We start from the raw sequence: 65,921 nt of genomic DNA on the forward strand, positions 1-65,921 counted from the left end.
TTAGGGCACTAGATTTGAGCTGAAGAGCTGAGTGACAGCGCCCAGACCCAGAGTTCAGGCCCCACGACCACCACCACCACCACTAACAACAACAACAAAAAAGAGGGAAACAGGAATTTGATTGCAAAAGAAGAAGCCATGTGACTATACACACAGAGACGAGAGCCAAGAACACTGGCGCCTCCGGGAGGCAGAAAAGGCAGAGGATGAACTCCTGTAATCTCTACAAGGAGCCGTCCTGTTAACCCTTTAGTTCTATTGATCCAGCTCTGACTTGGTAAAGAACAGTAGAATAAATCTATGTCATTTTAAGCATCCACATCTTAACTGCTTGAGACTTAAGTTTTAATAAAGAAAGTATTGGGCCAGGGAGCATGGTTAAGAAGTCTTGGTCAGCTGTGGTCTGGCTAGTTACTATTTCAGGTCTGGTTGTGAAGAAGCCCACATTCTTTACAGGGGTAATTCAGTCCCCATCATGAGATAATTGCTCCTGTTAGTTCTCACTGGGGTAGTTGCTCCTGTTAGGGGACAGTCTGCCATAGGCCAGGGCTTGAGGAGATTTTTCAATCCATGAGGAAACATCCATTACCCTGTTCCCAGTTTCTATGAGTCTTGAATGTGTCTAGTATGTGAGTATTCACTCACTGGGGTTGGGATTATTTCCTAACTATAGAAGCTAAGTTGTAACTGCTGCACTTGTAATGAATGCAGCAGTGCCTCGCGTAGGTCAGCTCTCAGGCTCAGCGCTTCTCCACCGCTCCCGATCACCACAGGACAGGACACACCAGGGTTTGTCCCCTGGAATTCCAGAGTGGAAATCATACTCATCAAGCAAGCAAAAAGGAAATGATGGTGTCAAGTAAGTAATTGTAATATGACTACAAAACAAGACAACTGCACAGAAGGATAAGCTGGGCGATTCTTTCTTTTTTGTTGGTCGTGGGGCCTGAACTCTGGGCCTGGGCGCTGTCCCTGTGCTCTTCAGCTCAAGGCGAGCGTTCTACCCCTTGAGCCACAGCGCCACTTCCATTTTTTTTTTCTTCTAGTGGTTTATTGGAGATACAAGTCTCATGGACTTTCCTGCTCGGGCTGGCTTTGAACTGTAATCCTCAGATCTCAAGCTCCTGAGCAGCTAGGATGACAGGTGTGAGCCACCGTGCTTGCCTTCTGTGAGATTATTTTTTTTTTTTTGGTCCAGTCTTGGGGCCTGAACTCTGGGCCTGGGCGCTGTCCCTCAGCTCTTCAGCTCAAGGCTAGTGCTCTACCACTTGAGCCACAGTGCCACTTCCGGCTTTTTTCTTTTTGCTTATGTGGTGCTGAGGAATCGAACCCAGGGCCTTGAGCATGCAAGGCAAGCACTCTACCACTGAGCCACCTTCCCAGCCCTTCTGTGAGATTGTTATCTCCAATCAACCATCAGAAACCAGAAATGGTGCTGTGGCTCATGTTGAAAGAGCCCAAAGACAGCACCCAGGCCCAGCGATGGAGCCCCAAGTCCAACAACAACAACAACAAAAAGATAGCAGATAAAAAGAAGTCCTTCACATGATCTGAACCACAGACCCACGGTCCTCCAGCGCCCTTGCCTTGATGGTGCTCCTTCCTGATCATCTCCTTGCTCACCCCGGCCTGTCCCGCCATGGATGCCCAGCTCCTGCTGCTGCTGGGTGAGAAATGCCCTCGTCTTTTCAGGGGCTGTGCAACACTGACTGCCCCAAGTTGTGCAGACTCACGGCCTGGCATGGGGCTGCATGGCGGCTGCCAGTGGGTGCCAGGTAGATGCTGGGTATGCTTGAGTCCCACACTCCTCTGGTAGCACACCTGAGCCAGGCTGGGACAGAGAAGGTTTGTGTCCATGAGGGGCTTCCAGAAGGGAACAGAGGCTTGGGCCCGAATGGAGGGCCAGAAGTGAGGGATGGCTGGGCTGTGGCGGAGGGATGGCTGGGCCGCAGGCCTGAAGCCCCAGAATGCAGGGGTGGGGCAGCGCTGACCTCACAATGGCGGAACTGCCCCCCCCCCCCCCCCCCGGCCAGTATACCAGCCACGAAGTAGCTGCTACCACGTTCTGTTGGCCATGTCCCTTCTTAGCAGCTATGAGGGCCTGCGGCAGGAGATTCAGCGGCTGGCACAGGAGAATGAGGAGCTACGGCGGCTGGTACAGCTTATCCAGGAGAACCAGGAACTGAAGCTGGTCCTCCGGAGCAGGGGCAGTGGCCTGGGCTTCTGCAGCTCAGGCTTTCTGGCGGAGGTCACCGGAGGCACCCGGGTGCCCAGGCGCAAGACAATTAAATTCAAGGATGCTGATAGAGGTGAGCCTCAGCCAAGGCCTCGGGTGCTGGCAGCCAAGATGGAGAAGTGTGTGTGGGGGGGTCTTTCAGGAAGCCCTTACTGCAGGGAGGAGGTGACAGCTCTACGTAGTGATGTCTGAGCGGAGCTGCAGAAAAGGAAGAGAATGGTGTGGCTGGGGTTGGCTTTCTAGGCCAAGAGAACAGATGGTGTGGAGGCCTTGACTTGGCAGCCATTTGTTTTTAAGACTGATAAAGAAGGTGAGGGAGGCGGGACAGGAGAGCCTTTCAGGGCAGAGAGCTGGAGGTTAGGCTGCCCCCTGCTCTGTGTTCCCTGGACTTTAAGATTGGCAGGGAAACTGCCCCACATCTGAGAGCTCACGCCTGTCATCCTAGCTACTCAGGAGGCTGAGACCTGAGGATCACAATTCAAAGCCAGTCCAGGCAGGAAAGTCCATGAGACTTTCATCTCCAATAAACCACTTAGAAAACCAGAAGTGGTGCTGTGGTTAAATGGTAGAGCGCTAGCCTTGAGCTGAAGAGCTGAGGGACAGCGCCCAGACCCAGAGTTCAAGGCCCACCTCTCACCTCTCCCCCCAAAAAAAAGATGGGGCAGGGAACAGCCCAGCCCCATTCCTAGAGAGAAGGGACTGAAAGTTGGCCAAGGTGAAGCCGTAAACCTCAGGCAGGTTCTGGAAACACACACACACACACACACACACACACTTACATAGTTGAAGTGGCAGGGCCAAGGCCAGCTGGATGCCCTCCAGATGAGAAAGAGTGGGAGGCCTGGGTGGCTTTGCCCTGAGAGGGGAAGTTGCCCTTGAGCTTTGGAAAGGCCTTCCATCCAGAGCCTGGGGTACTGGAGCAGGCAGCTGGCAGGGCCTGTGAGACCTGGCACCTCCTTCCCTCCCTTGAGCTCCCAGAGGAGTGCAGCACAGAGGGAGCTAGGCATTCCTACACTCAGGGGCAGAGGTGACCACGTGAGGCCGGCGGAGGAGGCAGACTGGGAGCAGCCAGCAGGGATCTGTGCTCTGCAGCTTTGGTGCCTTGTGGTCAGTCAGGTTGCTATGAAGCTAGTGCAAGTGCAGGTAGACATCTGGAAGGGGGCGTGGCCTCATGAGGGGGAGAGGGCCAGCTAGGCTATTGCTGGGGGGACAAGACCTAGAATGCTCTGACCTCACTGGAACTACACCTGGGGCAAAGACTGGAGATGGAGAGGCTGGAGAGGAGCTTGTGGTCTGGGCCATAAGTCGGGATTGGGTAAAAATAAAGTAGGCTGAAGCCAGGCACTGGTGGCTCACCCCTGTCATCCTAGCCTTACTCAGGAGGCCAAGATCTGACCATTGAGGTTCAAAGCCAGCCTGGGCAGAAAAGCCCATGAGACTCATCTCCAATAAACCTCCAGAAGCTGGACGCTGGTGGCTCACGCCTGTAATCTTAGCTACTCAGGAGGCTGAGATCTGAGGATCGCGGTTCATAGCCAGCCCGGGCAGGAGAGACCGTGAGACTCCTATCTCCAATAACCACCAGAAAAACCGGAAGTGGCGCTGTAGCTCAAGTGGTAGAGCGCTCGCCTTGAGCTGAAGAACTGAGGGACAGCGCCCAGGCCCAGAGTTCAAGTCCCACGGCTGACCAAAAAAAAAAAAAAAACCACCAGAAAACCAGAAGTGGTGCTGTGGCTCAAGTGGTAGAGCAATAGGCTTAAGCACAAAGTGGCTCAAGGACAGCGCCCAAGCCCAGAGTTCAAGCCCCAGGACCAGCATGAAAAAGAAGAAGAAAAAAGTAGGCGAAGTGCAGGGCCAGAGGTGCGCTGTGTTCTGTAGAAGTCTGCCTTGAGGCAGATAGGGGACCCGCACTGACGTGAGGCTGCTGACCAGAGCTCCCACAGCTGCCCACAGGGTGGACGGCGGGGGGGGGGGAGGCTCCCACTCCTTGCTGTGTTGTGCTGGTCTAGGCCCACACTGGGCACAGGAGTGGGCTGGGCAGCAGGAAGGGAAAGGGCCAGGGTCTGGCAGCAGCACCGTCGGAGGCACCTCTCACTTGGTGGGTGGCCATCTGGAGGAGGCTGGACAGCTGGGCCAGCCCACCACGGAGGAGGTAGGTCCTGAGAGCATGCTGCTGGGCCACATTCCTCACTTCTAGGGAGCTGGAATCCATCTCACATGACCCAGGGAGGGCCAGAGGGGTGAGACTCCCAGGAAAGGGAACCAGGAGATGAATGAACTACTGCCAGGAACACCACCAGGGGACTGAGTGTGGGGTGAGGACGTGTCTGGGTGCACAGGAGGTGTCAGGTAGAGTGGAATCAGATACAACCGTGCTGCTCTGAATCAGTCAGACCTCTGTCTGCCCTGTGTTGACTTGGACTAGGCACTGGGTCTGGTCCTTCTGAGCCCTGTGTCCGTTCATTGTTATTATTGTTGCAATCAAGTAGTTGTAAAAAGGAGTTACAATTCTATAACTCAGGCTTTGAGTACAATGTCATGGGGCTTGAACTCTGGGCCTGGGCGCTGTCCCTGAACTTTTCAGCTCAAGGCGAGCGCTCTACCACTTGAGCCACAGCACCACTTCCGGTTTTCTAGTGGTTTATTGGAGGTAAGAGTCTCACGGACTTTCCTGCCAGGGCTGGCTTTGGGCCGCGATCCTCAGATCTCAGCCTCCTGAGTGGCTGGGATGACAGGCGCGAGCCACCAGCGCCCAGCGAATGTCGCCCCTCTTGTTATGACTCATTTCTTCCCCCCTCCCATCACTACCCTCAAGTTACTTTGTTTTGCACATTAAATATAAAGACGACATTGGTCGCCCTTCCTCCTGGCATTCCTGTGCTCGCTTTTCCCACTCCCGCAAACATGTTTCCACTTCCTGGTCTTCATTTTGGTCAGTGGTACTTTAGTTGTTCAGGGTTTTGCTGCGGGACGACAGGAGCCGTGAGCCCCGGGCAGCCGAGTCCACTACCGCAGCGCACAGCAAGCCCGGCGCACCTGCCGCACCCCGCCTGCCAGGCCCCGCAGGGCTGGGGCGGGGAGCCGCGGGGGCCTCGGCTGTGCTCGTGGCCGGCGCTGCTAGGCGAGGCCGGGGCTTAGCCGACCTCCCCGGGGCCTGCGTGGGGCAGCGCCGCCCTTGCCGGGTGTGAGCCGCTCGCCCTGGCCCGGGACCTGGCCTCCTCCACTGCAGGGCCCTGGGACGAGGGCTGGTGGAGCCGGCCTCTGCTTTCTGGGACTCAACTCCCTGAGCAACAGCAAAAGGAAACCGGAGCGCTCCGGAGCCCTCCGCCTGCCCCACCCCAGGGCGCCCCCACCCGTGCGGCCCCCCCTCGCGTTGGGAGGCCAGCAGCCCCTCGACGCGGTCTGGGCTTGGGCCTCCCGCGGCGGCGGCGTGTCCGGCCCCTCGCGCGCTGCGCGCTCCCGGGGTGGGGCTCCCCTTCATTGCTCTCCAGTCGCCCTTTGGCCGCCCGGCTGCCCGAGCGCAATCCCAGCTAGGCCCGCCTCGGGGGAACGGCCCGGGGCACCGGGAAGGGTGACCTTGAGCCGCGGCTAAGCGCCCGCCGCCCGCAGCCTGGGCTAGGGGTCGCCGGGGACACCGGGCGGAGGAGGGCGGAGGCGCCAGGGCGGGCGGGGCAGTGCTCGCGCAATCCGCTGGCTGGGCCCGGACCTGGGGGCTAGGCCCCGCCCCGCCCCGCAGGCCCCGCCCCGCAGGCCCCGCCCCGCAGGCCCCGCCCCCGCAGGCAGGCCCCGCCCCCACAGGCAGCCCCCGCCCCGCAGGCAGGCCCGGCCCCCGCAGACAGGCCCCGCCCCGCAGGCAGGCCCGGCCCCCGCAGACAGGCCCCGCCCCGCAGGCAGGCCCGGCCCCGCCCCGCAACCCCGCCCCCGCAGCCCCGCCCCGCCCCCCCAGCCGGGCCCCGGGGCGGGCAGGGGAGCAGTTCGCTGCCAGCCGGAGCTGACCCGACGGACAGGTGGGCCCTCGACCCCCGCCCCAGCGCCTTCCTCCCGTCTTGCCCTCCTCGCTCCTCGGCCCGCTCCTGGTCGGCTCCGGCTCCGGCCGGGAGCCCCGCCCCGCGTGCACGGTTCCCGCCCCGCCCTGCCCGGTGGCTGCGGCCTGCAGGCCAGGGCCCAGGATGAGCCTGCCCGGACGCGGGCCTGCCGGGTCGGACGCGGGTGCCCGGCTCCCGTGCAGATCAGCCCCCAGGCGTGGCCCTCAGCCTCCCTGTTGTCCAGTTCTCCCAGGGCTCCCGGCCGAAGAGCTGCAGCTGGACTCCAGCCACACCAGCATGGCCACCCCCGAGGGCCGCTTCCATTTTGCCATCGACCGCGGAGGCACCTTCACAGACGTCTTTGCCCAGTGCCCAGGAGGGCACGTGCGGGTCTTGAAGCTGCTGTCAGAGGATCCCGCCAACTACGCAGACGCGCCGACGGAGGGCATCCGTCGGATCCTGGAGCAGGTGGGCCAGGGCGCGAGCGGGGGGGGGGGGGGGGGGGGAGGGGGGGGCGTGTAGGGGGAGCTCAGCGCGTCCTGACGCCGGCCTGGTGACCCCCCAGGAGGGGAGCTTGCTGCTGCCCCGAGACCAGCCTCTGGACACCAGTCAGATCGCCAGCATCCGCATGGGGACCACAGTGGCCACCAACGCGCTCCTGGAGCGGAGGGGAGAGCGGGTGGCGTTGCTGGTGACACGTGGTTTCCGAGACCTGCTGCACATTGGCACGCAGGCCCGCCCCGACCTCTTTGACCTGGTGAGCTCTTACCCGCCACTTGCATGCTGAGCAGGGGGCTTCTACCCCTCCCCACCGGGCCAACCACTACGCCCTGTGTGGGCCCTGGCGGCTCAAGCTAGCCCTGTGTGGGGTGAGGTGGAAGCCCCACCGCTGTGGCTGGGCTCCTGGTAGGAGGGGCCTCCGTGGGGGTGGGGCAATTGGCGCTGGCACACTCTGATGCCCCAGGGCAAAGAACCCTCGCACCCCCCCTTGGGCCTTGCTGGGCTGCTTCCTGGGCCTGTGGAGTTGCCTGTTGGGACACAGGCCCTGGCCTGCTCGGCTTGGCCTGCCCACCCCACCCCACCCACTCTCCCTGCCCAGGCCGTGCCCATGCCGGAGGTGCTGTACGAGGATGTGGTGGAGGTGGAGGAGCGAGTGGTGCTGTACCGGGGAGAGCCAGGCGCCCGGTCTCCGGTGAAAGGTGTGCCTGCCAGGCATGTGCAAAGCCCTGGGTTTGATCCCCGGCACTGACAAAGAAAGTCAAGGAAGAGTTGAGTGGGCATAGCGTCCATGCCTGAAAATACACCTGTCATCCCAGCCTTTGGGAGGCTGGGGCAAGAGGGCCGCCCATTAGGTGCTAGCATGGGCTGTGCGGAGGGGCTCTGTGTCACACTTCTTCCCTGGCACAAACCACCCACCAACGCCCCAGCGGCGGTGAGGCCTAGAAGCAGACAGATCCTTTATTTGGGCTCCATGGGGTCCTGCAGGCCGCACAGGGGACCTGCTGGAGGTGCAGCAGCCGGTGGACCTGGGGGCGCTGCGTGGGAAGCTGGAGGGGCTGCTGGCGCGGGGCATCCGCAGCCTCGCCGTGGTGCTCATGCACTCGTACACGTGAGTGAGGAGCCGGCGGCGGGAGGCGGCCGGCCCGCCAGGGCCTGGGGTCTTGGCGGGCACAGTGGCCCTGAGTTTTCATTGTAGGTGGGCCCAGCATGAGCAGCAGGTGGGCACACTGGCCCGGGAGCTGGGGTTCACACACGTGTCCCTGTCCTCGGAGGCCATGCCGATGGTGCGGATCGTTCCCCGGGGGCACACAGCCTGCGCCGACGCCTACCTCACTCCTGCCATCCAGCGCTACGTGCAGGGCTTCCGCAGAGGCTTCCAGGGCCAGCTCAAGGTGAGGCCCAGGGCAGCCTGGCGTACCCGGGGCGGCCTGGCGTACCCAGGATGGCCCGGCGTGCGGGCCCGCCTTTGGCCCAGGTGCTGTGCTGGCCCAGATACTCATGCCTTGTCCCCCCCCCCCCCCCCCCCCCCCCCCGCCGTTCACAGGATGTGCAGGTGCTCTTCATGCGCTCAGACGGAGGCCTGGCGCCCATGGACACCTTCAGCGGCTCCCGCGCGGTGCTCTCGGGGCCCGCGGGCGGCGTGGTTGGCTATTCTACCACCACCTACAAGCTGGAGGGCGGTCAGCCCGTCATTGGCTTTGACATGGGAGGTACAGGGGCGGAAGCGGGCGGGGCGGAGGGCGGCCTGGGGAATATTCTCCCTGCCAGGCCGCATTGGGGAACTCCCAGCATGCCGTCCACCAGGCACGTCGACAGACGTGAGCCGCTACGCCGGGGAGTTTGAGCACGTCTTCGAGGCCAGCACTGCTGGCGTCACCCTGCAGGCCCCCCAGCTGGATATCAACACAGTGGCGGCTGGTGGGGGCTCCCGCCTCTTCTTCAGGTGGGTTTCCACTCTCTCTTCTGGATCTCTCACCCTTTCTCTCTCCCGCCTCCAATTCTAGCCCTCTGTCTCCCAAGGTCTGGCCTCTTTGCTGTTGGGCCCGAGTCTGCAGGTGCCCACCCAGGCCCCGCCTGCTACCGAAAAGGTAAGGTGTGATCCAGCCCTGGACGCCTGCCCTGCCCTCTCCACGGTCACCTGGGCCTGCCCCGCTCCTCTATCTCCATCCCTGCCGCCCACTCCGGGCCACCTGTCCCCAGTCCCCAACCTCCACATCATGCCCACCTCCCAGGGGGCCCTGTGACCGTGACGGATGCTAATCTAGTCCTGGGTCGCCTGCTGCCTGCCTCCTTCCCCTGCATTTTCGGGCCTGGAGAGGACCAGCCACTGTCCCCCGAGGCCTCCCGGAAGGCCCTGGAAGCTGTGGCAGCTGAGGTCAACAGCTTCTTGACCACCGGCCCCTGCCCCGCCTCCCCGCTGAGCCTGGAAGAAGTGGCCATGGGGTTCATACGCGTGGCCAACGAGGCCATGTGCCGCCCCATCCGGGCCCTCACCCAGGTATGCCCGCCGCATCTCCTGTGGGCCCTGCCCCTGACCCCACACACTCGCCCAGCCCTGTCCACTGCGTAGAGGCAGAGGCTGCCTGGCCTGTGGGAAGGGGCGCTATTGATGTTCTCTGGGTCCCCAGGCTCGAGGCCACGACCCCTCAGCCCACGTGCTGGCCTGCTTCGGGGGAGCTGGTGGGCAGCACGCCTGTGCCATTGCCCGGGCGCTCGGCATGGACAGCGTGCACATTCACAGGTGGGCCTGGGCGGGGCTATGACTGGGGAGCTGGCTCTGGATTCACAGGTGGGCCTGGGCAGGGGCGAGGCCAGGCAGCTGGCTCTGGATTCACAGGTGGGCCTGGGCAGGGGCGAGGCCGGGGAGCTGGCTCTGGATTCACAGGTGGGCCTGGGCAGGGGCGAGGCCGGGCAGCTGGCTCTGGATTCACAGGTGGGCCTGGGCAGGGGCGAGGCCGGGGAGCTGGCTCTGGATTCACAGGTGGGCCTGGGCAGGGGCGAGGCCGGGCAGCTGGCTCTGGATTCACAGGTGGGCCTGGGCAGGGGCGAGGCCGGGGAGCTGGCTCTGGATTCACAGGTGGGCCTGGGCAGGGGCGAGGCCGGGGAGCTGGCTCTGGATTCACAGGTGGGCCTGGGCAGGGGCGAGGCCGGGGAGCTGGCTCTGGAGATGCCCTCACTGTGTCTCTCTCTTCCTGCAGGCACAGCGGGCTGTTGTCGGCGCTGGGGCTGGCCCTGGCAGATGTGGTCCACGAGGCTCAGGAGCCCTGCTCCCTCTCCTACACCCCTGAGACTTTCGTGCAGCTGGACCAGAGGTTGAGCCGCCTGGAGGAGCAGTGTGTGGAGGCCTTGCAGGCCCAGGGCTTCCCCAGGTGGGTTCCGCGGTGCCAGCACAGGGTCTGAGTTGTTCCCGCCATGCCATTGGCAGGGTCACTGCCTGAGGGACCTTAAGGGCGACCCGAGGACTCCTGGTTCTCAGTGCCTGAGGAAGTGAGACAGGCGTTCTGGGTGGCTCTGGGTGAGCGCCCCACCGTGTGCCACAGATCCCAGATCAGCACCGAGAGCTTCCTGCACCTGCGCTACCAGGGCACGGACTGTGCCCTCATGGTGTCTGCCCACCAGCACCCAGCCACGGCCCACTCCCCCCACGCCGGAGACTTCGGGGCAGCCTTTGTGGAGAGGTCTGTGAGCCCTCCTCCTGGGAGCCGGGGGCGGCCAGCTCCTGGGCCCCTCACCTTCGTGGTGTCTTTGGGTGGGGTACAGGTACATGAGGGAGTTTGGCTTTGTCATCCCTGAGAGGCCGGTGGTGGTAGACGACGTCAGGGTGAGGGGCACTGGCCGCAGTGGCCTCCGGCTGGAGGACGCACCCAGAGTGCAGACCGGGCCTCCCCGTGTGGACAAGGTCTGTGGCCCTCCCTGTCCTGGCTTGCACATGGCTGAGGCCTGTGGGGAGGGCAGGCTGCGGTGGGGGCCGCGGGGCGCTCGGGGGCCCTCGGAGCCCGGCTTCTCTACATCCTCTGTAGGTGACCCAGTGCTATTTTGAGGGAGGCTACCAGGAGACCCCAGTGTACCTGTTAGGAGAGCTGGGCTATGGCCACCAGCTCCATGGGCCCTGCCTCATCATCGACAGCAATAGGTAGAGGAAGCCTTTCCAGGGGCTGGTGTGGGGGGGGGGGTCGGGGGGGCAGCGGGGGGGGGGGGCCTGAGCTGTTAGGACTGCAGTGGGCGTGCCGCTTTGCCTGGCGCTCTGAGGTGCCCCTTGGCAGCTCCCCTGTACCTGCTCTCCCAGCACCATACTTGTGGAGCCTGGCTGCCAGGCAGAAGTGACGGAGACCGGGGATATCCGCATCTCTGTGGGGGCCGAGGCGCCCAGCACAGTGAGCACCAAGCTCGATCCCATCCAGCTGTCCATCTTCTCACACCGCTTCATGAGCATCGCTGGTGAGTGGCCACCACTGTCGAGTGAGGCCTGGCTGCTGTGGGACCAAACGTGGGAGAGGCACAGGCAGGCTGGTGGACAGTATCAGTGTCATCCCCTGGCTGGTGGTGCGTGTGCCAAGAGGAGGGGAACAATTCTTACCAGCAACTGGGCGGGCGGGCAGGCATGTCTCAGGCAGGACAAGCACCGCCTTCCTCTGAGGCCCGTGTGAGAGGCAGGTGCCAGGAGCCCATCTGGGTGGGATTAGGCCAGGGGCTTTCTGGAACCCGGGAGACTATGCCTGGGGACCAAGCCATTGCTGGGCCAGACAGGATGGAGGGAGCAGAGGAGGTCTTAGGTTCTCTCACAGGGGCATGGCTACAGCCTGGCGACCACATGGGCATGCGGCCACTTTGATCTTCTGTGGGGCGTGCCAGGTCCCGGATTTGGGCATCGGAGAGCCTGACCCTGGGGGTCCCATCGCAGGATGCACAGGTGGCATCCTGCCCCAGCCCCCTTCCCTGGGGCCAGGCGTGGGGAGGCGGGGCCGGCAGGCACCTGGTTACTCTGTGTCCCCAGAGCAGATGGGCCGCATCCTGCAGCGCACGGCCATCTCCACCAACATCAAGGAGCGCCTCGACTTCTCCTGTGCCCTCTTTGGACCCGATGGGGGTCTGGTCTCCAATGCCCCGCACATCCCTGTGCACCTAGGTGCAATGCAGGAGACCGTGCAGTTCCAGGTACGGAGAGCACCTCCTCACCTACCCTGACCTGCCCCTGCTTTCCTCCCCCACTCTGCACCTGTCTCTTGTTTCAGATCCAGCATTTGGGCGCCAATCTGCACCCTGGCGACGTTCTGCTCAGCAACCATCCCAGTGCGGGAGGCAGCCATCTTCCGGACCTGACTGTCATCACTCCCGTAAGAGGGCTGCCTGGCTGGCTGGGATGACTACCTCTGGGGACACGGCTGACCACTGCTCTCCCCTGCTTAGGTGTTTTGGCCAGGTCAGACTCGGCCTGTGTTCTATGTGGCTAGCCGCGGGCACCACGCTGACATTGGGGGTATCACCCCAGGCTCCATGCCCCCCCACTCCACGACACTGCAGCAGGAGGGCGCTGTCTTTTTGTCCTTCAAGCTGGTCCAGGGGGGAGTCTTCCAGGAGGAAGGTGAGTGGGAGGGAGGGGGGCCGTGGTGAGCATTCAGCTGGCTGGGATGGGCTGTGCTAGGCCTGGCTGAGCTGGCCCTTGGGATCCAGCCCACAGCCCAGGCCTGTCCTGATGAACCCTCAGTCCTCTGGGCCAGTGCAGATCCTCAGGCATGACCGGAGGGACTGAGATGAATTCCACCTGAGCCTTGGAAGGCCCTGGGAAGGTGGTTTGGGGTGAGAATTGTCCAGGACACCCAAGCAGCAGAGTGAAGAAGGGAGCAGGGCCCATTTCAAGATGGATGGCTGTTCCCACCCATACTGGGGCTGGGGCTGGGGGGATACAGCTGGGCCTGGTTGTCCAGCAGCAAGGCATGGATGAGGATTTTTGGCCTGGCTAGCACTGCTGCCTGAATCCCTGCAGGGTATGAGGGTTCCAGAGAGTCCTGGATGGGGGGGGGGGTCGGGAATGCCAGGGGTTGGAGGGGGTCGGGTGTGCCAGGGGCAGTGGCCCTGGATCATAGTGTGAAGCTGGGTGGAGGATGGAAGGTGCTGGGTGGAAATTCAGAGTGGGTGTTTGATGGAATTTTGGGGGAAGTGAGGTGTCAGGTTTGGACAACTAGAGGTTGGAGTTCTTGGTACAGAGCCAGCTGCTGGGAGATGGAGGCAGTGGGAAAGAGCATTACTTTGAGGTTGCAGGGGTCTGAGGGCAGGGCAACAGTGTGAAGAGACACGGGGTAGTGTGTGTGTGTGTGTGTGTGTGTGTGTGTGTGTGTGTGTGCGCGCGTGCGCGTGCGCCACAGGTCTTTAGGGTGCCAGGGGCGTGGACAAGGTGACCTGGTCAGCGGAAGTGTGCAAACACATGACATGGCCAGGGGCCAGGCTGGGGGAGGGGAGAGGGGGGCAGGAAGTTTCTCCTGGGGTGTGTGGGAGGAACTGGGCCAGACCTATCCCGCTGGGGTGTGGGAGGAGCTGGGCCAGACCTCTCCTGCTGAGGTGTGGGAGGAGCTGGGCCAGACCTATCCCGCTGGGGTGTGGGAGGGGCTGAGCCAGACCTCTCCCGCTGGGGTGTGGGAGGGGCTGAGCCAGACCTCTCCCGCTGGGGTGTGGGGGGAGCTGGGCCAGACCTCTCCCGCTGGGGTGTGGGAGGGGCTGAGCCAGACCTCTCCCGCTGGGGTGTGGGGGGAGCTGGGCCAGACCTCTCCCGCTGGGGTGTGGGAGGGGCTGAGCCAGACCTCTCCCGCTGGGGTGTTGGGGAGCTGGGCCAGATCTCTCCTGCTGGTATGAGTGGGAAAAGAGACTCTCTGGTCAGAGATAGGAGGGTGGAGACCAGACAGTGCCTGGTGCATGGGCAGGCCAGTGAGCAGGGCAAGCTGGGGAGTGTCAGGGAAGTGGAGAAAGGGAGGATGCAGAGAAGGCAGGAAGGCGTCCCCTTCCCCCAGGCAATGACCTCCAGCTTCAGTGAGGTCATTGGCAAAGCTGCTGCCCAACATGCCCTGGGATAGTGGTCAGCAGAAGAGTAGGGTGAAGCCTGGCGTCCTCAGCGGCCCTGAGTGAGTCGGGGAGCGGGGAGGGAAGGGACAACAGGAGGTCTCAGAGCCACTGGGTAGGGCACAGCGGGTGTAGGAAAGGGCACCAGGCGGCCTGCGCAGGGAGTAGTGCTTCAGTGGAGACCCTGTCCATCCAGCGGTGACAGAGGCCCTGCGGGCACCGGGCAAGATCTCCGGCTGCAGCGGAACCAGGAACCTGCATGACAACCTGTCCGATCTCCGGGCCCAGGTGGCAGCCAACCAGAAGGGCATCCAGTTGGTGGGAGAGCTAATTGGGCAGTACGGCCTGGATGTGGTGCAGGCCTACATGGGCCACATTCAGGTGGGCCTGGGCGCAGGTGTGCGGGCAGTGCAGGGGCTCCTCAGGGTGGCATGGTGCGCTGAGCCCCTCTCCCTGCCAGGCGAACGCCGAGCTGGCCGTGCGGGATATGCTGCGGGCCTTCGGCGCGTCCCGGCAGGCCCGGGGCCTGCCCCTGGAGGTGCTGGCCGAGGACTACATGGACGACGGCTCCCCCATCCGCCTCCGCGTTCAGGTCAACCTCAATCAGGTGGGGCCTGGCGGGGAGGCGGGGGCATGGGCCGCGACCCCTGATCTCCCCACACCCCCGCACTCCACCCCGGTGGTCAGGGAAGGTGGGGCGTGGCCCCGCGACCCCTGATCTCCCCACACCCCCGCACTCCACTCCTGTGGTCAGGGAAGGTGGGGCGTGGCCCCGTGACCCCTGATCTCCCCACACCCCCACACTCCACCCCGGTGGTCAGGGAAGGTGGGGCGTGGCCCCGCGACCTCTGACGCTCCCCCCCACGGCCAGGGCAGCGCTGTGTTTGACTTCACCGGCACCGGGCCTGAGGTGTTCGGCAACCTCAACGCCCCGCGCGCCATCACGCTGTCCTCGCTCATCTACTGCTTGCGGTGTCTGGTGGGCCGGGACATCCCACTCAACCAGGTGGGCAGAGGCGAGCTCGGGTCCCGGAGTGCGGGTCACCCCAGCGCGGGCCTGGGGTGGGCTTTCCTGGAACCTGAGCCGCTCGCTGGGCGCAGGGCTGCCTGGCGCCCGTGCGCGTGGTGATTCCCAGAGGCTCCATTCTGGACCCATCCGCGGAGGCCGCCGTGGTGGGCGGCAACGTGCTTACGTCGCAGCGCGTGGTGGACGTCATCCTGGGGGCCTTCGGGGCCTGTGCCGCCTCGCAGGTGCGGTGGGCGGAGCCAGCAGCGTGCGGGGCGGGGCGATGGCCAGCAAGGGGGCGGGGCCGGAACCTGGCGGGCGGGGCGATGGCCAGCGCGGGGCGGCAGGGGCGGGGCCTGGCCGGGAGCGAGCGCCACCTCGCCGTCGCCCCTTGACCCGGCCAGGGCTGCATGAACAACGTGACCCTGGGCAACGCCCACATGGGCTACTACGAGACGGTGGCGGGCGGCGCGGGAGCGGGTCCTGGCTGGCACGGACGCAGCGGCGTCCACACCCACATGACCAACACGCGCATCACCGACCCCGAGATCCTGGAGAGCCGGTGGGCCGGGCCGGCGGGGGCGGGGCCTGGCTGGCGGGGGCGGGGCGGGCCGGCGGGGGCGGGGCGGGCCGGCGGGGCCGGGCCTGGCTGGCGGGGTCGGCGGGGCCTGGCGGGGGCGGGCCGGGCCGGCGGGGGCGGGGCCGGGCTGGCGGGGCCGGGGCCGCCCTGAGCGCCCGCCCCGTGCAGGTACCCCGTCATCCTGCGCCGCTTTGAGCTGCGGCCCGGCTCCGGAGGCCGCGGCCGCTTCCGGGGCGGCGACGGCGTGGTCCGCGAGCTGCTCTTCCGGGAGGAGGCGCTGCTGTCGGTGCTCACCGAGCGCCGCGCCTTCCGGCCGTACGGCCTGCACGGTAGGCGGCACCCCGTCCCTCCCCCGCCGCGGCCCCGGCCCGGCCCCGCCTCCACCCCGGCCCTGCCTTCCCCGCAGGGGGCGAGCCTGGCGCCCGCGGCTTAAACCTGCTGATCCGCAAGGATGGCCGCACGGTGAACCTGGGCGGGAAGACGTCCGTGTCCGTGTACCCTGGGGTGAGCGATGCGGCCTTGGCCTTCACCCCACCCCTGCCCTCAAGCAGGGACCGAGATGTGGAAGTAGTCAGAGGCAGGGTTTAGTCAGCCCCGGCTCTCTGGACCCGGCGGCCCCCGCGCTGAACCCGCGCCTCCTTCCATTCCACAGGACGTGTTCTGCCTTCACACGCCCGGCGGCGGGGGCTACGGTGACCCAGAGGACCCCGGCCCCCCTCCGGGTTCTCCTCCGCAGCCCCCAGCCTTCCCTGAGCGGGGCAGCGTTTATGAGTACCGTCGTGCCCAGGAGGCCGTGTGAGGGACTTCGCCATAAATTAAATCGCCGGCTTCTGGGGCAGAGGCCAGACCCAACACTGCGTACGTCTTGGTCCGTGTCGCTGACCATCCCCGTGGTGCATCTTACGTGCCAGTGTGGGAACCCTGGGAAACGCGGAGCTGCAGGCCCACGGGCAGGTGGTCTGTGAGCCCAGCCAAAGCGGTACTGAAGGTCACCTGCTCCACCTCCTGGTGGTGGGAGTCAGGCTGAGGTGTAGTCTCTGGGCCAGCGGGCCCACTGCCCTGAGCTCTGGCACTTACTGGGTTCAGTAGGCCCCCTGGCACTCCCCGGTACATGATGTAGTCCAAGCGTCGGCCCCTCCAGGGTTTAGCTCTCTGGCTACCCTGGGGAGAGCCTGCCATGTAGATGTGGCGCTCTTTCTCCTGCTCCAGGGCCCTGGGGGAGGGATGGTATGATCGAGGCAAGGCATCTCTCTCAGTGGGCAGAGACACACAGTGGTTGCTACTCACCTGCGGAGCATTTCCGGGGAGCTGGCTACCGAGTGGTGGAGCATGGAGGTGCTCAGGATCGTCCCTGTGGGGTTGGAAGGCAAAATCAGCCGGTGCTTTGCCTACAGCCTTCCCAGCCCACTCCCCGGGTGTCCTACCCAGGGACCAGGGCTGCTCCTGGCCCGTGCCCAGCCGGCAGGGGTCCTGAAAGCAACTGAAGAGCTTGTGCTCCTGTTCCTGCTTGTGCTCTGTGGAGAAAACCCAGGTGCCTGGTGGGTGGGCCCAGGCCTTTCAGTTCTGTCCCATCCCAGCGTCAGCTCACCTTTGGAGCAGTTGTCAAAGTTTAGGTCTCCCAGGAGCACGCTGAAGGCCACCACCTCTCCGCTCTGGCAGCCTTCCTCCTCAAACTGTTCTGCCCAGTCCAGCAGCAGCGTGAGCTGTGCGCAGCGCAGGGCCCCGTCCTCTAGGAGTGCAGGGCGGTGGGAGGGGGTGGTGGCAGGCTCAGCTCAGGACCCTCGCCTTGGACACGCTGCCTCCTCTCGTGTCTGGGTCTGACCCCACCAGAGCTCCTTGGGAGCGCGGGGCGGCGGGGGCCTGGGCGAGGTGCTCACCGGTGGGCGCCTGCAGGTGCGTGCAGTGCAGGAACCCCACGACGCACCGCCCGTCCAGGGCGCCCAGCTGCACCTGCAACGGCACTCATGGGCTCGGCTCTCCCGGGCCCCCGCGCCCCCCCCCCCAGTCGGCCGGCCGGCGGGTACCTGCGCGGACAGCAGGCCCTTGGAGGCCAGCGCGTCCTCGCGCCTCGAGTCGGGGAAACAGCGGAAGGAGGCCCGCAGCAGCGGGTAGCGCGAGGCCAGGAGCAGCCCGCTGCCGAGCAGCTTGAGGTGCGGCCCGGGCCGCAGGCCGAGCGCGCCCACGTCCCACAGCACCGGGCCCAGGCTGGGCGCCAGGCGGCGCGCCAGGCGCCGCGCGGCCCGGAGGTCGAAGACCTCCTGCAGGCACACGAAGTCCAGGCCCGCGGGCACGGTGGCCAGCAGGGCCGCGCGGGGCGGCGGGGGCGCCGAGGGCGGCGGGGGCGCCGGGGGCGCCGGGGCCGGCGGGGGCGGCGGGGGCGCACTCGCAGCCGCCCAGGCCAGCGCGGCGCCCAGCGCCTCGGCCCGCCGCTGGCTGTGCGGCAGGTTGCTGAAGCGCGCCAGCCCGTCGGGGAGCAGGCACAGGTTGGCGGTGAGGAAGCGGAAGCGGCGCGGGCCCGCGCGCGGGCTCCAGGGCGCGGGCGGCGCCCAGCAGGCCGGCGGCGGCCGGTAGCGGAAGGGCCGGCGCAGGGCCTGCAGCGGCAGCCAGAGCAGCAGGCCGGGCAGCGCCAGCGGGAGCCCGGCCAGCAGCAGCAGCGCCAGCGCCGCGGCGCCGCCCGCCACGGCCCGCAGCCACCCGCGCCCGCCCGCGGGCCCCGCCGGCGCGCAGTGGCCCAGGAGCCGGTCCAGGAGCCAGTAGGCCGGGAAGAGCAGCAGGAGGGCGGCGCGGTGGAGGGCGTGCAGCGCCGGGTGCGGGAAGGGCGAGGCCCGCAGGTCTGCGGGGGCCGGGGGCGGCGCGCCGGGCGGCGGCGCCATAGGGGCGCGGGGCCGAGCCCCACGCGTGGCCGTGGAGGACGGAGGGGACCCCTCCCGGCAGACCGGCCCCGGGCCGCGCCCTGCCCGCCTCCCGCGACTTGCGGGACCCGGGATGCCGGGCGCCCCTCGAAGCCCGGCCCGGCCCGGCCCAGCCCGCGCCTCCGGGCAGCGCCGCGGAGGCCCAGGGAGGCGCCAAGGGCGTTAGCGTGGGTCGCGGCGCTGCCCACGCGCCGGCCGCGGGACCGTTGGCCCCGCCCTGGGCGGTGCGGCCGCCTCCAGGCCCCGCGCCCCGCGCCCCCGCCCGCTCCAGGCTTCTCGGAGCCGCAGGCCTTGCGTGGCTCTCCTTGGGTCTCTTGTGCCAGTCCCGGGGCTTGAACCCAGGGCTTGGATGCTGTTCCGGAGCGCTCTTGCTCAAGGCCAGTGCTCCAGTGCTCCAGCATTTCAGCCACAGCTCCACTTCTGGCCCTTTGGGTGCTTAACTAGGGGGAAGCCTCATGGACTTTCCCATCCAGGCTGGCTTCGAACTACAAACCTCAGGTCTCAGCCTCCTTAGTAGCTAAGATTACAGGTGTGAGCCACAGGTGCCTGGCTTGCCCCCCCCCCCACACACACACCTGGGCTCAAACACTTTCCCTGAGCTGCTTTTTGCTCAAGGCTAACACTCTACCACTAAAGCCTAATCTGTGGTTAGAGATAAGCGACTCCTGGACTTTCGAGCCCCAGGCTGGCTTCCAAACGAGATCCTCGGATCTCAGCCTGGGGGATTACAGGCCTGAGCCACAGGAGTGTGGGCTGAGGCTCTCTAGTTCCAGCAGAGTCTGTATCCACACCCTGCCAGCCTGGGGCCAGTGCCTCTTACATTCCCCTAAAGATTTAGGCAAAGCTTCCATCCCTTCACCTGGGGGGGGGGGGGTTCTGAGCTGTTCTTGGCGGGCCCCAAATGTCACTCTCTGGCCTGAGTTCTCCCCTGCCTTATTCCAGGGTTGAGCATGAGATTGAGCTGTCTGCTTGTAACTTCTCTGTAAACATGGCGTGGAAGGGGTGGAAGGCAGCAAATGGGGCTCAGCCACCCCGCACATCTGCACTGTCTCTGGATTCCTGGTTGCCTGTAGTGTCTCCGCTCCCTGACTGGCACGCACCAGCCTTCAAGACCCTCCTCAGCTGCAGGGCCTGAACTCTGGGCCTGGGCGCTGTCTCTCCCCTCTTCAGCTCAAGGCTAGCACTCTACCACTTGAGCCACAGCGCCACTTCCAGCTTTTTTCTTTATGTGGTGCTGAGGAATCAAACCCAGGGTCTCAGGCATGCAAGGCAAGCGCTCTACCACTGAGCCACCTTCCCAGCCCCTATAGCCCTGTTCTTTACACTGCGTGGCCTGTGCGGTCCTGAGGCCCCTGGGCCTTTCCCCCCCCTGCCCCACGGGTTCTCCTTGTGCCTGGGCCTTCTGCCCTGCCACAGCCCTCCCCCCCTCCCCTAGTCCGTGGGGCTCGGCCAGCACCCGTCTTACAGCCCCCGGTCTCTGCCTGTCTTGCTTCCAGTCCATCCCCTGCTGTGGGTGGTTCCCTCCCTCCCAGCTTGAGCGGCAGTCCTGTGATGAGGGCCCCCTCTTCCTCCATCTAGGGTATCTTGGGGAGACTGCTTTCTCCTGGCTCTCCTCCCTCTACTGCCCTCATCACCAGGCAAAGAGGACCTGGGCCTCCTGTCCACCCCGCCGACAGCCGCTGAGCCCTCTTCTGCCTGTTCTTTTCGGAACCCCATGGTGGGTGTGGAGAGGCTCCGAGCAGGAGTGCGGTGGGGCGCCAGGTTAGCGTGTGTGGGAAGCTTTAATGGTCATGCACAGGAGTGTGTGGTGGAGAGCCGGGGCCAGCCTGGCACCGGTGTTACCAGATGAACATGGGCTTGCCGTCGTCGTGGGCGAGCTGGCTGAGGCAGGAGAGCAGCAGCAGCGCGTCGGTCAGCATACTGGGGTGCACGGTGTCCACCAGCACGCGCTGCAGGAAGTCCACCGTGTAGCAGCCGCCTTCGGAGGCCGCCAGCTCCGGCCGCTCCCTCAAGATGCCATAGGCGTTCACCAGCTGCTCTGTCAGCGCCGGGTGCACCCGGCCGTTGTAGCCCAGGCTCTGCAGCCTGTTCATGATGCTCACGTAGCGCTGCGTGAGTGTCTGGCACAGCTCCTCATCCAGCTTGTGGTCAGTGGGGTTCAGGGAGGCCTGTGGCGAGGGAGAGCGGCCATCAGGGGAAGCAGGGCCAGAGAGGCTGAGCGAGGCTGTCAGCTGTGGCTGACTGCAATCAAGGGTGCACAGGGAGAGGCCCACGAGGCTGGGGAAGGGCACAGGAGGCTGAGCAGAGGGAGGAGCTCCCGATGTCCCCAAGGTGACCCTGGCTGTCCCAGGAGGTGAAGGGAAGCTGAACCTGAGCTGGAGCCTGACGCCGGCCTCGCTGAGCAGCACCTTGTCCTGTGGCCCCTCCACCTGTGTGTCCTAAGCCTCTGCCCTGTGCAGCCTCCTGGGACGAGGAACTGATCACCTCAGTGGCCCCCCCCTCCCAAACCTGGTGCCTGCACCTGGGGCCAGGGCAGCAGTGGCGTCGGCCCCACCCCTCACGCTGGGCCTCCAGCCTCGCAGAGCTGAGCTGCGGCCCCAGCCCCCTCACCTCACCGCTCCGTGTCTGTCACTTTCTTGTGCCAGTTCTGGGCCTTGCACTCCCGCCTGGTGCTGGCACTTAACTTTGTCACTACTTTAGGCTTTTTGTTGGTTACTTGGAGATAAAAGTCTCATAGATTTGTCTGCCTAGGCTGGCTCTGAATTGAGATCTTAAGATCTCAGCCTCCTGAGTAGCTAGGATTACAGATGTGAGCCACCAGCACCTGGTTTTGTTATCTTGTTAACTATTTTTAATATCTCCCATTTGAGGGAACTTCATTCTCTCTCTCTCTCCCTCTCTCTTTCTTTTTTGTCGGTCCTGGGGCCTGAACTCTGGGCCTGGGCGCTGTCCCTCAGCTCTTCAGCTCGAGGCTAGCGCTCTACCACTTGAGCCATAGTGCCACTTCTGGCTTGTTCTGCTTATGTGGTGCTGAGTAATCGAACTCAGGGCCTCATGCATGCAAGGCAAGCGCTCTACCACTGAGCCACCTTCCCAGTCCCTGTTTTTTTTTTTTTTTTTTTAAGTTGTGGGGCTTGAATTTGGGAATTAGATGCTGTCTCTGAGCTGCTTTTGCTTAAGGCAAGCACTCTACTACTTGAGCCACAGAACCACTTCCAGTTTTCTGGTGGTTTTAATTGGAGAATACTTTCTTAATCAGGTTGACATTGAACTGTGATCCTCAGATCTCAGCCTCCTGAGTAGCTAGGATTACAGGCGTGAGCCACCAGCACCCAGCTATATTTTATTTTTTAATTTATTCTTATTTTTTGGTGGCTGCTAGGATTGGAACTCAGGGTGTGTGGTGCTTGCTCGGAGCTATTTTACTTCTTTTTTTTTTGGGGGGGGGGTCTGGTCATGGGGCCTGAACTCTGGGCCGGGGCGCTGTCCCTCAGCTCTTCAGCTCAAGGCTAGCGCTCTACCACTTGAACCACAGTGCCACTTCCCGCCTTTTTCTTTTTGCTTACGTGGTGCTGAGGAATCAAACTTAGGGCCTCACGCATGCAAGGCAAGCGCTCTACTACTGAGCCACCTTCCCAGCCCGCTATTTTACTTCTTGAGTCATGTCCCTACCTCTTAAATGTACTTACGTGAAAACAAAAGAAGTAAATAAAAGAGATAATAGGAGGGAAAGGGTGACATTATCTACCTGACTTACGTAACTGTAGCCCCTTTATACATAACCTTTATAATAACAATTTAAAAATAAAATAACGAGATCAAAATAAACTGCAGCGCCAAATATGGATGTGATGGCACCCACATGTCAGTGCCACCTGCCAGCCCAGTGCCACCTGCCAGCCCAGTGCCACCTGCCAGCCCAGTGTCACCTGCCAGCCCAGTGCCACCTGCTAGCCCAGTGCCACCTGCCAGCCCAGTGCCACCTGTCAGTGCCACCTGCCAGCCCAATGCCATCTGCCAGCCCAGTGCCACCTTCCAGCCCAGTGCTACCTGCCAGTGCCACCTGCCAGGCCAGTGCCACCTGCCAGACCAGAGCCACCTGTCAGTGTCACCTGCCAGCCCAGTGCCACCTGTCAGTGCCACCTGCCAGCCCAGTGCCACCTGTCAGTGCCACCTGCCAGCCCAGTGCCACCTGTCAGCCCAGTGCCACCTGCCAGCCCAGTGCCACCTGCCAGACCAGAGCCACCTGCCAGACTAGTGCCACCTGTCAGCCCAGTGCCACCTGCCAGCCCAGTGCCACCTGCCAGTGCCACCTGCCAGCCCAGTGCCACCTGTCAGTGCCACCTGCCAGCCCGGTGCCACCTGCCAGTGCCACCTGCCAGCCCAGTGCCACCTGTCAGCCCAGTGCCACCTGCCAGCCCAGTGCCACCTGCCAGACCAGAGCCACCTGCCAGACCAGAGCCACCTGCCAGCCCAGTGCCACCTGTCAGTGCCACCTGCCAGCCCAGTGCCACCTGTCAGTGCCACCTGCCAGCCCAGTGCCACCTGCCAGACCAGAGCCACCTGCCAGCTGAGGCAGGAAGACTAGGAGCAGTGGGAGCAGGGCCAGTCAAGGCTACATAATGAGACCCTGTCTCAAGAAAGAAAAATAAAAGCAACACAAAAACCTCAAAGCAGACCTAAAGACAAGGAAGTAACAAAGAGCAGGAATTAGGAAACAGCTCCAGAGGAGGGCTGGGAAGGTGGCTCAGTGCTAGAGTGCTTGTGTTGCATGCTCAAGGCCCTGGGCTCGGTTCCTCAGCACCACATAAGGAGAAAAAGCTGAAGTAACGCTGTGGTCAAGTGGGAGGGCACTAGCCGTGAGCACAAAGAGGCTCAGGGACAGTACCTAGGCCCTGAGTTCAAGGCCTACAACTGACAAAAAAGAAAAAGAGGGGCTGGGAAGCTGGCTCAGTGGTAGAGCGCTTGCCTTGCATGCCTGAGGCCCTGGGTTCGATTCCTCAGCATCACATAAGCAAAAAGAAAAAAGCTGGAAGTAGCGCTGTGGCTCAAGTGGTAGAGCACTAGCCTTGAGCTGAAGAGCTGAGGGACAGTGCCCAGGCCCAGAGTTCAGGCCCCACGACCAGACCAAAAAAAAAAGGAAGAAAGAAAAGAAAAGAAAAAGAAAACCTCTCAATGAGGAGTTGAAGGAAAGCTTTGACCTGAAGTGCAGATATGCTGACCTGCCTGCTTCTGCTTCAGCACCAGCTATGGCCTTCGGAACACCACCTGCTCCACACCATTTGTCCAAGCAGGTAGATACGGAGTGATGCTTCCATCTGGAAAAGGTGGTGCTCTGTGGGGAGCAGGGCTTTGGGGAGCACCATCAGGGTGACAGCATGGGGGTGTTTGTGTGTCTGCAGGCTGGCCTGGGAGCTTGGGTTTATGTAGGCAGGGAACTAGCAAAACCTTTGGTGTGGGGGCATTTTTTTCCTGGAAGTGTAGCACAGAAACCCAGTGTGTGTGTGTGTGTGTGTGTGTGTGTGTGTGTGTGTGTGGCCTGCAGCGTCTCTGACCACTTGAATATTTACAGTATAATAAAGCCTCTTGCATTTTCATCAATGAATTCTGTAATTTGCATGCAAAGACGGTAATTTGTCAAGGAAAAATCAAGCAGCCTGAAGTGTTTCTCATCAAGAAAGATGCAGAGACAGGTCCATGTGATCCCACACTTGAAAGTACTCCCCCTAAGGATCTATCCAGTGGCATCTGTGGTGGTGGGTGAGATGCAGGGCTGGGCTACAGCTTTGTGAGCATTTGTGTTGCATGCATGGGTAGAGTTTAGGTACACTAGTGCCCACTGGCAGTGGAGTGAAGAAAAAGAAGATAATTGGAGTCTGGCAAAAGTGAAATTTGATGCATATGGAAACAGAAAATGTCCCAAGCAAGATGGTGGAGGGCTTTCAGGTCAGAAGGCAAATTTGACTCCTAAATGGGGCCGTGATCTGCCAGCCTGGTGTAACTCAAGTCTAGATCTAGAAGCATCCAGCCAGGGTTGTGTTCCCAGTAAGGGTGTCTCTGGGTTTGGGCAGAAAAGCATGATCCCCACAGAGCCCGTCACAGCGGATGACAGCATGGGTAGCCGGTCTAGACCTGGGGTTGGAGACTGTTAGGCTGAATGACTGGGGTATCATGCCAAACCCTAGTGACCGTCTCTGCAGCTCACCGGTGCCTTAACTGTCTCCGACACACACAGAGATGTTGCGTGCATAGATCACTTCTCCTTTCCCTGGCTCTCCCCTACAGACTGTCCCCATGACCACAACCACCACCAACAAAAGCATTACAAAAAAGATCCCTATGTCAAAGGCCATTTGAGCAGCCGTTTTCAAACAACAGGAAACTAATGTCTATATGGGCAACTATGGAGATTTGTTTATAATCAAATATAGCCTTTCGCAATGAGACACCAGATGGCAACACCCAGAAACAAACATCATGCTTCTGCAGCATGTGTGCTGAATTTTAAGTCTGACAGAGGGATAGAGCAGCAGTGCCCTGGATGCCATCCAGAACCTCAAAGTGGGTCTCCACTGGCAACAGAACCTCAGGTGTAACGATGTGCAACCTGTAAATCCTGCATTTCAGTCTATAAAGTGATGAAAAACGACTCAAAGGTTGGACTACGTTTTCCTGTAACTTAAACAGACGACACTGATGAGCAATCTTATTGAAGTTAGATGGAAGAAGAGCCAAGATGCTGTGGGAGAAGAGCTAGGATGGGTCTGCCTCAAGTAATGCCCCATCTCTGATCACCCCCTGGACGAGGTTAGTGTGAACTAGAGCTGGGCAAGGCAGGCCTGGGAGGAGGGCGGGTGGAGCCGGCCCCCAGACAGCCTTTCAGGGCTTGGATATTCTGGGTCCTACATCCCGAAGCTCCAGAAGGCTGGCTCAGTGCCAACACTGGTGGACGCTGGTGGGGTCTTCACAGGCTGTCCAGGCCCTCCAAGGAAGAGTTCAGCTGCTGCCGCCACGCTGCCCACAGCGCCCTCTGCTGGTCTCTGTACCCCTTGTCCCAGGCCCTGCTCCTCTGCTCCTTCCTGTGGAGGCTTTGCACTGTGGCTTTGTGCTACTCTGGGGCCATTCCCACCCGGCGGGGGAGCCTTAATAGTCAGGCAAAGGGTGTCCATCTCAAACGAGGGCCCACCCCACTGTATACCCTCCACAGTAAAGACAGGGCAGAGCCAAAGACCCAAGAAACTAAACTTCAAATCCTTAGGACAAGATACAGAATATAAATGGTAAAGTGTTAGCCTTGAGCACTAAAGCTCCAGGATAGTGCCCAGGCTCTGAGTTCATGCCTCGGGATGGCACACAAAAAAGGAAGAAAAAAGAGGGAGAGAAAAGAAAGGAAAAGAGAGAGAGAATCTTAGAATACTTTCAGGATTTTCTGTTGGATTTCTTTTTTGTCAGTCGTGGAGCTTGAACTCTGGGCCTGGGCGCTGTCCCTCAGCTCTTCAGCTCAAGGTGAGTGCTCTACCGCTTGAGCCACAGTGCCGCTCCCAGTTTTCTGGTGGTTTATTGGAGATAAGAGTCTCACAGACTTTCCTGCCTGGGCTGGCTTTGAACCTCCATCCTCAGATCTCAGCCTCCTGAGTAGCTAGAATTACAGGTGTGAGCCACTGGCGCCCGGCTGGATTTCTTGAGCTTCTTTTGCTCAAGGCTAGTGCTCTACCACTTGAGCCACAGCTCTACTTCTGGCTTGTTTTTGTTTTGTCTTTTTTTTTTTTTTTTTGGTAGTTTAGTGGAGATGCAAGCCTCATGGACTCTCCCGCCTGACTTCTAACTGTGATCCTCAGATCTCAGACTCCTGAGTGGCTAGGATTACAGGGGTGAGCCCACTGGTGCCTGGCCAGAAGGATTTCTTAAACAAGATACAAAATGTAAATGAAAAGGTGGGCAATTCTGACCACCTAGCTGAAGGATATTTTCGATGGAAAATGTCAAACTAAAAGCACTCACCTTTCCCTTCGACCGCCATATCTTAGCACTGCCCTCTCTGCAGACCTGCTGGATCGAATAGAATGATCTCCCTCCCTCCCCTGCCCTCCCCTCCCGGCACACCCTGCAGCTGCCAGCTGAGCGCCGTACTTGGTGTAGATGTGTCTGCTAAAAGCAGATGCTGTACTCCAGCCCCAGGACCCGGATGCAGGAAAACACAAGCCCCAGAAGCCCTCTCCTGTAACACAGGTAAGGTCCCATCTGCACCCTGCTGCCAGCTTGCCCCACTCCCGCGACAAGCTACCCCAGACCCTGCCTCAGCTGACCCTGCCTGCCTGTCTGCCTGTCTGTCTGCTTGTCTGCCTGCCTAGTGGAGACCTTAGCTGTAAGGGACCCAGAAGGCGGGTGGGGTCCCGCGAGACCGTCTCACCGCCCGCCTCCGGGACATTTCCTCCGCACTTCCTACCACCGCGGCTCAAGCAGAGGGCGGGCTCAGGCCGGACCCGCGGGCGCCCGGGGCCCCTCCCCGCGGTGAGACCTCGCCCCGCGCGTCTGCTCCCCGGCTGGCCCTCTGCCCCCGATGCCATCTGCCCCAGCGCCGTCTGGCCTTCGTCTGCTCCCCGCCCCCCCGTCTGGCCCTTGTCTGACCCCCCCCCCCCAGTCGTCTGCTCCTCGCCCCCCCCCCCCCCGTCTGGCCCTTGTCTGACCCCCCAGCCGTCTGCTCCTCTCCCCGCCCCCCCCCCCCCCCGTCTGGCCCTTGTCTGACCCCCCAGCCGTCTGCTCCCCCCCCCCCCCCCCCCGCCTGGCCCTTGTCTGACCCCCCCCAGCCGTCTGCTCCCCCCCCCCCCGTCTGGCCCTTGTCTGACCCCCCCAGCCGTCTGCTCCCCCCCCCCCCCCCCGTCTGGCCCTTGTCTGATCCCCCCCAGCCGTCTGCTCCCCCCCCCCATCTGGCCCTTGTCTGGCCCCCCCAGCCGTCTGCTCCCCCTCCCCCGTCTGGCCCCCCCAGCCGTCTGCTCCACCCCCCCCCCCCCCCGGTCTGGCCCTTGTCTGACCCCCCTCAGCCGTCTGCTCCCCCCCCCCCTCTGGTCCTTATCTGACCCCCCCAGCCGTCTGCTCCCCCCCCATCTGGCCCTTGTCTGACCCCCCCAGCCGTCTGCTCCCCCCCCCCCCGTCTGGCCCTTGTCTGACCCCCCCAGCCGTCTGCTCCCCCCCCCTCTGGCCCTTGTCTGACCCCCCCAGTCGTCTGCTCCTCTCTCCCCCCCACCCCCCCCCACCCCCCCCCCCCGTCTGGCCCTTGTCTGACCCCCCCCAGCCGTCTGCAGCCAGCCATTCGCCCTAGGACTGAGACATGTTCCAGCATGTTCTAAGAGGGGCCGGTCCCCGGGGACCCCCGCGGGGGCGGGGCAGGGCGTCCCCAGGGCCCTGGCGGTGGGGGACGGTCCCGGCCCTCCGGGCGCCCCGCCCCACCCCGTCCTGCCCCGGCCGCGCGCGCACCTGGATGATCTTCTCCGGGATGTTGGAGACGGTGAAGCCGTAGAGGCGCACGCGCTCGGGGAAGATGCTGGACAGGATCCGGCGGTCCAGCTGGAAGGCGATCTCCCCGACCAGCCGCTCCCAGGCCAGCTGCTTGGGCTCTGGGGGCGACAGGAGCCGCTGTGGGCGGGGGCGGCCGGGGGCCCCGCGGGCCGCGCGCTCGGCCCCGCGCTCACCTCGGGAGGCGTCGGGGAACCTGCCGGCCTTGCGGTGCGCCGCCTTCCGGTCCGGCTCCTGGACGGCCTTCCGCGGCGTCGGCTCCGTGGCGCGGGGCCCCCGGGCGTCGTTGACTGAAGCCGGAGAGGAGGAGGTGCGGGGCGGGGAGTGGGGGTTGCGCGGGGGGGTGCGGGGCGCGGGCCTGGCGCGTGCGGGGCGGTGCGCGCGGGGCGGCGCGGCCCGGGGGGACGGCGGGGGCGCGGGGGCCGGGGCCGGGGCGGCGCCCGCGGGGGAGGCCTGGCGGGGCGCGCCCACCCGCGCCGCGCTGAGCGGCTCTGGGTCCCGGGTCGGCCGGGGATCGCCGGACAGTGTGACTAGTGGCGTGGAGGGGCAGAAAGGAGAGGGTTACCGCGGGCGGGGCGCGGGGGTCCCCCGCCCGCGGGCCCCGGCCCCCGTTACCTTTGGGGGCGGCGAGCCCCGCGCTGGCCGAGGGGTGCGGCGCGGGGGGCGCGGCGCGGGGCGGCTCCGCCAGCCGCACGCGCGGGGCCTCGGGCGGCCCCGGGCCTCGGGCGGGCGCCCCGGGCGGCGGCGCGGCGGCGAGCAGCGGGGAGCTGAGCGACACGGCCACCGGCCCGGCCGCGGGCGCCACCAGCGGGTTGCTGAGCGACGCGGCCACCGACCCGGTGGCTGCGGCCAGGCCCAGCGCGCCGGGCAGCGCCGCCCCCGGGCCGGCCAGGAGCCCGGCGAACGGGCCGGCCTGCTGCACGGGCACCGGGCCGGCCAGCAGCGGGCCGAGCGGGCTGCCCAGGGCGCCCACGAGCGGCCCGGCCGAGGGGCCCGGCTGCGGGCCGCTCAGCATGTCGGCCAGCGCCACCACCCCCAGCTCCTCCAGGGCCGGCTCGGTCGCGGCCACGGCGGGCAGGAAGACACCTGGGGGGCAGAGAGCGCGCTGAGACGGGGCTGGGGGGAAACCCGGGGGAGGTCCTGGGGGAGACCCGGGGGAGGTCCTGGGGGGGCCCGAGGGAGGTCCTGGGGGGGCCCGAGGGAGGTCCTGGGGGAGACCCGGGGGAGGTCCTGGGGGAGGTCCTGAGGGAGACCTGGGGGAGACCCGGGGGAGGTCCTGGGGGGGACCCGGGGGAGGTCCTGGGGGGGCCCGGGGGAGGTCCTGGGGGAGACCGGGGGAGGTCCTGGGGGAGACCCGAGGGAGGTCCTGGGGGAGACCCGAGGGAGGTCCTGGGGGGGCCCGTGGGAGGTCCTGGGGGGAGACCCAGGGGAGGTCCTGGGGGAAGTCCTGGGGGAGACCCGGGGGAGGTCCTGGGGGGAACCCGGGGGAGGTCCTGGGGGAGGGCCTGGGGGGAGACCCGGGGGAGGTCCTGGGGGAGACCCGGGGGAGGTCCTGGAGAGGTCCTGGAGGAGACCCCGGGGGAGGTCCTAGGGGAGGTCTTGGGGGAGCAACCCGGGAGAGGTCCTGGGGGGGACCCGGGGAGACACGGGGTAGGTCCTGGGGGAGGTTCTGGGGGGGAGACCAGGGGGAAGCCCTGGGGGGGAGACCAGGGGAGGCCCTCGGGGAGCCAGCTGGGACCCCGGGGAGGCCCTGGCGCCCCGGCATAGCCTGGCCAAGGTCCTGATCTGCCTCTGACCTAACCCCTTGGGAGCCTTCCTTCTTAGGTGACGCCCCAGGAGACTTGAGCAGCTGAAGACTTGAAGATCTGCTGCTTCCACATCAGAGGGTGCAGGTGAGTCAGCCGCTGGGCCTCAGTTCCTAGTCTTTCCTCTCTGGGCTTTCCTCCTCTGTACCTGTGCTCTGGAACCCACCCTCAACTGAATCCCTGCGCTGAGCTGGAGGAGAGCTTAGTGGCTGGACTCTCAGGTGGCCAAGCTGGCAAGCAGAGTCTAGGCCTGGGACCATCATCCTGATGGTTCTACAAGGCAAGGTCCTCCCGAGAGGCCTGGGTCAGCAGGCAGAGCCTCGTGTGGTCCTGGACCGCACAGGCCACCTGACGGGGAAGGCAGGTGCATGAAGGCAGAGTGGACCCAGCCAGGCCCAGCCCGGGGCTGGGAGCCCCAGCCGTTCTCCATTCTCCATCAGCTCTGGAGAAGATGAACCACTGCTTTGGGGAGAAGCCCCTTGGAGGCACAATTGCTAGTGGGCCAGAGAGCAGGGAGAGTTTCTGTACTTGGGGAATCTCCTAAGTGGACATGCACATGCACTCGCGTGCGCATGCGCAAGCGCACAAACACACACACACACTCACTCCCTTCCCCTTTAATTTGTGGTGCTGGGGATAGCTCTCAGGGCCTTATGCATGAACCACACCTCCAATCCCTGGAAATTTCCAACTGGTTGTTACTGTTATAAAAGCAATAAGTATGTGGTTATAGCTGAGCGCAAATAGGGGATGAGCACAAATAATGCTGGGTACTAGTGGCTCACACCTGTAATCCTAGCTATACAGGAGGCTGAGATCTCAGAGCTGTGTTTCAAAGCCAGCCTGGGCAGGAAAGTCTGAGACTCTTGATCACCAATTAATTAAAAAAAGCTGGCAGCAGAGTTGTGTCTCAAGTAGAGCCACAACAGCTGAGGGACAGTACCTAGGCCATGAGTTCAAGCCTCAGGACCAGAAAAAGGAAAAAAAAAAAAGAGAGAATAAGAATTACTGGTAGACCTGGTCAGTCACTATCAGAAACTAAACCTTATTTCTTGGGAAATGTGCTTAACATGTTTACATAGATCAAGGATGGCGAGCATTTTCTGCAGAAGTTAAGGTGGTGAATACTTCCAGCTCTGCCAGCCATGTGGTCTCTTGTCACAATCTGCAATCCAAAGAAAGCAGTCAAAGAAAACTCAGCAGTGAATGACCAAGGATGATGTGTGACAATAAACCTTTATGGATCCATAGCTTTGTGTGTGTGTCTGTGTCTGTGTCCTGAACTCATGACCTAGTGTGATGATCCCCACCAAAAAAAATCAAGGTATCTGAATTACTATTCACTGGCAGAAAAGTTCCTTCTGTGGTTTAGTCTCAGTCCCTCCTGCTGCAGTAAACTTACTCTCTCCCCTGAGCCCCTTCCCTTGGAAAAGGAGGATATCCCTGGGCTGGGAAGGTGGCTCAGTGGTAGAGCGCTTGCCTTGCATGCATGAGGCCCTGGGTTGGATTCCTCAGCACCACATACGCAGAAAAAGCTGGAAGTGGTTCAAGTGGTAGTGCGCTAGCCTTGAGCTGAAGAGCTGAGGGACAGCACCCAAACCCAGAGTTCAAGCCCCACAACCGGCAAAAAAAAAAAAAAAGATATCCGTGGGAACAAAAATTTGAAATCAGAAAACAGAACAAAATCATTGATAAAGGGCAAAACCTCTTGGTAAAGAAAAACTCCAGGGCTGGGAAGGTGGCTCAGTGGTAGAGCACTTGCCTTGCATGCATGAGGCCCTGGGTTGGATTCCTCAGCACCACATAAGCAGAAAAAAAAAAAAAAAACCTGGAAGTGGCGCTGTGGCTCAAGTGGTGGAGAGTTAGCCTTGAGCTGAAGAGCTGAGGGACAGCGCCCAGGCCCAGAGTTCAGGCCCATGACTGGACTGCCTCCCCCCCAAAAAGAAAAAACAAAACTCCAAGGTAAGGCTAACTTAGTCCCTTTCCATCCTTGCTAAAAAGCAGAACATCTCTCCCCCTCTCAGGTTTCCCAGGCTGGCAGCTTTGCAGTTTATCACAAACATTGCTGAAGCCACCGACAACCTTGGGGCTTCTCACCAGCTGTTGCTGCATTAGCCAGGAGCTTACAATAAACATCATTTCTGTAAGGGAAATTTCAGTGCACCCCCCCACGCATGGGAATGAGTTTCTAATGTTTTGAGATTTAAAATATACTATTTCTTCCCAAGGTTAAGTTTTGACTTCTGTAAGCCAAGGGGTTGTTTTGACTTTGTCTAATAATGTCAATATCAATAGTATCGATCATGCTGCCCAAGTCAAGATTATGTTTTGCCTGTGCTCTTGTGACTCAAGGCTGTTTTGCATCTGTAACCTTGCTTGCTTGCTCTGGGAAACATCACCGATGTGAACCCTTTCCTATAAAAATCCCCCATGAAAAGCAAATAGGGCTGTTCTCCGAAGCCCTGCGAGCTGGGGACAGACACCATGTGGCTAATAAAAGGTTTCCAAGTCAAGCACTGGTGGCTCACGCCTGTAATCCTATAGCTACTCAGCAGGCTGACATCGAGGATCACAGTTCAATGCCAGCCCAGGCAAGAAAGTCCGTGAGACTCTTATCTCCAATTAATCACCAGAAAACTGAAAGTGGTGCTGTGTGGCTCAAGTGGTAGAGCACTCGTCTTGAGCTGAAGAGCCATGACCAACAACAACAAAAAAGGCTTCCAGCCACAATGACTGAGTGCTGGTGACTCCTTTTGCCAATTGTTGGTTCGAGTCCCACTGGCCCCGGGAAGTTGGGATACTTCACTAGCCACTGTTCCTAAGCTTTTCCACCCAAAGTTGGTGTTCTTCCTCTTGAGCCACAGCTCCACATCTAGCTTTATGCTGGTACCGAGATCCTCAGATTTCAGCCTCCTGAGTAGGATTACAGCACCCAGCAGGCACACAGGGGTGGCTGTATTGGAAATGTGGATAAAATGGATTGATGCTCCAACTTGTCTATGATTTGTATTTAGCTGAAAATCTTGCTGGGTTTGAGCACAGCACTGGAGCCTGTCATGTGCACCCACGCGTTCAATTGTTAGGGTCCAGGAGTAGGTCTGTGACATCACACCGCTGAGGGCAAGAAGCAAACGTGAGGTCTTAGATGTGTGACTGCTGCTGTACCGCCAGGGAGAACTCCAGCCACACCCGGCTTCTCAGGGCCAGCCTAGGTGGGGGGGCTGGGGTGGGGCCAGACACTGCCGTGCAGGCGGGGCACAGGCCGGGGCGGGGCGCTGGGGGCGGGGCCGTCCCAGGACGTGGGGCGGGGCTCTGGGGAACGGGTCTGCCAGAGGGGGCGGGGCTCTGGGGGCCGGGTCTGCCAGGGAGGGGGCGGGGCTCTGGGGCAGGGCCGTACGGGGGAGGGGGCGGGGCTCTGGGGGCCGGGTCTGCCAGGGAGGGGGCGGGGCTCTGGGGCAGGGCCGTACGGGGGAGGGGGCGGGGCTCTGGGGGCCGGGTCTGCCAGGGAGGGGGCGGGGCTCTGGGGGCCGGGTCTGCCAGGGAGGGGGCGGGGCTCTGGGGGCCGGGTCTGCCAGGGAGGGGGCGGGGCCCTGGGGCAGGGCCGTACCGGGGAGGGGGCGGGGCCCTGGGGCAGGGCCTGTGCTAGGACGCCTGGGGCATGTTTCCGGGGTGGGGCCTGTGCAAGGATGCGCAAGGTGTTTCCGGGGCGGGGCCTGGGGCTGGAGCGCGGTTTAGAAGCGGGCTGTCCGTGAGTAAGGGCTGTTCCCACTCTCACTCCAGCTGGCCAGTGGAGAATGAGGACGGGTCTCCAGGGCAAGAAGAGGATTCGGAGGGAGGAGGCTCTGAGGGAGGAGGAGGCTGAGGGAGGAGGAGGCTGAGGGAGGAGGAGGTCCTGAGGGAGGAGGAGGCTGAGGGAGGAGGAGGTCCTGAGGGAGGAGGAGGCTGAGGGAGGAGGAGGCTGAGGGAGGAGGAGGTCCTGAGGGAGGAGGAGGCTGAGGGAGGAGGAGGCTAAGGGAGGAGGAGGTCCTGAGGGAGGAGGAGGTCCTGAGGGAGGAGGAGGCTGAGGGAGGAGGAGGTCCTGAGGGAGGAGGAGGCTGAGGGAGGAGGAGGCTGAGGGAGGAGGAGGCTGAGGGAGGAGGAGGCTGAGGGAGGAGGAGGTCCTGAGGGAGGAGGAGGTCCTGAGGGAGGAGGAGGCTGAGGGAGGAGGAGGCTGAGGGAGGAGGTCGTGAGGGAGGAGGAGGCTGAGGGAGGAGGAGGCTGAGGGAGGAGGAGGTCCTGAGGGAGGAGGAGGTCCTGAGGGAGGAGGAGGCTGAGGGAGGAGGAGGCTGAGGGAGGAGGAGGCTGAGGGAGGAGGAGGTCCTGAGGGAGGAGGAGGCTGAGGGAGGAGGAGGTCCTGAGGGAGGAGGAGGCTGAGGGAGGAGGAGGCTGAGGGAGGAGGAGGTCCTGAGGGAGGAGGAGGCTGAGGGAGGAGGAGGCTGAGGGAGGAGGAGGTCCTGAGGGAGGAGGAGGTCCTGAGGGAGGAGGAGGCTGAGGGAGGAGGAGGCTGAGGGAGGAGGAGGTCCTGAGGGAGGAGGAGGCTGAGGGAGGAGGAGGTCCTGAGGGAGGAGGAGGTCCTGAGGGAGGAGGAGGCTGAGGGAGGAGGAGGCTGAGGGAGGAGGAGGCTGAGGGAGGAGGTCGTGAGGGAGGAGGAGGCTGAGGGAGGAGGAGGTCCTGAGGGAGGAGGAGGCTGAGGGAGGAGGTCCTGAGGGAGGAGGAGGCTGAGGGAGGAGGAGGTCCTGAGGGAGGAGGTCCTGAGGGAGGAGGAGGCTGAGGGAGGAGGAGGCTGAGGGAGGAGGAGGCTGAGGGAGGAGGAGGTCCTGAGGGAGGAGGAGGCTGAGGGAGGAGGAGGCTGAGGGAGGAGGAGGTCCTGAGGGAGGAGGAGGCTGAGGGAGGAGGAGGTCCTGAGGGAGGAGGTCCTGAGGGAGGAGGAGGCTGAGGGAGGAGGAGGCTGAGGGAGGAGGAGGTCCTGAGGGAGGAGGAGGCTCTGAGGGAGGAGGAGGTCCTGAGGGAGGAGGAGGCTGAGGGAGGAGGAGGCTGAGGGAGGAGGAGGTCCTGAAGGAGGAGGAGGCTCTGAGGGAGGAGGAGGTCCTGAGGGAGGAGGAGGCTGAGGGAGGAGGAGGCTGAGGGAGGAGGAGGTCCTGAGGGAGGAGGAGGCTGAGGGAGGAGGAGGTCCTGAGGGAGGAGGAGGCTCTGAGGGAGGAGGAGGTCCTGAGGGAGGAGGAGGCTGAGGGAGGAGGAGGCTGAGGGAGGAGGAGGTCCTGAGGGAGGAGGAGGCTGAGGGAGGAGGAGGCTGAGGGAGGAGGAGGTCCTGAGGGAGGAGGAGGCTGAGGGAGGAGGAGGTCCTGAGGGAGGAGGAGGTCCTGAGGGAGGAGGAGGCTGAGGGAGGAGGAGGCTGAGGGAGGAGGAGGCTGAGGGAGGAGGAGGTCCTGAGGGAGGAGGAGGCTGAGGGAGGAGGTCCTGAGGGAGGAGGAGGCTGAGGGAGGAGGAGGTCCTGAGGGAGGAGGAGGCTGAGGGAGGAGGAGGCTGAGGGAGGAGGAGGCTGAGGGAGGAGGAGGTCCTGAGGGAGGAGGAGGCTGAGGGAGGAGGAGGTCCTGAGGGAGGAGGAGGTCCTGAGGGAGGAGGAGGCTGAGGGAGGAGGAGGCTGAGGGAGGAGGAGGCTGAGGGAGGAGGTCGTGAGGGAGGAGGAGGCTGAGGGAGGAGGAGGTCCTGAGGGAGGAGGAGGCTGAGGGAGGAGGAGGTCCTGAGGGAGGAGGAGGAGGCTGAGGGAGGAGGAGGTCCTGAGGGAGGAGGAGGTCCTGAGGGAGGAGGAGGTCCTGAGGGAGGAGGAGGCTGAGGGAGGAGGAGGCTGAGGGAGGAGGAGGCTCTGAGGGAGGAGGAGGTCCTGAGGGAGGAGGAGGCTGAGGGAGGAGGAGGCTGAGGGAGGAGGAGGAGGCTGAGGGAGGAGGAGGCTGAGGGAGGAGGAGGTCCTGAGGGAGGAGGAGGCTGAGGGAGGAGGAGGCTGAGGGAGGAGGAGGCTGAGGGAGGAGGTCCTGAGGGAGGAGGAGGTCCTGAGGGAGGAGGAGGCTGAGGGAGGAGGAGGCTGAGGGAGGAGGAGGTCCTGAGGGAGGAGGAGGCTGAGGGAGGAGGAGGCTGAGGGAGGAGGAGGCTGAGGGAGGAGGAGGCTGAGGGAGGAGGAGGAGGCTGAGGGAGGAGGAGGCTGAGGGAGGAGGAGGTCCTGAGGGAGGAGGAGGTCCTGAGGGAGGAGGAGGCTGAGGGAGGAGGAGGCTGAGGGAGGAGGAGGCTGAGGGAGGAGGAGGTCCTGAGGGAGGAGGAGGCTGAGGGAGGAGGAGGTCCTGAGGGAGGAGGAGGTCCTGAGGGAGGAGGAGGCTGAGGGAGGAGGAGGCTGAGGGAGGAGGTCCTGAGGGAGGAGAAGGTCCTGAGGGAGGAGGAGGCTGAGGGAGGAGGAGGTCCTGAGGGAGGAGGAGGCTGAGGGAGGAGGAGGTCCTGAGGGAGGAGGAGGTCCTGAGGGAGGAGGAGGCTGAGGAAGGAGGAGGCTGAGGGAGGAGAAGGTCCTGAGGGAGGAGGAGGCTGAGGGAGGAGGAGGTCCTGAGGGAGGAGGAGGCTGAGGGAGGAGGAGGCTGAGGGAGGAGGAGGCTGAGGGAGGAGGAGGTCCTGATGGAGGAGGAGGTCCTGAGGGAGGAGGAGGTCCTGAGGGAGGAGGAGGCTGAGGGAGGAGGAGGTCCTGAGGGAGGAGGAGGTCCTGAGGGAGGAGGAGGCTGAGGGAGGAGGAGGCTGAGGGAGGAGGAGGTCCTGAGGGAGGAGGAGGCTGAGGGAGGAGGAGGCTGAGGGAGGAGGAGGTCCTGAGGGAGGAGGAGGTCCTGAGGGAGGAGGAGGTCCTGAGGGAGGAGGAGGTCCTGAGGGAGGAGGAGGCTGAGGGAGGAGGAGGCTGAGGGAGGAGGAGGTCCTGAGGGAGGAGAAGGTCCTGGGAAAACCGGGTATGTCTGTCTAGGACAGGTTGTTTGGAAGGGTGCTGTGGGGGAAAAGGTCTCCGGGGTTCCTGAGCAGACTCTGCCTGAAGAGGGTGCTGAGGCTGCAGGGCTGAGTCCGGGGTGGGGCGGGGCGCATGGCACTGTTGGGTCTTGGGGGAGGAGAAAGTTCCTGGAACAGGGTGAAGTCTGGGGGCTGGGCCAGTTCCCCATCCTTCCTGGCAAAGGGGCATGCTGCCCCCGTGGGAACAAGCGTCTTCCCTTTGACAAGGAACGAAGCCGGGCCCAGCTCTCAGGGGTGAGAGTGAGGAATGAGTCGGGAGGTGCACTGGGCTGCAAGAACAGCACGCCTCCCCAGACACCGGTCGCGCCTGCCTGGCCCGTGCTGGCCGCTGCCCGCCCGTGCCACCCTGACCCCGTTTTGGACTTCTGTGTGGAGAAGCCAGGTCTGACAGGTCTGGGGAAGGACCGTTTTCTGAGTAGTGGCTGTTTTGGGTCTTGGGCACTCCAGCCTTCATTTCCTCTCCTCTGCTCCTCGTGTCCTCTAGCTGGCAGAGATAGCCCAGTGCAGGGTTCTGAGGAGCAGGAGGGCCTAGTTTGGATCCTGTCTTGGCTTAACCACCATCTGCTCCGTGTGAGCCAAGGTCTGAACCTCTTGGCACTGGTTTGTTCGGTTAATTCGGCCAACAGCCAACATTTACTTATTTCCTGCCACTCAGATTGCCCATTCTGACCACAAGTTGTGCCTTCTGGTTGGCTTGGAAGATCTCGGCCAGCCACCTGGTCTTTGAGCCTTTCCAGATCACTAGTACACTTGGTCTGCTTCCTTCCATTTGACAGCCTTCCTGGTTTCTGTTTCTCTCTCAGCCAGCAGAGCCTGGATGTTCGTGAAGCATCCTCACTGCGCCACGCACCGCTTCCCGATGCGCTGCCTGCCCTCAGCCAGCACACGCCCCAGGCTCCCTCCCAGGCCCTCCTCCAACAGCAGTTTCAGACCTCCCCTCCCCATCACGCGCTCTCAGAGAGGGCGTTTTCACAGAGAACATGCAATCTCTGCATCTCCATCTCCTGACACCCACACTGCTCTTGGCCTCCGGGACAGTGGGGTAAATGATCTTCCTTCAGTCAGGGGCTCCCCCAGCCCCCAAAGTGTCCCTTTCTCATCTTGTGAGTTTCCATTCTCTTCTAGGTTCTTCCTTCTACATCTAAACAGGTTGCTATCTCTGCTGCCTTGAGGTGGTGGACGCTGTGCCCTCTGCCCAGCCGCTCTGTGGCCGCCTTCCCTCCCCAGCCCTGCCACCCGAAGCCACGATGCCACCATCATCTCTCCATTGCCTCTTTCCTTTTGTGTGGTACTGGGAGTGGCACCCAGGGCATTCTGCCCCCAGCTCCCCTCAGCTCAGCCCCCCACACTGTGCTGCAGCAGGGGGTGTTTTTAGGGCTCTGTTTCTGTGTTAGCACCGGGCTTGAACTCAGAGCCTTGTACTTCTCACTCGGGTTTTTCTACTGAAGGATGATGTTCTACCATTTGAGCCACACCACCCCATCTACCTCTTCGCTCTTTAAAGAGAGATAAGTCCTGATGCATGTTGCTTATACCTATAATCCTAGCTACTCAGGAGGCTGAGATCTGAGGATTGAAGTTTAAAGCCAGCCAGAGCAGGAAATAAGCCACCAGAGAACCAGAAGTAGAGCTGTGGCTCCAATTGGTAGAGCTGTAGCCTTGAGCAAAAAAATACTCAAGGACACTGCCCAAACACAGGGTTTCAGTATAAAAGAAGATAAGATATCAGGATCGTGCTGGGCACCAGTGGCTCATGTCTATAATCCTAGCTACTCAGGAGGCTGAGATTTGAGGATCACAGTTCAAAGCCAGTCCAGGCAGGAAAGTCTGTGAGACTCTAATCTCCAATAAACCACTAGAAAACCGGAAGTGGTGCTGTGGCTCAAGTGGTGCTTGCCTTGAGCTGAAGAGCTGAGGGACAGCGTCCAGGCCCAGAGTTCAAGCCCCACAACTGACAGAAGGAAAAAAAAAAAAAAAAAAACGAGTATCAGGATCCTTTTGCCTGGGCTTTCAAGCATAATGCTCAGATCTCAGACTCCTGAGTAGCTAGTATTACAGGCGTGAGCCACCAGTGCCCGGTCTATAGACATTTTTCTGCTTGACCACTTAGCAGCCATTACTCTGTTGGCACTCTCCTCCATGAAGCTGTTTCCTGGCTTCTAAGGCAGCAAATGTTGAAGTTTTCTTTGGCTCTCTGGACACTGCTTTGCCAACTTCCTGACCTGCCCTTCCCCAGTCTGTCCTTCCTTCCCCAGTCCCTTCTTACTGTGTATGGCCTTTTCGGACGTCTCATCCCTCCTGTGGTTTCTGTTACCAACATTGTTTGTCTAGCACTGATCTCTTCTCCGGCTTCGGGATTGGTTTTGCCTGACACTCCCTGTGGATGCTTTGTGGATGTTTAAAATTGGTTTGTCCAAAATACAACTCACAGTCCCTCTCCAGAACTGCCTTTCCCTTTTCCAGGCTCACCTCTGGCATTTGCAGGTGCGTGGGCACACACAGAGGCCCACATACCACATGCCAGGGGCCTGGAACTTACCACTCAAGCCAATTGCCAAATTATGTTCTATTTTCTAACTCTGACACATAAACCTTTGTAACAGCGCAGGTGGTCAGACTGGAATTCAGAGTTCCAATCTGTGCTTCCTGTAGTGGACTGGATATAATGCTGATCCTATACTCCGTTCTGTTCCCTTCTTTCTCTCCCCATTTGAACCCTGTTCTGCCCCTGTTCTCTCTCAGCTCTGTCCTGAGCTGCAGGGACCTGGCTCACGTGCTTCGGCACCCGAGTTCTACTCTGCTTACATCCTTCCTTCTGAACGGGCCTGGGGCAGAGCCCTGGATCTGAGCACAAGGGAGGAAGATGGCACAGGAAAGGGCAATTCGTGCACTCGCTCAAGTAAGAATAAGAGACTGGTGGGAAGGTGGCTCAGTGGTAGAGCGCTTGCCTAAGATGCATGAAGCCTTGGATTCCATTCCTCAGTACCACTACACAGAAAAAGCAGAAGTAGTGCTGTGGCTCAAGAATAAAAGACTGGCCCTCCCCCACAGTATAACCCCTGCTTTCACTGTATTTGATGTCGGTATAATTTGTGGAGGGGAAGGGGAAAAACAAATCGTTTAAATAGGGATACAGGTGGACCCATTGCAACAATGAGATGTACAAGTCATTATGTCGAAAACAAATATTACAACTTTGGTGCGGGGTGGGGGGGGGGGACAAGGGAGGGGGTGCGGGGAGGATGAGGGGGGCGGGGGGAGGATGGGAAGGGGAAACAAAAGAGGAGGCTACAATGCTTGATAAGAAATGTACTCATTATCTTGCCCATGTAATTGTAACCCCTCTGTACAGTATTTTCACAATAAAAAAAAATCAAAAAAAAAAAAAAAGAATAAGAGACTGGGCTGGGCGCTGGTGGCTCACGCCTGGAGGCTCAGGAGGCTGAGACTTGAGGTTGCAGTTCAAAGCCAGCCTGGGCAGGAAAGTCTGTGAGACTCTTATCTCCAATAAACCACCAGAAAACCAGAAGTGGCGCTGTGGCTCAAGTGGTAGAGCACCGGCCTTGAGCTGAAGAGCTGAGGGACAGCGCCCAGGCCCAGAGTTCAAGCCCCACGACCAAAAAAAAAAGAGAGAGACTGGCTCTAAGAGGAAGGTTGTGCTCAGAAGCAAGCTGGGGAGGCAACGGGGTGGGGACATGGCCCCAGGATATCCTGTGGAGCAACTCTAAGGACCCACCTTAGCAGGCTGAGGTGAGCTGTGCGTCCTCGGGAAGTGGCGGCACTGGCCACCCGGCCACCTCAGCCGGCTGGCAGCTTACAGTCAAGAAGTCAGGGTTTCTGGTTTTTACTCAATGAATGCATTGCCCCCACCTGCGTCCTGCTGTCCACTCCCATGGGAGTGACCACAGCCTATCTATCGATGTCTGCCCAGCCCCTCAGACCCGCTTCCACACAGCAGCTGGAATGATCCTGCTGAGCACAAACAGAATTACTCCCTGTTAGAAATCATGTTTCCCCTTAGGGAAAAGTCCAGGCTCCTTGTTGTATCGCCACTCCTAATGCACACCCATACACAACACAGTCACACACGTGGACACCTAGCACACGCACGCACGCGTGTGTCACACACCTTAGCTCACACACAAACACATTCTCACGTGTTCACACACGAGCTTCCACACACACGCGCATACCCAACACACGTCTCAGTCACGTACCTGTTCCGTACGCTCCATACTCACCCATCATGGCACACCACGCGCATGCTCACACACAAAGTCTGAGCTGAAACCCACTCACGTAATTTCATTCTTGCCACCCCCCTTCTGGAATGCTCTCGGCTTCCCCCTTCTAATTTCTCAGGAGGCCCAGATCTGAGGATCATAGTTCAAAGCCAGCCCAGACAGGAGAGTCTATTAGCTCCAATAAACTACCAAAAAGTCAGAAGCGGAGCTGTGGCTCAAGTGGTAGAATGCTAGCCTTGAGCATAGATGTTTAGGACAGCACCCAGGCCCTGAGTTCAAGCCCCAGGACTGGCACCAAAAAAAGATAAAAGAGAAAAGAATCAAATCTAAAAGCCAGTGGTGGCATGAACCTATAGACCCAGCACCTGGAGGCTGAAGTAGGAGACTCATGAAGTGGAGGCCAGTCGGGGCTATCTAGTGAGAAATAAAATAAACCTAAGGCTTGTTTGGTCATCACATGAGTAGTAAATCAGAGGCTAGTTTTTCTCCTCCCTTCTTTCTCCATAGTGGAGACTGAATCCAGGGCCTCACATTTGCAGCAAATGTGAGCTATACCCCAGCCCAGAGTCTAAATTCTTAAACTGTGTGATTTCTTAAACATCACAACTCCCGGGGAATATTATTTTTTCACACTGTGTCTGTGTGTCTCTGTGTGTGGGCCAATTCTGGGGCTTGACCTCAGGGCCAGGGTACTGTCCCTAAGCTGTTTTAGTCAAGGCTACTTGAGTGGCAGCTCCATTTCTGGTTTTTGGTAATTAACTGGAGATAAGAGTCTCACAGACTTTCCTGCCTGCACTGGCTTTGAGTGATAATCTTCACATGTCAGCCTCCGGAGTAGTTAGGATTACAGGTGTGAGCCGCCAGCGCCCAGCTTCTTTTCTTACTAGCATAAATTGTACAAGGGGTTTTGGTGTGGTATGATCCGATCTACTTTTTTAATCCTCTTTTCCATCCTCAGCGCATCCCGTTCTGCCGTTTTTACGTGTGCATGAACTACACCTCTGTGATATTCGCCCTCGCAACTCCTCCACTCTCCCTCTCTCCACTGTGGGTCGCTCCAGTGAACAGCCTCTCTGTTTCAATCGTGTTACAATCATGGCATATTGTTGTTGGTAGTTTAGGTTTAGAATCAGCTAATGAGTAAAATGTGAGGCATTTGTCTTTTGAGTTTGGCTTATGGAAATAGGGAACACTGGACAGGTCTGCATGCCGTCCGCGTCGGGGTCAGAGCTCTATTTTGGTGTAGGAGGAAGGGAGCACCCTCCTGTCTGAAAGCCAGGAGAGGCTCGTGCACTAGCGACCAGGCCTGGGGAAGTTGGCCCTGCCAGGCTGGGTGTAGCCAGCCGGGGGAGGGGCCGGCAGAGGAGAGAGCAGGGGCCTCCGGGACTGCAGTTCTCAGACTGGTGTCTGGGGTGCAGAAGGCCAGGCTTCGGGGGCCCCGGGGCCTGCAGGGCCCTCAGAGTTGCCGTGGTGCAGGAACGGTTGGCTGAGGGTGAGGCCTGCTTGGGCTCAGGAAGAGCCATCAGCGTTCACCTGGCAGCTCAGGCAGCCCTCAGGAAGCCCCCAGCACCTTTCTAGAATGTCCGTGTTGGGGTGTTACCAAGCCTGAGAGGCGTAACTCGTCAGAGAGCACAAAAGAGCAGTCTTGCTCTTGGCAAGGAGGAAGTTTTAGGCCTGATGAGCGGGGAGGGGACCCTGAGGCACAGGCATGGACCGAGGTCAGGCACGGCGGGATCGGTGGAAGTGCCCACCCTTGGAGGAGGGAACACACCTGTCTCTAGCACAGGAGGGACATTGCAGCGAGGAAGTAATAGGCGCCAGTGTTTTGTCACTCTGCTCACACCCTCGGTGACCACCTACTCACCGTGAGCCAGACACCGGCTCCAAGGGCCGCTCAAGACTCCCGAGACGTCACAGGGCTGACCCTGGCTTCCATTCCTCCCCCTCTCCCTCACTGAGGCCTCAGACGCCACCCCGAAGCCCCTCTGCTCAGGCTGAGCCTGTGGACCATCCCTTCAGCTTTCCCCGCAACACCACGAGCTGCTGTCTGCCTCTGTGTCGCCCTCCCCGAGCAGCCCCAGCTTCAGCCACCGGTCACGCACTCACAAATCCCAAGCCTCAAGTTCTAGCTCTTGTTTCAGATTCCACGCGTGAGTGGCCATCTCTAAGTGGAGAGTTACCAGGGAGGAATAAGGACGCGCACGTGGCCAGTGCTGGGAAAGGCTGCTGTAAGGGAGGAGGGCCCAGCGGGGGGCTCCAGGACTTGGGCCAGGCTGGGTCTGGCGGGGCGGCAGGCTTGGGTTCCACAGGTGGGAAGTTTGCAGTCTTGGTGTTAAGTGGGGAGGAGGGGCAGAGGGGGGTGGAATTAGGCCGGGGTTTGCCCTTCCCACCTGTGGGTCTGTGTCCCCCAAGTGTACTCTGGCACAGGGAACGGCCCTTTCTGGGCAGCCTCACTCCCCCCCCCGCCCCCCCACTGTCCTTGGCCCCGCCCCGCGTGGTTACCTGGATTCTGGGGAGTCCCTGTGGCCACCTCGCAGAGCCCGCTGTTGAAGCCGCCTGCCTGAGTCTTGATTGCAGATTTGAGCTCGTGATTCTCCCGGATGAGCCGCACCAGCTTCTTCAGCTCCTCATTTTCCCGCACCAGCTTCTCTATCTGGTGCCGAAGACCCTCATAATTGATGGGTAGAGACATGCCCCAGGGGGGTGGCGAGGGCACGGGGGGGGGGCACTGCACCCGGAGGCTGCCCAGGGGCCCGGGCCTGGCCCGGGCTGGAAGAGGGCCTGGTGCTCTGCAAGGCTGGCCCAGCAGGTGCTGGGTATTGTGAGGTCAGCGGCTGTGCCTCCCTCTTTGCCCCTGCGTTGGCCGGCTGAGCCCCGGCCTCCGGCCCTGGTCGGCGTGGAATGCTCTGAGCTCCCTGTCTGGCCCGCTTTGCCCTCCGCGCCCTCCGAGGCCTCTGTTCCCCTACATGGAGCTCCCTGCTGCCCCAAGGCGTGGGGTGTGCCCCACGCTGGAGCGCTGGTCCTGGTGTTGTGCATTAGCTTCTTCACTCTGTTCCCGGCGTTACGGTGTGGGCAGGGTGATGCCAGTCCCCTGGAATTCCCCGGCTTGGCATGGTAGGTAGCCAATGGAGACACGCCCGCTGCCTTCCTCCATGGTGCCCTTTTTCTTGCCTTCCTGGGCACGCCTGGATCTGACCTGCTGGCGTCCTCCCGAGAAGGCATGCCTTGGATGCCCAGGTTCTTCTGGCCCTGGGCACCTTGAATCGGTGGTTGGCAGGTGGTCCTGGGACTCCCTCAGCCAGGCCCCTGGCTTCCTGCAGCCCGGTCCACATCCTGGTGGAGCCTTCCCTGTACCTGGATCTCTGCTCCCTGGCCTTTCTCAGCTGGCTCCAAGAGCTCAAGACTCCTGGCATGCCCTCCCTCACGCCGAGTCCTCTCTGCCTCCCTCCCTTCCCTCAGAGCCGGCCACACGGGGCGCCACCAGCTGGCTGTGGGACTCAGGGGAGGCCAGACCCTCATGCCTTCCTGGCTCTGGGCAGTCTGCTCCCCGACCTTTCCACAGGACAGGACTCAGAGGATGAAGTCCAGACACAGGCGAGCGGGCAGAGGGCAGACTCCCACCGAGTGGAGGTGGGGCGGGAGGGAGAGGGCAGTGAGGCCTGGGGTCTGTCTGAGTTGAGCATTCCACCCGGACCTCACAATGGGGGGCCGGGGGGCTGTGATGCTCCAGTGCTGGCTGAGTCACTCGACTCGGGCCCACAGCCCACGGAGCAGGGCTTTTCCTCCACCCTACCACTCTGGAACTTGACAAGGTATCTCTGCCCGGCCTCTTTTTGAGTTGATGTCGTCTATGATGGTTACACGTTGTCGGTGTTGGTAGGCCGGCTTGCCCAGGCACTTGGCCAAATACTGCTCTAGAAATTGCTGCAAGCATATTTTGGAAGAAGAGGTTGCCTTCCATCATATGGGGGGGGCCTCATCCGGTCAGCTGAAGACTAAAGAGCAAAGTCTTTGTTTTTTTAAAATTGCTATTAAATAGTTGTACAATGGGATCACACTTCCAAGGCCAGGGAAGGAGAGCGGTGCTTCTTGGTCAGAGGCGCGCCTCTTCCTTCTTCCCCATCTTCTCCCTCCCATCCCTGCCCACAGGTTAGTTATATAGTTTGTTTTTCGCATAGTGAATATTGAATATAATGACTACATTTGCTCACCCTCCCTCCCTGCATTCCTGAGCCCCCTCTGCCCACCCTCCAAAAATGTTTCCATTTCCTGGTATTTATTTGGACACACAGTACATTAGTAGTTTAGAGAAGTTACACCTTCGGATTCCTCCCCTAGCAAACCTCCTTTAGTCAGTTGTGTGTGTGTGTAAATGTTTTGAGTGCTATATAGGTTATCATGTCCAGTTGTGTTTTAGATCTAGCTTCCACCTGTGAGAAAAAAAGACACACCGTTTGTCTCTTTGAGCATGGGTTACTCAGCATGATTCATTCTGGGTCCATCTGTTTCCCTGCAAGCAGCATAGTATTATTCTTTCTAATGGATGAGTAAAATGCCATTATAGATATACGTAACAGTGATATATGTAGTGATCTTGGTAGATGCCCAGGAGCGGCATGGCTGGGAGATAGGGAAGATATATGCTTAGTTTTTTGAGGAACCTCCAAACCATCGTCCGATGTGGTTGTGTTAGTTTGTATTCCCACCAACAGTGCAACAGGGTTTTTTTTCTCCCCATCCCAGCTAGCATTTATTATTGTTTGAATTCTCAATGCTGACCGACCTTACTGGGTGTGATGGAATCTCAGTGCTTTTTTTTTTGTTGTTGTTAGTCATGGGTCTTTTTTTTTTTTTGTTTTTTGTTTTTTGGGTCCGGTCGTGGGGCCTGAACTCTGGGCCTGGGCGCTGTCCCTCAGCTCTTCAGCTCAAGGCTAGAGCTCTACCACTTGAGCCACAGCCCCACTTCTGGCTTTTTTCTTTTTGTTTATGTGGTGCCGAGGAATCGAACCCAGGGCCTCGAGCATGCAAGGCAAGCGCTCTACCACTGAGCCACCTTCCCAGCCCTAGTCATGGGTCTTGAACTCTGGGCCTGGGCGCTGTCCCTCAGCTCTTCAGCTCAAGGCGAATGTTCTACCACTTGAACCACAGCGCCACTTCTGGTTTTCTGGTGGTTCATTGGAGATAAGAGTTTCACAGACTTTCCTGCCTGGGCTGGCTTTGAACTGTGATCCTCAGATCTCAGTCTCCTGAGTAGCTAGGATGACAGGCGTGAGCCATTGGTGACTGGCTCTCAATGTTGTTTTGATTTGCATTTTATTTATGGCTGGGGATGTTGAAGGTATCCTAATGTGTCTATTGGCCACTTTTTCTTCTTCAGAGAAATCTCTATCTAGCTCCTTTGCCCATTTATTGTTTGGGTTAATAATTTTGGTGAGGTTTGTTTCTTGAGCTCCTTGAATATTTTGGGTATTAGGCCCTTATTGGCTATATAGCTGGCAAAGATCTTCTCCCAGTCTGTTGGCTGTCTTTCTAGTTTAGTAACTATGTCCTTTGCTGGGCAGAAACTTTTTAATTATTTATTTATTTTATTTTTTGGGTCCGGTTGTGGGGCCTGAACACTGGGCCTGGGCACTGTCCCTCAGCTCTTCAGCTCAAGGCTAGCGCTCTACCACTGAGCCACAGCGCCACTTCGGCTTTTTTCTTTTTGCTTATGTGGTGCTGAGGAACCGAACCCAGGGCCTCATGCATGCAAGGCAAGCGCTCTACCACTGAGCCACCTTCCCAGACCGGACTTTTCTTTTTTTATTTTATCTTTTTTTTTTTTGTGCCAATCCTGGAGCTAGGACTTAAGGCCTGGGAGCTAGCCAGAGCCTCTCTATGCTCAAGGCTATTACCCTACCATTTGAGCCACAGGGCCATTTCCAGCTTTTGTGTGTGTGTGTAGTTTATTGGATTGGAGATAAGAGTCTCACTGGAACTTTCAAATGTGATCCTCAGATTTCGACCTCCTGAGTAGTTAGGATTACAGGCATGAGTCACCGGCAACTGGCTCTGAATTTTTTAAAATTGTTATTATAAAGGTGATGTACAGAGCTGGGTGCCAGGACAGCAGGGTTAGAGTTACATAAGTCGCGTGAAGAGTCGTGTGAAGAGTGCATTTCTTTCTTTTTTTTGTTTTTTTTTTTTGGGTCCGGTCGTGGAGCCTGAACTCTGGGCCTGGGCGCTGTCCCTCAGCTCTTCAGATCAAGGCTAGCGCTCTACCACTTGAGCCTCAGCACCACTTCCAGCTTTTTTTTTTCCTTTTTGCTTATGTGGTGCTGAGGAATCGAACCCAGGGCCTCAGGCATGCAAGGCAAGCGCTCTACCACTGAGCCCCCTTCCCAGCCCAGGAGTGCATTTCTTCTTGACAATGCCGCCTCTCCCCTCCGCGCTCTCCCAGTTTTTCTTTCCCACGGTTGTGTGTTTCATTTTCATCATAGTGTCTAGTGAGTACACTGCTACATTTGTTCACTCTTCGTCCTTCATTTCTGCGCTCCCCCTCACCCTCCCAAAGACAGATAAATTAACAAACAAAACAAAAAGAAAAGAAAACAAAAACGGCAACAAAGGAAAAACCCTCTTTCTATTGCCTGGACTTCATTTCAATAAATGTTATTTTATGTGATCAGATGCATGCAGGCATTGTGCCTTTGTGTTCCTCCACCAAAAATATCCTCCTTTGGTCTCATTGTGTGTGAATACCTAGATTCCTATATAATTTTTCGTGTTCTAGTGTATTTCAGATTTAGCTTCTGCATACCAGGGAAAACATGCCGTTTGTCTCCTTGAGTTTGGCTTCCCTCACTTTAATGTAATTTGTTCTAGGCTCATCCATTTTCCCTAGGACCTTTTGTTGTTGTTGTTGTTGGTTGTGGGGCCTGAGCTCTGGGCCTGGGCACTTCTGTCCCCCAGCTCTTCAGCTGTAGACCAGTGCTCTACCACCTGAGCCTCAGCCCCACTTCCAGCTTTTTCTGCTTATGTGGTGCTGAGAAATCGAATCCAGGGCCTCATGCAAGCAAGGCAAGCACTCTACCACTGAGCCACCTTCCCAGCACCATCCCTAGGACTCTTGAAGAGCAAGAATCTTATGAAGTTATTTTTGGTAGGTCATGGGGCTTGAACCTAGTACCTGGGCGCTGTCCCTGAGCTTCTCTGCTCAAGACTAGTGCTTTGTCACTTTGAGCCACAGTGCTACTTCCTAGAGCAAAAATCTGAAAGGCCCCTTACTGGTAGTGTTTTTATTTTTCTGTTGTAGCCTTTCTAAATATGCGGATATAACACAGTTAATGTGGTACAGCTTGCTAGGGTGGGGTATATATGGCTCCACGCGAGGTGAGGGGTGGTGGTGTGGAGCCACGCTCCGGCTCTGTCCCTGGCTTCCCAGGCTTAGGGTGGGTGGGAGTGGCTGAGCAGGACGTGATCACGGTAGAGCCACGAGAAGGTGGGGTCTCAGGAGGGGAATGAGGCCGGGGCGGCTGTCTCTGGCAGGTCGGCTGGGATCAGGGCGGGACCCACACGGCTCAAGAAGCCCAGGGATCGACACACGCTGGAGAAGGGTGCAAAAGACAGGGCGAGGCCCCGGCGGAGCTCAAGGGAAGGGGTGTGGGAAGGGGGCCACAGCAGACGCCCAAGCAAGGGCGAAGACGGAACGGGGCTTGGGGCGGGCGGAGGGGCAGCATGCGGTGGTGGCACGCCGGTCTCAGCGCCCAGCGGAGAAGAGGAGTGTGGAGCCCGATGGGGAGGCAGGCGAGGGTGCGCTGCTGAGCCGGGGACTCTCCACGCGGGGTGTCCCAGAGCCAGAGCTGCCAGCCAGCCAGGAACCGGTCATGAAAGGGACAGGACGGGCCACGGGCCTTGTACCCAGAAGAGCCACCACAAACGGTTGCAAGGCCAGAGCGGCCAGAGCGGTGAGGCCCGCGGGGTGGGGTGGGAGGGTGCCCGGAGGCGGGAGAGGGGGAAGGGGGGGGGAGAGGGGGGAGAGGGGGAGAGGGGGAGGAGAGGGAGGGAAAGGGGGAGAGGGGGAGGACAGGGAGGAGAGGGGGGAGAGGGGGAGAGGGGGAGAGGGGAAGGACAGGGAGGGGAGGGGGGAGAGAGGGGGAGAGGGGGGAGGGGGGAGGAGGGGGAGGACAGGGAGGGGAGGGGGGAGAGGGGGAGGGGGGAGAGGGGGGAGAGGGGGAGGGGGGAGAGGGGGAGAGGGGAGGGAGAGGAGGGAGGACAGGGGGAGGGAGGGGGGAGAGGGGGAGAGGGGGAGAGGGGAGAGGGAGGAGGAGGAGGGGGAGGGGGAGGGAGGGGGAGGGGGAGGGAGGAGGGGGAGAGGGGGAGGGGAAGGGGGAGAGGGGGAGGAGAGGGGGAGGGGGAGAGGGGGAGGAGAAGGGGGGGAGAGGGGAGGGGAGGATGGAGAGGGGAGGAGAGGGGGGAGAGGGGGAGAGGGGGTGGACGAGGGGAGGAGAGGGGGAGGGGCAGGGGAGGAGAGGGGGGAGGGGGGAGAGGGGAGGGGGAGGGGGGAGAGGGGGAGGAGAAGGGGGGAGAGGGGGAGAGGCGAGTGTGGGGCCTGGCTCTGCGGGTGGGATGCGCGCAGGACCGCAGGACTGGTCCCGAGGGGAATCATGAAGTCTGCTCTCCCACCTCTTTGGGTGACAGTGCCAAGGTCCCCACAGCCGGCCACACCGGGCTGGGTGGGTTGGGCGGCAGGCCCCGGGAACCAGGCGGGCACAAAGTACTTCAAACCACAGACCGCAAAGCCCTTCCCAAACCTTGGAGTACTTCCAGCCCCCTTCCCCCCGGCGCCCCCGCGCCCGCACGCCTGGCGTCGCCTGGCCCCGCGCCCGCACCCCCGCGCCCGCGCCCGCACGCCCGCACCCCCGCGCCCGCACCCCCGCGCCCGCACCCCCGCGCCCGCGCCCCCCGCGCCCGCACCCCCGCGCCCGCACGCCTGGCGTCGCCTGGCCCCGCGCCCGCACCCCCCGCGCCCGCGCCCGCACGCCCGCACCCCCGCGCCCGCGCCCCCGCGCCCGCGCCCCCGCGCCCGCACCCCCGCGCCGCACGCCTGGCGTCGCCTGGCCCCGCGCCCGCACCCCCGCGCCCGCGCCCGCACGCCCGCACCCCCGCGCCCGCGCCCGCACGCCCGCACCCCCGCGCCGCCCGCACCCCCGCGCCCGCACCCCCGCGCCCGCACCCCCGCGCCCGCACCCCCGCGCCGCACGCCTGGCGTCGCCTGGCCCCGCGCCCGCAACCCTGCCCCGCACGCCCGCGCCCGCACCCCCGCGCCCGCACGCCCGGCGTCGCCTGGCTCTGCGCCCGCACCCCCGCGCCGCACGCCTGGCGTCGCCTGGCCCCGCGCCCGCACCCCTGCGCCCCCCGCACCCCCGCGCCCGCACGCCCGCGCCCGCACCCCTGCGCCCCCGCGCCCGCACGCCCGGCGTCGCCTGGCTCTGCGCGGGCGCCGCGCAGCCCTCTTCAGCTCTCCACGCAGGGAGCCCGCGGGCGCTGCCTGGTCCCGCGTGCGGAGTCCCGTCTGCGCTCTGGCCTCGGATCGCTGGACTCGCACGGTGTGTCCCGGCCCCTCTCCGGGATCGCCAGCGCTCTGCCCTCTCTTGGGTGGGGTTCTTTGGAGGGTGAGCAGACTTTCTTCTCAAGCCATCTCAGGCCCAAAGCAGTGTGTGACGTCGGCCTCCAGTCAGAATTCAGCCCCCATTCCCTCTGCCAGGCCGGGCTGCCGCACCACGCACCCGGGGACGCGCCGCCATGCTAGCCCCGCCTGCAGGGCTGACCCGGGACTCCAGGCTGGGTTCTCTCAGATTCAGCTGGCCCTAGACTGTCCAAGGGGTCCGTGGCTTTTCTGCTTGGGTTGGCTTCTGCACTTTGGCCCTCCGCCTCTTGAGTAGCAAGGATTACAAGTATGAGCCGTCAGTTCCTAGCTCAGGAGGAGGGGTGTGCTTTGAGACAGGGTCTCATGAAGTAGCCCAGGCTGACCTTGAACTTGTGATCTTCCTGCCTCAGTTCACTGACCGCCGAGGGCAGAGTTTGACTCCATTTCCTGAGGACCGGATCTGGGCCAGCGTCTCTCAGGGTGCTCAGAGGAATTCCAGCTCCAGACCCCCTTCCAGCTGCGGGATCCACACAGTGCACACTGGGTGAGGAGAGCAAGCCTCCTGGCATGCTTGGGACTCTTAATTTGTGGCGGTATTGAAAATCCAGGTAATAGAGGGAATTTACTTTTTTTTCTTTTTAAGGCCAGGGGTATTGCTTAAGAGGAAGAGCATTTCATGAGGCCCTGGGTTTAAACATAAATAAATATACTGTTAGGTTTGCTGCTTTGAAATGCAAATTTATTTCAACATGATTAATGTTTGGGCACAATTGGACTTGAAAGCAAATTTTGTGAAGCCGGGTGCCGGTGGCTCACTCCTGTCATCCTAGCTACTCAGGAGGCTGAGATCTGAGGATTGAGATTCAAAGCCAGCCGGGGCAGGAAAGTCCATAGGACTCTTAACTCCAATAACCCACTAGAAAACCGGAAGTGGCACTGTAGCTCAAGTGGTAGAGCGCTAGCCTTGAGCTGAAGAGTGCAGGGACAGCGCCCAGGCCCATGACCAGTTCAAGCCCCACAACCAACCAAAAAAAAAAAAAAAAAAAAGAAAGCAAATTTTGTGTTTGTATCTAATTTGGTCCCTAAGAAATAATAGGTAAAAATACCGCTCAGATGAACTGACCACAGCTAGTAGGAACACACATACACAACACACAAAACATACACAGTGTACAGGACACAGCACACACAACACACAGCACACCCCTCAGGAATCCCGCCTCTGTTCACTCATCAGCATGATCGACCTGCTTGGACAGCTTGTATGGGGGTGATCTTGTTGCAGCTTTGGTCTACATTTCCCTAAGCATGAGACCAGTGTTCTGCTGGCTACTGGTATTTCTCTCCTTGGAGCAATTTATGTTCAAGTCTTTGCCCATACTTGAACAGAGATGTCTGGTTTTTGTTGTTGTTGTTGTTGGGTTGGTTTTGTTGTTGAATTTTAAGTGTTCTCTCTATATCATTCTGGATGCTAATTCCTTACTAGATATATAGAGTTGTAAGTGTTTCATTTCATTAGTTAAATTTTTACTCTTGCTAGTATTTTTTTTTTTGGTGCCGGTCCTGGGGCTTGAACTCAGGGCCTGAGTATTGTCCCTGAGCTTTTTTGCTTAAGGCTAGTAGAGCCACAGCTCCACTTCCAGTTTTTTGGTGGCTAATTGGAGGTAAGAGTCTCATGGACTTTCCTGCCCAAGCTGGCTTCCAACAGCAACCCTCAGATCTCAGCCTCCCATGTAGCCCAGATTATAAGCATGAGCCACTGGCGCACCCAGCTTGGTATTGTCTTTTTTTATTTTTATTTTTTTTTATTGGTCGGTTGTGGGGCTTGAACTCTGGGCCAAGATGCTGTCTCTCAGCTCTTCAGCTCAAGGTGAGCACTCTACCACTTGAGCCACAGCATCACTTTCAGTTTTCTGGTGATTAATTGGACATAAGAGTCTCATGGACTTTCTGGCTTTGGACCTCGATCCTCAGATCTCAGCCTCCTGAGTAGCTAGGATTACAGGTGTGAGCCACTGGTGTCCAGTTTACTATTGTCTTTTTTTTTTTTTTTTTGGTTGGTCTTGGGGCCTGAACTCTGGGTCTGGGCGCTGTCCCTCAGCTCTTCAGCTCAAGATTAGCACTCTACCACTTGAGCCACAGCGCCACTTGGCTTCTTTGCCTTGTGTGCATTATGGGGTCCTTGCCCATCATCCTGCCTCTGCTCAGAGCACTTGGGTGGTCTTCACACACTTGGGAGTTTTGAGCACTCCTGCTGTGGCCGTCTGCAGGTGGCCCCGACTCCCATGGGCTGTCTCCCGCGTTGCCCCTTTGGTTGAGTGGTGCCCACAACTGTGCCTCTGTGCGTCCCGCTGGCCTTTTGTGTTGCGGCTGCTGCTCCTGACCTACATCCTCACCAGCATGAAGGCTGAGGCAAATTCCAGAGCTCTGCCGCCCCAACCCTCCTGATCCCGAGGCATTGGTGCCTACGTGGCTCATGCTGTGCACAGTTTATTCTCTTTGACTCTGTGCTGTGACAGGCCCTGGGCTCACCTGAAAGATACTTCCAACACTGGACCTGGAGAGCCAGAGGCTGTGGCCCGGGGCACAGGAGACAGGCTCCTGGTCAGGCCCTCACCAGGCTTTCAACCAGCCTGGCGGTGGCATTCCTCTGCAGGGTGGGAAGGTGTAGAGATGTGAACATCGGGTTCCACCGATTCTGCTGTTTGTGTTGAGAACCAGAGGATTTATCGCGTGTGCACGAGCTTTTCTGTTAAGGTGTGCTCTTGTCATGAGCCCCTGTTGCTCATCTCCCCAGCCTTCGGGTGCTTGTCTCCCCAGGGGGTGCTCAGCCTGCCCCCAGTGGCAGGGCTTGCTGCATGGATGTCTGTGCACCTCTCCATTTGCTTACAGCTTCCTGACCCCTCAGCGCCTCCGCGGCGGTGCGTCTCTCTGGACTCATCTTCCCCAGCACCTGCTCTCCACGGCTCCTGCTGTGCCCCACCCTATTCACCTTTTTTCTTCTTTTGTTGTTGTCAGTCCTGAGCTTGAACTCAGGGCCTGGGCGCTGTCCCTGAGCTGCTTTTGCTCAAGGTTAGCACTATCACTTGAGCCACAGTGCCACTTCTGGCTTTTTCTGTGTATGTGGTATTGAGGAATCAAACCCAGGGCTTCATGCGTGCTAGACAAGCACTAAGCCACATTCCCAGCTCCTGTTTTTGGCTTGAATTCAGTCTCAAGCTTTTGCTTGGCATTTTTGCTCAAGGTTAGAGCTCTATCACTTGAGCCACACACCTCCATTTCTGCCTTTTTGCTGGTTTATTGGAGATAAAGAGTCAAGACTTTTCTGCTTGGGCTGGCTTTGAACTGGTTCTTGGTTCTGTTTCTTGAGTAGCCTGGGTTATGTGCACGTCACCACAGCCGCTGGCCTCCCTCTGCTAGTAGGACTTTTTTTCTGGATCCCTTTGTTGCTTGTCCCATTATCTCTAGACCCCAGCTGTCCCTCCATTCCAAGGGATGTGGCAGCCAGCGCAAGGCTTCTCATCAGCATGCTTGGCCTCTGTGGCTGTGCCCTGGATGAGGAAGTGGGCTGTGTGCACACCACCCTCACAGAGACTCTCCCTGTGGCTCTTGGGAGGTGGGAGCTGGGGCTGAGCGGGACTCCGGGCAGCGGGGCGCAGAGCGCAGGGCCCAGGGGCCATCCTGACGGGGCCTGGGGAGTGTCTTTGCAAGCAGATCACGTGGCCCATGTCTCACAGGACAGGTTGGTAGGCGTCGCGATGCTGAGCGAGGCAGAGGAAGCTGCGTAGGGAGAGGAGCCAAGGAAGAGGGGGAGCACAGCCCCTTCTGGCCTGGGGAGATAATGCAGGAGCAGCAGGCTGAGGCTGGGCTAAGCCTGAGGCCTGGGTGGCATACAGGCCTCTCGCTGTGGGAAGGTCCTGGCACCGGCTCAGCAGGCAGCACCGACGGGCTCACCAGGTGCCGCAGCCAGCCAGGGCTTCGAGGGCCCAGCAGATGCAGGGTGGGCTTGGGCCTGAGGACTCTGTAGGAGCGCAGGGGACTCAGCCCTGGGCTCTGGCACCGAGGTCCCTCCTGTGGAGTGGGTGAGAATTTGGATGGATGGCTGACCTGTGGGGTCCACACTCCAGAGCCTGGGTTCCAAAGCAGGCAGTATGCAAAAACAGGCCATGTCCCCTTCATTGAGCCCTGGCTCGCAAGCCAGCGCCAAGTGCCCGCACCAGATACGGAGGGTGAGGCCAAGGGCTGGGGCGGCAGAGCTGCCTCCGAGCAGCTGTCAGGGGTGTGTCCATGATCAGGCGCTGGCCTGGGTCTGGGGGAATGACAGGCTATTCCACAGGCCCCACGGCGGGGGGGGGGGGGGGTGGTGTCACTTGCCACATGTGACAGACTCAGGGTCCCTGTCCAACGTGAAAATGCAGCCGAGGAGATGGCAAGGAAGGAGGTGGACGCAGGAGCAGAGTACTGGCTTCTGGAGGCGTGGCTCACGCGGTAGAGCGTCAGCCAATGAGGGAACACGCCAGAACAGAGTCCTGGTCTCAGACAAAAAACAGACCAGGCGCTGGCTGCTGACCCACGCCAGGCCTCTCGTGGGCTCCCCATTGGGCACGCCCGCGGCACCCTCCCCACCTCATGGAAGAAGCGTGAGGAGGCTCGGGGGAAGCAGAGAGCAGAAGGTACCATTTATTGGGATTTTAATGACAGCAGCATGAAAGGAAGGCTTCCTTCTCCCTGAAACACGCCAGCCTCTGCTCTCAGAGCTCAGCACAGAATGAGACCCCCACCCTGCATGTCCCCCGACGACAGGGCTCCAGGGTGGGGAGGGAAAGGGTGTTCTAGGCCAGGCTGGGGGCTGGGACAGGAGGAAAGACGTGCACCCTCACCTCTGGCTCACTCCCTCTCCCCAGGGAGCTGGCTTTGCCCCCAGGCGGGGGGGCTGACAGACAGGGCTCATGCAACAGTGAGGGGACAAAAGATGGCACAGAGACGCAGCCCCCACGGCCCCTTGGCGGGGAAGGAGGACTAAAGGAGGCCATGCTGTGGCCACGGCGGGTCCACACATTCACATCTGTAGTGCACAAACACGGGGTGGAAGGGGCTCTGTCTGCCCAAGCTGTGCCTGGGGAACAGGAGAAAACACAGGTGGCATTGTCACGTCAGGGGTGGGGGTCCCGGCCAGCCACGCCCACCTCGGGCCGGTGCTACTCCTTGGCTCGGCCGATGATGGTGAGGATGTACAGGAAGATGTTGATGATGTCCGTGTACAGGTTCAGAGCCGCGAACACGTACTCTTCCGGGCTCAGGGACAGCTGCTTGTTCCCCAGCAGCAGCTGGGTGTCCACGGCCAGGAACTGGGGCAACAAAGCACCAGAGTAACGACGAGCAGCCTGCCCGCCCCACCCCACCCCGCCCAGGACGCCTCACCCGCCACTCACACAGGTGAAGAGCAAGGCGCCCAGCGAGGCGTACACGATCTCCAGGATGCGGTTCCGGATGAAGATGCAGAGGATAGCGAAGATGAAGAGCACCACGATGCTCACCAGGAGCACACCCATGCACGAGGTGAAGTCATAGCGCGTCTAGGAGAGGGCAGAGGCTGGGAGGGGCAGGCCCTGGAGGGCCTCAGCCCAAGCCCTGGCTCAGGTAGGGGGGGAGGGGGCCACTCACCTGCATGGAGAAGATGACCACCGTGAAGCACACCGCCGTGGTGATGCCCACTGCCATGATGACGGCCTCGGTGTTGTAGAAGCTGGCGATCATCCCCACCATGTAGGACAGGCTGACGGTCAGAATGGACTGTGGGAGGAGAGGCCGGGGGTGCTGGGCATGCAGGCAGCCATGCCCTTGCCCACATCTTTGCCTGTCCCTGCTCTACCAGCCCAAGGGGACCTGGGCTCAGGCTTGGGGGTTACCAGTGCCACGAGGTTCCAGGGGTGCTTTCGCCGGAAGTCCCCACAGCAGCTGAGGACGATGAGGGAGATGAAGAAGACAGCGTAGGAGACGTAGTAGGTCCACACATTGTCTCGGACAAAGCCCTTCACCTCCTTGACAAACGTGAACACGGCCACGGTGGACAGGGTGACCGTCAGCTGCAGGGTCAGCACCAGGAACACCTGGGGAGGGAGCCAGTCAGAACGGGGCCCAGCCTCCGGGGTCCCCCCCTCCCCCGTGGGGGACTGCGGACACCTTGCGGATGAAGGCCTGCCGGATGCTCTTGTCGTCCCAGTTGGTGGCAGGGAAGTCCTGGTTGTCATAGTAGGATGGGGGTCCCTCCTCCTGATAGTTGCCGTGCTGTGGTGCTGGGGGCACAGGGGGCTGGGTCAGGGCGCCCCAGGGTGCCGGCGACCCTGCCCATGCCCCACCCCTTTCCATACTCACAGTCAGGGTCCTGGCCCGGGAAGGGCTGTGGCTGTCCATAAGGGTTGGGGGGGAAGGGGCTCTGGGGGGTACGGCCCCTGTGGGTAGCCCCCCTGGGGGTAGGGGCCCTGTGGGTAGCCCCCCTGGGGGTAAGGACCCTGAGGGTAGCCCCCCTGGGGGTAGGGGCTGGGCCCGTGAGGATACCCTGGCTGACCGTAGGGGGAGGGCTGGAAGGGGGGCTGAGGGTAGGGGGTGCCAGGATAGGGCGGGTAGGGGTGCATAGGAGGCTGGGGCCCCCCGGGAAACCCGGGGTTGGGGGGGAGGGTAGTTGTCCCCAGACACCAAGAAACTCTTTTCATGGGACATGGCCTCAAGTTCCGCAGGCGGCCCCTAGAGGAGAGAGAGCCGCAGTTAGCTCCAGGCCGCGGGGAGCAAGGAAGCCCGCGACCTTCGCCCGGGGCTGCGGGGAGGGCCCGGCGGGGAGGAGGGGAGGGGAGGCAGGGGGGAGGGCCGGGAGCCAGTCCCAGATTCGGGGCTCGGGCCGCGCGAGTGGGTGCGGGGTGCGCCGGCCGCCTAAGCAGCTTGGGCCCGGCTATTTCTATCCGAGGAAATCCCGGCCATCTGTGCCCCGCGGGCTCTGACCTCCCGCGCCCGCGGCCGGGTGTTTGCCCGTGGGTGTGCGGGAACAGCGGGCTGCGGGGGGCGGGGGGGGGGCGGAGGACGTGCGGGGAACAAAGCAAGCGTGGGGTGCGGGCGACGGGGTGCAGGTGGGGAGTAGGCGACGGGGTGCGGGCGGTGGGGTGCGGGAGACGGAGCAGGCCTGGGGTGCGGGCCGGGGGTGCGGGAGACGGAGCAGGCCGGGGGTGCGGGCCGGGGGGTGCGGGAGACGGAGCAGGCCGGGGGTGCGGGCCGGGGGTGGCGGGAGACGGAGCAGGCCGGGGGTGCGGGCCGGGGGTGCGGGAGACGGAGCAGGCCGGGGGTGCGGGCCGGGGGTGCGGGAGACGGAGCAGGCCGGGGGTGCGGGCCGGGGGTGCGGGAGACGGAGCAGGCCGGGGGTGCGGGCCGCGGGTGCGGGAGACGGAGCAGGCCGGGGGTGCGGGCCGGGGGGTGCGGGCGGGGGTGCGGGCGGCGGCGGGGGCCGGCGGAGCGCGGCGCGGGGTGCGGGCCTTCCCCCAGGCCGCGGCCCCCGCCCCGCCCCGCCGCAGCGCGCCGCCCCCACTCCTCCCGGCGCTGCCGCAGCTCCCCACCCCCACCGCCGCCGCCATCCGGGCCGAGCGGGCCGCGCACCCGCGGTCGGGCCGGGCCGACGGGCCGGCCGGTGGCGCTCGGCGGAGCAGGGCCTGGGCGGGGGCGGCGGGCGGCCGGGCGGCTGGCGCGGCTGGGACAGCCCGTCTGGGCTCGGGCCGAGGACTCACCGCTCCGGGGCGCCGCAGGCCGATGCGCCCCGAGTCCGCTGCGCGCCGCGCGGAGATGGCCGGTGCGTCCGCACCTGCACCCGCGGGCGGCCGGCTCCGTTGGGCCTGCGCTGGCGGCTGGCGGGGACGCAGCGGGGCCTTGTGACGGGGCGGGGCGGGGCCTTGTGATGGGGCGGGGCCTTGCGGCGGGGCGGGGCCTGTGAGACGACGGGCCGGGGCCTGCGGTGGGCGGGGCCTTGCGGCGGGGCGGGGCCTGTGAGATAACGAGCTGGGAACCTGAGGTGGGCGGGGCCTTGCGGCGGGGCGGGACCTGTGAGATAACGAGCCGGGGCCTGCGGCGGGCGGGGCCCGTGAGAGGCGCCGGGCTCTGAGGTGGGCGGGGCCTGCGGCGGGCGGGGCCCGTGAGAGGCGCCGGGCTCTGAGGTGGGCGGGGCCCGCGGCGGGCGGGGCCCGTGAGAGGCGCCGGGCTCTGAGGTGGGCGGGGCCCGCGGCGGGCGGGGCCCGTGAGAGGCGCCGGGCTCTGAGGTGGGCGGGGCCCGCGGCGGGCGGGGCCCGTGAGAGGCGCCGGGCTCTGAGGTGGGCGGGGGCCCGCGGCGGGGCGGGGGCTCCCCGCGACCCCGTGACTCCCCGGCGCCGGGGGACGCCGCGGATCCGCTGGGCGCTGCGTGGCGCGACGCCTCCCGGCGGGGTCGGGCGGCTGTCCGCGGCGGCCCGGGTCGGGCGCGGGAGCCGTCGGCGCCCGGGAGCAGGCGCCTGTCCTGGCCGTTGGCCGGCCGGCCGGGAGTCCCCGCGGCGTCCGCGCTCCGCCGCAGAGCGCTCACCCTTCTCCCGGTTCTCCCGGCGGCCCCGGGGCTCAGCCTCCCACCCGGCAGGGCCGGGGCCGGGCAGCCCTTCCACGGGCCGAGCGGCGCCTGAGCCCCGCCGCCCCTGCCGGGGTCCCCCCCCGGCTCCTGTCGCCCCCCCGGCTCCTGTCCCCCCCTGGCTCCTGTCCCCCCCCCCGGCTCCTGTCCCCCCCCGGCTCCTGTCCCCCCCCGCCGGCTCCTGTCCCCCCCCCCCCGGCTCCTGTCCCCCCCCCGGCTCCTGTCCCCCACCCCCCCGGCTCCTGTCCTCCCCCGGCTCCTGTCCCCCCCCCGGCTCCTGTCCCCCCCCCCGGCTCCTGTCCCCCCCCCCCCCGGCTCATGTGCCCCCCCCCGGCTCCTGTCACCCCCCCCGGCTCCTGTCCCCCCCCCCCGGCTCCTGTCCCCCCCCCCGGCTCCTGTCCCCCCCGGCTCCTGTGCCCCCCCCCGGCTCCTGTCCTCCCCCCCCGGCTCCTGTCCCCCCCCCCCCGGCTCCTGTCCCCCCCCCCCCGGCTCCTGTCCCCCCCCCCGGCTCCTGTCCCCCCCGGCTCCTGTCCCCCCCCGGCTCCTGTCCCCCACCGGCTCCTGTCCCCCCCCCGGCTCCTGTTCCCCCCCCCCGCTCCTGTCCCCCCCCCCCGGCTCCTGTCCCCCCCCCGGCTCTGTCCCCCCCCCCGGCTCCTGTCCCCCCCCCGGCTCCTGTCCCCCCCCCGGCTCCTGTCCCCCCCCCCGGCTCCTGTCCCCCCCGGCTCCTGTCCCCCCCCCCCCGGCTCCTGTTCCCCCCCCCCGCTCCCGTCCCCCCCCCGCTCCTGTCCCCCCCCCGGCTCCTGTCCCCCCCCCCCGGCTCCTGTGTCCCCCCCCCCCGGCTCCTGTCCCCCCCCCGGCTCCTGTGTCCCCCCCCGGCTCCTGTCCCCCCCCGGCTCCTGTCCCCCCCCGGCTCCTGTGTCCCCCCCCCCGGCTCCTGTCCCCCCCCCCCGGCTCCTGTCCCCCCCGTTCCTGTCCCCCCCCCCGGCTCCTGTCCCCCCCCGGCTCCTGTGCCCCCCCCCGGCTCCTGTCCCCCCCCGGCTCCTGTGTCCCCCCCCGGCTCCTGTGTCCCCCCCCCCGGCTCCTGTGCCCCCCCCCGGCTCCTGTCCCCCCCCGGCTCCTGTCCCCCCCCGGCTCCTGTGTCCCCCCCCGGCTCCTGTCCCCCCCCCCGGCTCCTGTGTCCCCCCCCCCCGGCTCCTGTGTCCCCCCCCCCGGCTCCTGTCCTCCCCCCCCGGCTCCTGTGTCCCCCCCCCGGCTCCTGTCCCCCCCCCCGGCTCCTGTCCCCCCCCGGCTCCTGTCCCCCCCCCGGCTCCTGTCCCCCCCCCGGCTCCTGTCCCCCCCCGGCTCCTGTCCCCCCCCCGGCTCCTGTCCCCCCCCGGCTCCTGTGCCCCCCCCCGGCTCCCTGTCCCCCCCCCCGGCTCCTGTGCCGCCCCCCCGGCTCCTGTGTCCCCCCCCCGGGCTCCTGTGTCCCCCCCCCGGGCTCCTGTCCCCCCCCCCCCGGCTCCTGTGCCCCCCCCGGCTCCTGTGCCCCCCCCGGGCTCCTGTCCCCCCCCGGCTCCTGTGTCCCCCCCCCGGCTCCTGTCCCCCCCCCCCGGGCTCCTGTCCCCCCCCCGGCTCCTGTGTCCCCCCCCCGGCTCCTGTCCCCCCCCCCGGGCTCCTGTCCCCCCCCCGGGCTCCTGTCCCCCCCCCCGGGCTCCTGTCCCCCCCCCCGGCTCCTGTGTCCCCCCAGGCTCCTGTCCCCCCCCCGGCTCCTGTGTCCCCCCCCCCCGGCTCCTGTCCCCCGCCCCCAGGCTTGTGTGCCCCCCCCGGCTCCTGTCCCCCCCCCCCGCGCCTCTCCCGGGCTCCTGTGCCCCCCCCCGCCTCTCCCGGGCTCCTGTGCCCCCCCCCCCGCCTCTCCCGGGCTCCTGTGACCCCCCCCCCGCCTCTCCCGGGCTCCTGTGCCCCCCCCGCCCGCCTCTCCCGGGCTCCTGTGCCCCCCCCCGCCTCTCCCGGGCTCCTGTGCCCCCCCCCCGCCTCTCCCGGGCTCCTGTGTCTCCCCCTCCCCCCCGCCTCTCCCGGGCTCCTGTGCCCCCCCCCCCCCCGCCTCTCCCGGGCTCCTGTGCCCCCCCCCCGCCTCTCCCCGGGCTCCTGTGCCCCCCCCCCCCGCCTCTCCCGGGCTCCTGTGCCCCCCCCCCGCCTCTCCCGGGCTCCTGTGCCCCCCCCCCCGCCTCTCCCGGGCTCCTGTGCCCCCCCCCCCCCGCCTCTCCCGGGCTCCTGTGCCCCCCCCCCCCCCCGCCTCTCCCGGGCTCCTGTGTCTCCCCCTCCCCCCCGCCTCTCCCGGGCTCCTGTGCCCCCCCCCCCGCCTCTCCCGGGCTCCTGTGCCCCCCCCCCCCGCCTCTCCCGGGCTCCTGTGCCCCCCCCCCCCCCCCCGCCTCTCCCGGGCTCCTGTGTCTCCCCCTCCCCCCCGCCTCTCCCGGGCTCCTGTGCCCCCCCCCCCCGCCTCTCCCGGGCTCCTGTGCCCCCCCCCCGCCTCTCCCGGACTCCTGTGCCCCCCCCCCGCCTCTCCCGGGCTCCTGTGCCCCCCCCCCGCCTCTCCCGGGCTCCTGTGCCCCCCCCCCCCGCCTCTCCCGGGCTCCTGTGCCCCCCCCCCGCCTCTCCCGGGCTCCTGTGCCCCCCCCGCCTCTCCCGGGCTCCTGTGCCCCCCCCCCCCGCCTCTCCCGGGCTCCTGTGCCCCCCCCCCGCCTCTCCCGGGCTCCTGTGCCCCCCCCCCGCCTCTCCCGGGCTCCTGTGCCCCCCCCCCGCCTCTCCCGGGCTCCTGTGCCCCCCCCCCCCGCCTCTCCCGGGCTCCTGTGCCCCCCCCCCGCCTCTCCCGGGCTCCTGTGCCCCCCCCCCCGCCTCTCCCGGGCTCCTGTGCCCCCCCCCCGCCTCTCCCGGGCTCCTGTGCCCCCCCCCCCCCCGCCTCTCCCGGGCTCCTGTGCCCCACAGTCTCTGGTGCCCCTGCCCCTGCTCCTGTGCCCCTGGGCTTGGGCTGCTGGGCTGCCCCAGGCCACGGCGTTGGGGAAAGGCTGCTTAGGCCTGGCCAGTGGCTTACACCTGTCATCCTGGCTACTCAGGAAACGGTTCCAGAAGATGGTGGCTTGAAGTTAGCCAGGACAGCGAAGTCTCTGAGCCTTATCTCCCCAAAACCAGCGAAATGGTAGGGCTTAAGGAACAGTGCAAGAGTAGGACCCCAGCCTAGTGTGAGGCCCTGAGTTCATAGCCCAGGACCACAAAAGAGAAAGGGAAGAAAGAAAATAAAAATGAAGCCCAGGCAAGTCAGGATCCTTGAGCTTCATGCTAAGTAGGCCACGAAGGGCCAGGGAAGGGGGGTGAAGGGAGAACCACACCTCCCTGCCAGGCCAGGCCAGAGAGGCGAAGCTAGGCTGTGGGGAGGCTGGGGCGGGGCAGCTTCAGCTCCAGAGACGGAGCTCAGTGAGGCCACAGTGTACTGAGCATCAGTATGGGCTGGGGGCTGGGGGGACTCGGGCCCAGGTTGGTCAGGCGTAGCCCGTCAGGCCCTGGAATGGGCTTTGCCTTATGTCATCGTTGCCTTTGGGAGCGGTGGCAGCCATTAGCAGCCTTGACGAGGCCCACCCAGCCCCCAGCCCGCTGTGTCCACTGTAGGGTGGTAGGAAAATGATGCCAAGTGCACAGGGCTGGAGGCAAGCAGGAACCCAGCAGGACAGCGGGATGGGCGACCATTCTCCACCCATCTTTGAGATGTTGGGAGAAAACAGGTTGAGGCCACGGGGTTGGGACTAGAGATGGGTGAGAGCGGGATCTAAAGGCACAGGCTGGGCTGGGAATGTGGCTCAGTGGTAGAGCGCTTGCCTTGAGCACGGAGGCTCAAGGACAGTGCCCAGGCCCTGAGTTCAAGGCCCAGGACTGGCTAAATAAAGGCTCAGGCTGGGGGTAAGGCCTGGCCCTGTCCTAGGCCCTGACTGTGTGAGGAGCAGTCACGCAAGGCATGCTAGCGCAGTGGCTGCACCTTAGGGGTTACAGTGGGGCGCTGGCAGGGGTGAGGTATGGGCAGGGCGGGGGGACACAGGTCAGAACCCCAGCAGGGAGTGGGCACGCTGCAGGGGCTGTGAGGGGTGTGAACCTTCCGCATGGAGCCACTCACTCCCAGCACCCAGATGTCAGGCTAAGTGGGTACCAAGGCAGGATAGCCTAGGGAAAACAAGGCATGGTAGGTGGCTGCCAGGATTCAAAGACTGATCTTCCCTGGAGAAGAAGGGAACAAAAGTCATTTTAGGGGAAATGAAGCAGGATGGATGAAGAGAAAATGAGGAATGGTCAGCTTACAGCAAATGTAGGAAATATTCCTTCATATATTTCTCTTTAAGATTAAGGGAACAGCCAGGCGCCGGTGGCTCACGCCTGTAATCCTAGCTACTCAGGAGGCTGAGATCTGAGGATCGAGGTTCAGACCCAGCCCAGGCAGGAAAGTCTGAGACTCTTATCTCCAATAAAACCACCAGAAAACCAGAAGTGGTGCAGTGGTTCAAGTGGTAGAGTGCTCACCTTGAGCTGAAGAGCTGAGGAACAGCGCCCAGGCCCAGAGTTCAAGCCCCACTAACAAAAAAGAAAAGAAAAGAAAAGAAAGAAACAAGTGCCATCTTTGCTTCAAAGGGAGAAATGCATGCTTTCCTGAGGGGTGCGCTCCTCATCTCAAGAATTAACACTTGTCTGACAGGATGTATGCCTTTCTGGGAGAAATGCTCCCCCAAACTTAAGCCACCTCCTGCCCCAAAATGCAGGGGAACCTCCTTCTCTCAAGGATAAGGATCTGTTTTATGGCAGGATTCATTCTTACCTAGAAGCCAGAGTAATGTCAGGTGTGACTACAGCAAAGACAAAGCACCTATCTTTACATCATTTTGAAGCCAGACCTCCTGCCTTTATCTTACAAACACTCCATCAGCCCAAGGAGCTGCGTGTCTCCATCTCCCATACTTTGTCAGAGTGTGCCTCTGCCCTTCTGTGTGTGTCTGCTTTTTGTCTGTCCGCCTGCCTGCTTGTTTCTCACTCAATAAAGCTCTGCCAAGTTTTCTTACCATTGTGACTTGTCCCAAAATTCTTACTCTGTGATGGAAGTCACATCACAGACTCTACGTGAGTTCCTACATTTAAAGGGAAGCGTCTCCACCCTCACCTTCTGGTGACAGGTATGAACGCCAGCCTCAACCAGGGGCAGCCCTGGAGAAGCAGCACTGCCCATGCTGGGAGTAGGGGCACCAAAGAGACCCCTGGCAGGCAGGGACTGGGTCTCCTTGGTCGTGTCCAGGCCACAGGAAGAGGCCAGGGGAGTGGAAGACAGCCAGACATCTCATTCACCATCAGCCAGGGACTGCCGGAGGGCCCTAAGGACCAGGGCTGGGGCCTGGGGCTGGGGCTCCCACAGGTCAGGGGCCGCCAGCCTGGCCCGGAAAAGCAGCCCAGGCGGCCCTGGCCCGGAAAAGCAGCCCAGGCAGCCCTGCCCTCTCTCCGTCCGGCCTTTGGCTTCACTTTGTTTTCCTGTCCCAGGCCCTGCAGTGCTGGCAGAAGCCCTGGTGGCTGGTGTAAGTGTGGATTGGGGGGGCTGCCTCCGAGGGGGGCAGGGGAGAAGGTGGCCCCTCCGTGGCCTCCTCCCAGGGTTGTGAGGTGCGTCTGGAGGTGGGGATGGCCGTGGAGCTCCCGGCCTGCTCCCCGACTAGCCAGACGGGCTGCTCACACTCTACCAGGAGAGCCGCCCTGCGTGGAGACTGCACCATCCTGCGTGGCTTGGGGCCCAGCCAGCCAGGGCCACTCGCCACTTACAGCTGCTCTGCTTGCTGGGCCCCAGGAGCGGAGCTCGGCCTTCCCTCCGGAGGCCTTGGCCGGCACGGGTGAGTTTGGCTTGGACTGGGAGAGGGCAGAGTGGGCTGGCTAGTGGTCCAGTGCCCATACGTGGTCTTGGTGACTCTGGCTCCCACAGTGCCAGAGTCTACAGGGCCCCCTGGGCACGCGGGAGGCCCTGGCTCAGAGCACTGCTGAATTCCAGGACGTAGTCCAGGCCTTTTATAACACCCTAGACACGGCCCACAGCAGGATCCACATCATATGGGTGAGTGTTGGCCCTGTCCCGCTGCCCCTGCCCCCTCCCCCCCCCACCATCTCAGTGGCATCTTGGCCTGAGGGCTGTCACCCCTTTATGCATTAGGGTCCACTGGCCAGAAGCGGCTTGGCACAGACAAGCTAAAAGCTAATGGAGGCCCCGGAGCGTGTTCTCTGCTGGGAGGGTGTTCACACCTCCCCGACATTAAAATAGAGGTTTTAAAGAGGGACTTATCTATGGCAGGCCTGAGTAAGGCTCCCTAACGCTGCCTGTTTCCTTGTCTGGAGCATGGAGTAATAGCGCCATCTCATGGCCACTACGAGGATGACTGATTTTGACAAATGTCTGGTGTGGGTGGGGTTCCTGGGCTTCTCAGAGCCTCTTCACACACACACACACACACACACACACACACACACACACACGAGGATACTCCAGAGTGCAGGCTCTATAGTGTGTATGTAGATGACGCCTACATGCTGCACGTCATTTATCTAGACACCCATTCGCCATAGATCTCAGTCGGTCTCTGTCTCTACACACTCACACTTAGATTCCAGTCCGGTCTCGTGTGTGCACATGCACGCTGTGTGCGCAAAAAGGGGCTGCTCTTCTTGCATCTTTCTTGCATTC

The 65,921-nt window shown here is 62.3% G+C and overlaps 5 protein-coding genes across 6 annotated transcripts; 1 reads left to right on the forward strand and 4 right to left on the reverse strand.

Moving 5' to 3' along the window:
- The first annotated feature begins 1,926 nt into the window (after nt 1-1,926).
- Nucleotides 1,927-16,257, forward strand: Oplah (5-oxoprolinase, ATP-hydrolysing). 2 transcript variants are annotated; one of them, XM_042669421.1, is made up of 27 exons: nt 1,927-2,309; nt 6,506-6,729; nt 6,827-7,018; nt 7,361-7,460; nt 7,747-7,870; nt 7,958-8,153; nt 8,306-8,471; nt 8,566-8,704; nt 8,782-8,849; nt 8,994-9,259; nt 9,390-9,502; nt 9,960-10,130; nt 10,302-10,439; nt 10,522-10,660; nt 10,782-10,894; nt 11,048-11,199; nt 11,756-11,916; nt 11,994-12,095; nt 12,169-12,343; nt 14,009-14,193; nt 14,273-14,419; nt 14,684-14,818; nt 14,914-15,063; nt 15,223-15,380; nt 15,567-15,727; nt 15,805-15,902; nt 16,051-16,257. In XM_042669421.1, the coding sequence occupies exons 1-27, from the start codon at nt 2,075-2,077 to the stop codon at nt 16,195-16,197; spliced, it is 4,155 nt and encodes a 1,384-aa protein (XP_042525355.1). In that variant the 5' UTR covers nt 1,927-2,074; the 3' UTR covers nt 16,198-16,257. The 2 variants fall into 2 exon arrangements, with proteins under 2 accessions (XP_042525355.1, XP_042525356.1); XM_042669422.1 differs by lacking the exon at nt 1,927-2,309 and adding an exon at nt 6,183-6,243 and having other exon boundaries at nt 16,051-16,255.
- Nucleotides 16,258-16,263: 6 nt separating this feature from the next.
- LOC122098883 (sphingomyelin phosphodiesterase 5-like) lies at nt 16,264-18,271 on the reverse strand. Its single transcript, XM_042669385.1, has 7 exons — nt 17,423-18,271; nt 17,276-17,348; nt 16,987-17,127; nt 16,823-16,912; nt 16,686-16,749; nt 16,476-16,611; nt 16,264-16,403 (listed from the first exon to the last, which is right to left on the reverse strand). The coding sequence occupies exons 1-7, from the start codon at nt 18,269-18,271 to the stop codon at nt 16,299-16,301; spliced, it is 1,458 nt and encodes a 485-aa protein (XP_042525319.1). The 3' UTR covers nt 16,264-16,298.
- A 1,577-nt stretch (nt 18,272-19,848) lies between these two features.
- Nucleotides 19,849-43,632, reverse strand: Spatc1 (spermatogenesis and centriole associated 1). The gene is made up of 5 exons (XM_042669386.1): nt 43,443-43,632; nt 28,439-28,909; nt 28,000-28,353; nt 27,785-27,924; nt 19,849-20,478 (listed from the first exon to the last, which is right to left on the reverse strand). The coding sequence occupies exons 1-5, from the start codon at nt 43,630-43,632 to the stop codon at nt 20,149-20,151; spliced, it is 1,485 nt and encodes a 494-aa protein (XP_042525320.1). The 3' UTR covers nt 19,849-20,148.
- Nucleotides 43,633-55,224: 11,592 nt separating this feature from the next.
- On the reverse strand, nt 55,225-57,308 carry Grina (glutamate ionotropic receptor NMDA type subunit associated protein 1). Its single transcript, XM_042669424.1, is given in 8 exon segments — nt 55,225-55,916; nt 56,001-56,144; nt 56,233-56,361; nt 56,478-56,678; nt 56,752-56,864; nt 56,944-57,011; nt 57,013-57,242; nt 57,244-57,308. Coding segments are annotated over 8 exon segments (1,080 nt in total). The 5' UTR covers nt 57,289-57,308; the 3' UTR covers nt 55,225-55,766.
- Nucleotides 57,309-57,495: 187 nt separating this feature from the next.
- Nucleotides 57,496-64,433, reverse strand: LOC122098886 (basic proline-rich protein-like). The gene is made up of 3 exons (XM_042669387.1): nt 64,368-64,433; nt 58,648-59,264; nt 57,496-58,411 (listed from the first exon to the last, which is right to left on the reverse strand). The coding sequence occupies exons 1-3, from the start codon at nt 64,431-64,433 to the stop codon at nt 57,496-57,498; spliced, it is 1,599 nt and encodes a 532-aa protein (XP_042525321.1).
- Between the last annotated feature and the right edge of the window lie 1,488 nt (nt 64,434-65,921).

The sequence above is a fragment of the Dipodomys spectabilis genome, unplaced genomic scaffold (assembly GCF_019054845.1).
Source record: "Dipodomys spectabilis isolate Male_0828 unplaced genomic scaffold, ASM1905484v1 ptg000495l, whole genome shotgun sequence".
NCBI lineage: Eukaryota > Metazoa > Chordata > Mammalia > Rodentia > Heteromyidae > Dipodomys > Dipodomys spectabilis.

Coding starts and splice junctions, on each gene's coding strand:
- Spatc1 (XM_042669386.1), bottom strand. CDS start 43,632: ATGTCTCTACCCATCAATTATGAGGGTCTTCGGCACCAGATAGAGAAG. Junction 28,910..43,442: donor AGGGACTCCCCAGAATCCAG/GTAACCACGCGG, acceptor TCTGCCCCCCAG/GTGTCTTCCTGCCCGCCGTG. Junction 20,479..27,784: donor TCCCGGAGAAGATCATCCAG/GTGCGCGCGCGG, acceptor CCCTCGCCACAG/GCCTCCCTGAACCCCACTGA.
- LOC122098886 (XM_042669387.1), bottom strand. CDS start 64,433: ATGGGCAGTGCTGCTTCTCCAGGGCTGCCCCTGGTTGAGGCTGGCGTT. Junction 59,265..64,367: donor TTCATACCTGTCACCAGAAG/GTGAGGGTGGAG, acceptor GGACCCCGGCAG/GGGCGGCGGGGCTCAGGCGC. Junction 58,412..58,647: donor CCCGGCTCGTTATCTCACAG/GTCCCGCCCCGC, acceptor CCGCGGGTGCAG/GTGCGGACGCACCGGCCATC.
- LOC122098883 (XM_042669385.1), bottom strand. CDS start 18,271: ATGGCGCCGCCGCCCGGCGCGCCGCCCCCGGCCCCCGCAGACCTGCGG. Junction 17,349..17,422: donor AGGGCCTGCTGTCCGCGCAG/GTACCCGCCGGC, acceptor GTGCCGTTGCAG/GTGCAGCTGGGCGCCCTGGA. Junction 16,913..16,986: donor CTTTGACAACTGCTCCAAAG/GTGAGCTGACGC, acceptor TTTTCTCCACAG/AGCACAAGCAGGAACAGGAG.
- Oplah (XM_042669421.1), top strand. CDS start 2,075: ATGTCCCTTCTTAGCAGCTATGAGGGCCTGCGGCAGGAGATTCAGCGG. Junction 12,344..14,008: donor GGGAGTCTTCCAGGAGGAAG/GTGAGTGGGAGG, acceptor CTGTCCATCCAG/CGGTGACAGAGGCCCTGCGG. Junction 14,819..14,913: donor GGGACATCCCACTCAACCAG/GTGGGCAGAGGC, acceptor CGCTGGGCGCAG/GGCTGCCTGGCGCCCGTGCG.